The sequence below is a fragment of the Panicum hallii genome, chromosome 5, assembly GCF_002211085.1.
Source record: "Panicum hallii strain FIL2 chromosome 5, PHallii_v3.1, whole genome shotgun sequence".
NCBI lineage: Eukaryota > Viridiplantae > Streptophyta > Magnoliopsida > Poales > Poaceae > Panicum > Panicum hallii.
Window position 1 is genome coordinate 39,712,847 of NC_038046.1, and position 72,089 is coordinate 39,784,935.

Below are 72,089 nucleotides of genomic sequence, written 5' to 3' on the forward strand. Positions count from 1 at the left end.
AGGCTACATTTTTCGTTCTCCTGTTTTTTCTAGGCAACTCTTAATGAGGGAAGATGGAAAGAAACAGGTCTGTATTGTTGGCTTACAGGAGTTCGAGGTTTCTGATGTCCAGATTGTCAAAGAATACATTGAGAAAGGAAATGCTGCAAGAAGCACAGGCACGACCGGGGCCAATGAAGAGTCATCACGATCTCATGCTATTCTGCAATTGGCTGTGAAAAAGCATATCCCAGTTGCTGATACTCGGAGACAGAGAGACCGAGATGCTATTGAAGCAAAGAATACAAAGCTTGTGGGGAAAATGTCATTTATTGATCTTGCTGGAAGTGAGCGTGGTGCTGATACAACAGATAATGACAAACAAACAAGGTATTGATTTTTGGCAATAGATCTGGACTTGTCTTGTCGTGCTTGTGCTGTATGATATTCATCTATTCCTTATGCTTATGTCTTGTGCCAGAATTGAGGGTGCAGAGATCAACAAGAGCCTTTTGGCACTCAAGGAATGTATTCGAGCATTGGATAATGATCAAATACACATTCCTTTCAGAGGAAGCAAGCTAACAGAGGTGCTCCGCGACTCTTTTGTTGGCAACTCTCGAACAGTAATGATTTCTTGCATCTCACCAAGTTCAGGATCATGTGAGCACACGCTAAATACCTTAAGATACGCCGATAGGTAATGCTCTTCAACTATATTGAATTCGCATGTATGTTTGCTGCTTTGAATATACATCTAGTTATCTAGTTGTTAATTCTTACTGATATCACTGTTCAACAAACAGGGTTAAAAGTCTTTCGAAAGGTGGAAACATAAAAAAGGAGCAGGTTACTATGCAGCCTGTAACATCCGGCAAGGAATCTACATACAATTCATATCCTTTATCAGGTGAATCTGAAGAAATTATGGAGCAGACTCAAGAAAGACCTGTTGATGGTTCTAGGAAGGGTATTGACAATTTCACTTCCAATTCTTCCATGGAACCTGAGAGAAACTCTTTCAGTATAATTCCAAGTTATCCACAGAGAGGAAAGGAAGAAAGTAGTTCAAGATCTGGTTTGAGTGATAGGGAGAGAGGAGATTTGAAACCTAGCCAGGCTGGTATTACTAGTAAAACACAGTCACTTCAGGATTCAGTAAATACACAAGAAGATGTAAAAGTCACAAAAGTCTCACCACCCCAGAGAAAAGCTAACAGGGATGAGAAATCGGAAAGGCAGAGCAACTACGTGAAAAAGGAAAGTGGTCATGAAATTAGTCGGACTGTTCTTAAGCAGCAACAACAACTTAAACAGCAGCAGTTGCAAAGACCATCATCGACCTCAGCACCACAGGTTTCATCCAAGCAATCTGAAAAAGAAGCTATGGAAATAAATGCAATACTTGAGGTAATTTTTTATCAGAATCTTATATTAGTTGATCCTGATAGAGATGTGATGTCGATTCGTCATCTTCTTTTCTTTTTCTTTTTCTTTTTTTTTTTTGTTGCGGCTTAGGAAGAAGAGGCATTGATAGCAGCTCACAGAAAGGAAATCGAAAACACCATGGAGATAGTTCGGGAAGTAAGTTCCAAATACTTGGATGTACTTAAATTTCTTTGTAGATGTTATCATAGTTTATGCTGCTCATCCTTATTTAGACTTCGTCAGTTCCATATCCTGTGCAGTATGAAATATTAGGGTCCGTTTGGATCCGGGTGACTAAACTTTGTCCTGTCACATCGGATGTTTGGACACTAATTAGGAGTATTAAATATAGACTAATTACAAAATCAATTGCATAAATGATGACTAATTTACGAGCGAATCTATTAAGCCTAATTAATCCATCATTAGCACATGTTTACTGTAGCACAACATTGTCAAATCATGGGCTAATTAGGCTCAATGGATTCATCTCGTGAATTAGCCTCCATCTGTGCAATTAGTTTTGTAATTAGTCCATATTTAGTACTCCTAATTAGTGTCCAAACATCCGATGTGATAGGAGCTAAAGTTTAGTCGGGGTGATCCAAACGGGGCCTTAATTAATATTCTCACTTTTGCACTAAATGATAAAAGTATGTCAGTTCTGCAATGTTTCATACTTAATCCGTCATAATTTTTGTGCTCGCACCTTTCGATTCCATGACAATACATTTATATATTTTGTGTAAAGTAATTCCTTAATAGTAGTGTGCACGCACGCCATTCTTGTGGTTACCCAAAAGTTGGCCAAACTCATTCATATTAGACTCAAGCTTTGTATAACTTCACAGATCCTAGTTGCCCACGGGTGCCAATACATCCTTCTGACATTTGTTTTTTTTGGCCAAAAACCCAAAATCATTTGTAGTCCCTGATCTTTTGAATTGTGCAAGATGTCCCTTAGGTCTTAGCGGATCGTTTTTATTGGTGTCAGTATGTCTGATAATGCATTAATCAATACTCAGTACGGTCCATGACTTTGTCGCTATCTCAGCATTACAACATGTTCCTTAACATGACATGCCATTTTTATTGCAGGAGATGAACCTATTAGCGGAGGTTGACCAGCCAGGTAGCCTTATTGACAACTACGTGGCACAGCTGAGTTTTCTGTTGTCACGGAAGGCTTCTGGCTTGGTGAGCCTCCAGGCGCGCTTGGCGCGGTTTCAGCAGCGCCTCAAGGAACAGGAGATTCTTAGCCGTCAAAAAACATCAAGATAGTTGAACTTCAGAAATTGAAATACTCTGTTTTATCAATTATTATTGACTGCGAGAAGCGCTGTATTGTGGCCTTAAAAGGAGAGAAATGGATCTGAGGATTTCAGGGTGATTTGAGATGGCAGATAGTGATGCGAGATCCATGGTGATGTGGGTTGTTGATGCAGGGCTGGCTTTTGGTTGAGGTTGTCACAGTTTGCTATTTTTTCTTTGCCTGAAACGGGTGCTTGTGGCGGCATAGGTTTGTCAATGTTTGCCGTTTTCTGTTGTACCAATATAGTTGTAACTGTTGTTTGAAGATATCGGTAGTGAAGTGCTGCGGTGAGGAAATAACCATTGTACCTCGCCTTGCCATTATAGTGTTGTACTTTTTTGTTGATATTATTTCGCATCAACAAAAGAAAGATGGCATGCGGCAAAATATCTACAGGATTTGACTCCTACATTGAGCTCTTCGTGTGACTTATGGTATCATTAATTACTGGAAGATATGGACGTGCATGTGCTAGTTCTAGAACCAAAGCAATGCAAAATAGTGCCGAAATGAGGTTATCATTAATTGACTATCATTTCAAGAAAAAGAAACCAACAAACCACCATGCCAAAAGACCAGTTAAATGAATTTTACTCAAGATAACCTCATCTTAATGATAAAAGAACGTACATAAAGAAAACTGGCAGAGCTGCCATTCCAGAATTCAATATGCACATACGTCAGGGAGGGGGCACTATTAAAAAATTGAGGGCCAAAAAGATGGGATCATTACACAAAACTCGCTGCTGCAAAGCCATACAGCCCTAAACCTGTGGATTGCTCGCTTGGTCACAGCTTGATGCTTCCCCAAAGGAGCTCACAGGATGCTGCAATGCATACAGGCTCGAAGTCCGCTCCTATATATATAATTCAAGTAAGGCATACATATCTGTCTCTCAACTCAATGCAATCTAAACCCAGCCAAAAAACCTACATCCACCCATTACGCCCTCAATGGCTCACCGTAGCAGAACCTTATAGCCCTCCCACAGTCCTCATGCAGAATTCAATCTGAAGCCGTAGTCGCCTGGCCCTTCACCCTGTTGCTTGACCATTGCATGGTGCCACTGAGAAATCAGACAACTTTGGAAATCCTTGCACTCAGCACTATATCTGATGCCACAGCCATTTGTAAAGTACATGTTCCAACCAACAATAAACATCTGAACCAGGCCTTAATGACCTATGATGTCCTCCATGATTTATTCAGCCCTCAAATTCAGTATTTCCTTTGCTGTCCTCTTGCGGAAGTACTGCATGTGCTTCTACAAAAAAAGTTTCAAATAACATTTTAGTTATTCTGGCATGTAAAAACATCATCCAATCTTATTTGAACTTTTGCAGATATGCCACATCCATTGGTGGGAAAACGAGAGACCACCTGTCCAAAAATAAGGTCCATATTTCTGCTGTAGAAGTCTATGTATTTGAGCATGAACATGCCACAATCCCATCTACGGTGACAGAGGACTCGGTTAGTACATTAGGAAAACTTTAAAACAAGTAGGAATGGTGCTGTAAGAAACTAGTGTGCTCAGTTTCACATGGACAAGGCGGCAACAGTACCCACCTTTTTTTACCAAAAAGAAATTCATTGTCTGCACACCCATTATTGTAGGAACAAGCAGAAACAAAAATGATAACCATGCCACGAACAAAGATAGGACAATTACCCATTCTCCTGCAAAGGAAGGTTTTTGACACCTTCCTGTTTCCATGAAAGGGCATCGATCTGTTGGCCATTTTTGTCTTTCACCTCATCCACAAAATACCTGGCCTGGTACAGAATTGAAAACAAAAATAGAATCACAAAATAACTGGCCTAGTACAGATTCTTTTAAAAAAACCTGAATGCTAGGAGGGCAGAATGCAGACATATTGATATTAGAAATTAGAAGATAACACTAACCAAAATTCTCAAGACCTTCATGTCCATGCTGCCAAGCGAATCCAGATATTGAAACTTTTTGTTCTTTATGTTGATGACTGCTAAACACCAATGGACTTCCTTGTGTATGGGAACAAATATCTGGACACAGTTATAACAAGTTTTGGTTAAATGCAAAATAAAAATCCAGCAGGATATAAACCTAAAAAGAGAACCCAAAAGTACCTTGTCGCACTCAATTAGACTGTACCCTAACTTCCTTTTTGTTGTCCATCTTCTAACAGCTTTATAGTCGTATCCACCAGAAATCAGCTGATAAATAGCAAATTAGATTAGTTATGAGTTAAAACTAATGTAACACAGTGCTCAAATACAACACATATCTTGTCACAACAAAATATCTTAATAAATGCAACAAGACAGATGACACTATGAATAGGAAACTTGATTGCAGAATTGGGGTAAAGACATGTATGAAGCAGCTTAGCTGTTTCGACCGGATATCTTATCATAATATTAGGAAGCATGCATCTGGTAGTGGCATGCATATCTTTCTTATTGGCGATTTGTGAAGGAGAATGGTAGTTATTTAGGAGCACGGAAAAATAAACAAATAATTTCCGCAATGGAAGGTAAATAAAGTTCCAAGACATTGGATATAGTAACAGACCTTCTTGTAGAAAAAGGTGTTGAAGAAATGGCATCTTAAGAACTTGCTAGGTTGTCTTAGTTCCCTCTCTTTAAGCAGATCAAGATACAAATTGATAACCTGAAAGTAGATGGGAAAGAGAAAAAACATTGCAACCATTATATACCGATACATTCTATATGCTGAATTCCAGAAAGAGGGTGACAGAAACAAGAAAATACCTCATCATTTAGCCATTCTTGGTTATTCAAGCACTGCAAGATCTCCCTTGTTATCACAATGTTTGAAGGTTCATGTACTGCTAATCTCTCACGGCTGTAAAAAGGACCGTTTTAGATACAGCTAGCCATGTAGGCATTTGGGCATCACCTGACAGAAGAAGATAAGAACCAAACCTGTTCCTGCCATGAAGAGCCTCACGAACAATTTCTTCATCCTCATCCGTAAGAGGAACAAAAGGTTCAGGCACCTCCTGAAAGGAACATTATTATGATACTAAATGTTCAATTCTAAAAAAGATGTCATGGTCTGGTTTATCTGTAAGTGCAATTTAGTCTTCAAGAACAACGTGATATTTTTTATCCATCTATACTTTTTCAACGGGATTGTGAAAATGCTCGAACATACTAACCAGAAAATTTTTTGGTAGCCCCCCCCCCCCAAAAAAAAATAAAAAAAATCTTTCTGTAACATACGAGTAACAAGGAACAAAATTTTACACACAATTATAGATGGCTACAGAAATATCTAGTCCAACATATACATACAAAAATAAATTGTCTGTTATCACAACTCATCAACAAAAAAAAGAGAGAAAACACTGAGCGAACAACTATTAAAGACAATCCCGTCCTCATAAATTATCAATTACCAACCACTGATATAGTGTTCTATTACAGTCTGAAATGTAGTCCTTAGAGTAGCAAGCACATGTATTTCTCCAAAATGGTAGTTCAGTTCAACATTCCAATTAACTTTTCAGCTGAGTGCAGTTCAATTCAGTCAGCACGACCACCAGACTCTGCTCATCAAAAAATAAAACTATAGAGAAAGAAATCCAGGAAAGCCGTACCTCCTTCTTTGGAGAAATCCGAGGGAGGACTTCCGCGAGGCGCTCAAGGCCAAGGCGGCCCTCCTCTGCGAGCCGCACCTCGAACTCGAGTGTCTTGAGCTTGGCATCCCGCTTCCGGCTGGCCGCCTCGTACAGCTCCTTGTACAGCGGCACCCTCCTCACCACCACGCTCCCCCTCACCACCTCCTCCTCGTCGTCCTGCTGCTTCCTCTCATCCCCGTCCTCCTCGATGGCGACCACCTCGAGGGGCACCGCCTCTTTCTCCCGCGCTGCATCGGGGATGGCGTTGGGAGTTGGCGGTGCGGAGTGGGAGACGCTGTTGACGAGCTCGACGTACTGCTCGAGCCCGAGCGACCGGGGTGGGGGCGAGGATGGCGAGGACCACGAGGGGCCCGCGGCGTGGGGCCGTGCAGGTCCGTCGAAGCGGAAGGCGCGAAGGACGCGCTGGGGCCCGTGGATCGGGCGCTTGAATGGTGGCGGCGGCGGGAGGCGGCGCCTGTTCGGGAGCGGGGAGGAGGCGGGGGTAGATGAGGAGGAAGGGCCCGGCGTGTTGGAGGTGGACGCGGCGGCGACGGCGTGGATGATTTGGGGAGAGGGGTTGGGCGGCGGGGAGGCGGAGGTGGAAGGATCGAGGGAGGATGGGAAGGGCGCGAGCTTGGGCCTCTTGGAGGGAGGGGGAGGGGACGGCGGCGGGAAGGAGGGGATGGGGAGGCGGTGGTCGGCGGTGAGGCGCTTGCGGCTGTCGGTGAGGGCGCCCATCGCCGGCGGCGGTGGAAACCCTAGCGACGGATCGGGCGCCCGAGCTAGCGCGACCGAGCGGGCGGCCTTTCGAGGAAACGGGGGAGAGAGAAAGAGAAAGCGGTTTATTTTTACTTTATTTTCCTCCTCGATTTTTGGTTCCATTTTTTAATTGTGATTCATTTGTGAGTGTGTCCGTTGCGGCCGTACGGGCGGGAAAGGAGGAGAGCGTTGTGATGGAGGATGAACCAACGGTGAGATTGGAACGCTGCTGGTGGCTGGGGAATTCGGCAAGGAGCTGGTGGAGCTGCAGGCGCCATGGAGGACTGGTGCGATGAGAATCATGCTTGTGAGTTTAGAGCAAAGATAGATCAGGTTCCACTTAAACAAGCAAGGATTGCGATTCTCTCAAGACTGTGGTACATATTGTTCTCTTTCTACTTTGTTTGTGGGAGGCTGAGTGTTTTTCGTTTTGCAAATAACGAAATGGGAGACCAAATAAATATATCCATGGTCAATGACACGTGCCTCTCTAGTTCGCAACAATCTCGCTACTTCATGAGGCCAGGTAAAGAACTAGGTCAATCGTTTGTTCTAAAAGTTAATAAGCTCAATATCAGATGATAGAAACGACTACCATCATGAAACCACTCAAAGGTAGATGGCTAAAGGCTTCTTGATTTTTTTATTTTTAACCATTTTTAATAATATTTTAAAAATAACCCATCATGGATTGTCTTTTGGTAACCTTCTCTTTGCAAGGTTATCCTTTGTAAGAATGACTCCCGTTCTTATATATATCAAAAGAAGATCTTGATGTTAGTGGTAATTTAGTATGCCCAATTTTCTGTGCGATTCTAATAAAATTATTGACAAGATGCCTATACTTTGAACGGATATTGAAGGAACCATTTTTGTGCAAGTTCCAGGTGAAAGTGCCTCTACCCCCTTGTAAGTTAATGCTCGCAATTTTTGCTACCAAGCTATGCCATTCTAGTAACTTACAACCAACTAATGCTCTTCTAAAAAACATTTAGTGGGATTGCACTAAAGATCGCAGCTACAGTTGTGCTTTTCCTCCGAACAATACTATACAAGTTTGGGTATTGAGATTGTAGTGTTTGATTATCCAGCCATACATATCCTGGTTTAACTTAAACTTCCCTAGTTTAAGGAACGGGTCATTCACTCCCATCAAAGCCATACAAAAATGTGAATCTCTAGCTTTCTTGGACACTTGACCCAAAGTTTGGTTTTGGAGATTATTTGTTTTTCAGCAATTACACTTCATTACATAGTTTAAATAACCATTTGCTTAGCAAGCATCTATTTTCCATGTCTAAGGTTTGAATTCCTCACCCTCCTTGATCCTTTTGTTGGCATAAAATCTCCCATTTTGCCAATCTATATTTTTTTCTTATGTTCATTATTTTGCCAAAAAACTGTGATATAAAATAATCTAATTTTTTTAGGACTCCCCTAGGGACCTCAAAGAACCAAAGCATAAACATCGGTAGACTGGACAAAATGAATTAATTAGCACTAGATGACTGCCAACGGAGGACACCTTTCCTTTCCACCCACCTAATCTCTTTTCAAATCTTTCCTCAGCCATTGTCTAGTCTTTATTGTTGAATTTTCTAGAATGCATTGGGAGTCCAAGATAACAAAAAGGATATGAGCCTAACTTACACCCAAATAGTTGTGAGTATGCCACCTCTTGTTCTTTAGCCCGCCCAAGATTTCGCTTTTATGATAATTTATTTTTAGATCTGAGAATTGTGCAAAGGCCAATGTAATAATTTCATATTCTTTGCTTGATCAATATTATGATCTAACAAAATTATCATGCCATCCACATATTGTAGGATTGACAACCCATCTTCTACTAAGTGTGGTATCACTTGGCCATCGTCCTTGGCCCTAGCGATAAAGAACTAAATGGGCTTGGATATGGAAAGAGAGATTCCCAACTGAGGCATATCTCACTTTATTTTTTTTGTAGTAGTGGTGCCAACATGCTATATAGCATTGGTAGGGATACTCCATTATCCGCACCAGGTCTTAAGGAGAGCTAGCACCAACATATATCTTCGCTAAGGGTGAAAGGTAAGCTCCTCTTCTCTTCTATTTCTTTCATTCTTCTTTCATTGTCTAGTTCATGGCTCATGGGACTAGTCAAAAGAAAATTCAAGGATTGTATAGCTCCTCTTCTCTTCTATTTCTTTCATTCTTCTTTCATTGTCTAGTTCATGGCTCATGTAAGGAGCAGTCAAAAGAAAAGTCAAGGATTGTATAGCTCATCATCCTATCATCGAGCTTCTATTTCAATGGTTATGAGCTACCTAGATTCAAAGTTTAATAGCAAGTTGTAGAGCACATGATAGGAGTTGTTTGTAAATTCTATCATCAGCATAGTAGTACAAGTTTAGATTTGGATATGCTTTGATAAACTAAAATGTACCAAATACTAACTTGATAAGGATAGGAAATCATAAGGATTATAAGTAGCCATGACAGTAATTTAACTAGTGCTTTTTGGATAAGGCTAGAGTGGTCAAACACAATAGTGTATCATGTTCAATGTCTTTTTGTGCTCTCAACTAATTAACAATTAACCCATAGGTAAGCAAGCTAATCTAGCTCTGTTCAAATTAGCTAAACATGCCAACCAGACAAGGGTTGCATCACAGAGCACATACAAGCATAACAGTGAGGTCGCCGGACTACTAGAGAAACCGCCATGAACATCAAGGAGTAAGGAGGAGAGGGCATCTAGGGTTTGTCCTGGTCCCAATGATGGGAGGTGCTAGTGAGGAGGAGATGCTGATGGTGTGCAATGAGGGGAAGTAGAGGCGATAGAGGTTATTAGTTAGCAATGAGTTTCCCGAGGGTTAACCTTAGCCACACTTCAATGTGCCATGCCTAGGAACGGAGAGGCGAGGCAACTAGCAGGTGGAATCGAGCTGCAAATAAGGTAGCGGCCGGTGGCTGGGGTAGAGCCACCTCAGCTACCGACCAACGAGCACTAGTAACACCTCCTCTCCTCTCCCATCGAGACACTGAAACTTTATTGCTGCTGCAAGTAGATTGGAGGTGGAGAAGAATCCTGATGCTGCTGGACCATTGGAGAATAAAAGAGGCAAATAGGTAAGGCTGAACTAAATCATGTGAAGAATGACCTAGTACTGCAGCCAGCCAACTTGCCCAAGGATGTATTGCCTAGATTGCCAGAGAAAATGATCCTCATTCTTGCGTTGTGATGCGATGCATGGTGGAGTTGCTCTTTCCATTTGAGGTTCAGTCTCCTCTTTTCTTTCTGGATTGTAAACCCTAGCGAGCAGTGGCAGTGTGGCTCTCCTTTACAACCAGGCAGCTAATGCTTTTGCTAGCTTCTGATAAACCCTAGCGAGCAGTGGTCGTGCACCGTTGTATGGCCATGCGCCTCGAATTGGTCATATGTGATGAGCCGAGGACCTAGCCAATGCGGGAAAATAAGAAAGGTACTTCTGTCCAATAAAAATAAGAAATGTACTTAGCTTGTTGATTGCTCTCTGCATATATAGCTCAATTCCCTTCGTACCTTATTGATTGCCTCATTTTTCGGTCGTTCTTTAATGTGTAGAAAAAGTCAGAAATATCATTCGTTGCTCAATCTTGAATGTGTAGCTAACTGTAAACAGTAACATAATAAATTTCAAATATTCATAAACATAACTCATTGGCGGGCATAAAATTTTCTATTCCTGAATGCATCTTTTTAGAATTTTCATAAACTACGATGCTATATATAGTTTTTATGTGTCATTAGTTTAGAGTTTGCACTTAGTCTTACGGAGGGTTGTAGGCTATTAGGGTTATTACTAAATCTATGCATACTTTAATCTTACGTAATGGCGTTGGTGCACGCAGTTTGTTCCTAGAGTCCTCCAGCTAAACTTTTGGGCTGGCTCCGATCCGCCATTGGGTGGTGGAGCCACATAAGAAAAAATGGGAGCGAGCATATGCACGGGTGAGATGAGATGAGGTGAGTTGGGAAAAGACCGAGCTGGTTATATGTATAAGGAATTATGTGGATTATATAAAAAATGCGCCTAATTCCAACATTCTCTCTAGAATGCCAAAGATGAGGCTACCAAGACGAAATATTTCAGAGAAGGTGAGTTGAGGGTGCGACAACGTCTTTCTACTTAGGATAAATAGATGTTTACTCCAAGTAAATGGATGTTGATTGCTCTCTGCCACTATGCGCGGGAGGTTGGAGAACAGAGAAATGGCTGCCCAAGCTTAGGCCCAGCAAGCAAAAGGAGGCTGGCATCGGCAGATCTAGCAAGAGAGATTTCCGTCTACTCCCTATGTTTCAAAAAGAATGCAACTATCGCTTTCCGATGAGTCAAACAATTTAAAATTTAACCAAATTTATACAAAATAGTATTAAAGTCGGCTTCATCGGCAGTTCAAGATTCAACGGCAACTCGGCGGATCTTCAGGCTCGGGGGTTGGTGCCACTGACTACTCGGCGTATCTTGTGCGACTCGTCTGGCTCCCGTGCTCGGGGGCTGGGGGCAACAGGGCACTCAGCATGCTTTCAGCGGCTCGTCTGGCTCCCATGCTTAGGGCTGGGCACAGGAAACAGCTCGGTGTAGCACTGTGAAGAAGCTGAAGAGTTCATATCGGGATAAGATTTGTTTTGAGCAGTAATTTCAGGTTACTTTAGGAGAGTTATTTGCTTAACTAATTTTTTATCTCATTTCAAAAAAAGAGGTTTTCCTTTCTGAACCAATTTGCCCATTTTAACCATCAAAATCAAATTCTTAATTTTATACATAATGCATGCCACGACTCTTTGGATCTTTTTTTCCAAATCTTAGGATTTGGATTCAAGGCTAGAGGGCTGCAGGACACATGTCATTGATGGCTTATTTTTTAAATTTTTGAAAGATAAGAGCAGAAGATTCAAGACTAATTTGACCCTCAGCCTAATCTTCGATTCAAGCTAAGGCTCGGGGGCTACTCCATATGGAGTGCGAGTTTCATTGCACCCCGTATGAAAGAATGAAAACTACTCAGGGCATAAGCACCTCACAGCCTCAATGCAGACAAGGAAGTACTCAGAAAACACCTTCAAGACGGAATTCGGAGAACTTGGCCTTCAGAAGTACTCGGAAGTATGCAATACTCAACTACGAAGAGCTTGGGGGCTTGTCAGACCCGAGGCCATAGGACTACGCATATGGCGTACATATTCTAGGATAAGAGATGGGACATGGCCAACACCCTACACCAATTGTAACTACTCGTACAGGAGTAGAACTAGTCGGAACAGAAGGAAACTACCCGAGTAGTACTGGGGTAAGACTCCTAAGCTAGTATCGGACTATGACTTCCATCTAAGCTAGTATCGGACTATGGCTTCCATGTAACCCTGTCCTCCCAGACTATATAAGGGCGGGCAAGGACCCCCTCCAAATCAAGATATATCACATCATATAAGGCAATACAAACCATCACACATGACATAGGGTATTACACTCTCGGCGGCCCAAACCTGTCTAAAGTTTGGTGTTTCTTGCACCTTCGAATTTCTGATCTCGGCGACACCCCACCTACAATCTACCACCTCGGGGGTATCCCTCGGCAGGCTTGGAGGTTAAACACCGACAGCTGGCGTGCCAAGTAGGTGAGTTCATCGAGCATCTACCGGTGAACTCGATGGCATCTTTTAACTTCACCAGCGCCATGCTCGACGAGGGCACAACTTTCATCTTTGGCTCATGGGTCTGCGTCACTGACGGTGCAGGCAGCTTTCGTTGGCATCTCGTCGACAACATGAAGCCGAAGGCATTCGCAACAGTTCAATGCAGTGATCTCAAGAAGTTCATCGACAACCTCGACGAGACGCCGTTCCCTTGACCTAGCCAGGGAGATCGAGGAGGAGTCCGCCATCGACGCGACTTCAACTCGTGCTGCACCAGGACTCAAATCGGATGTGATTCGGTCTGAGGATCTGCGTACCCGATTACCTTTCGGGCTACGCAACATGATCACTGTTTATCAGAAGGCCGTGCGATTCGAGACCCTCTTCACATTGGAGGACTTTCGCCTGCTCAAGATCGGAGATGACTACTCCGACTACTACACGGAAGCTACCAACAAGGATCATGCTACTACCACTTCGACTTCGTGAGGACGCTCGGCAACCCGCCGACGACTACTTCGATTACTCGTCTCGACTAGAAAACTAGCCGGGATCTGGCCTTGCATCGTCAATAACTAGTCGGAATCGATTCTGATTAGTCGGACTTCATCAACAACCGTCGCAGCTTCATCGACAATCGCCACGGCTTCATCGACAATCGCCTACGAATCAAGTGAAGTCACTTATATCTTTACCGACTTATTCTTCACAGGATCGACTACTAAAGGGGACTCCACTCCTTTCTCTAATCCTCCTGATATGGTTAGAAGATAGCAAAAGATAACAGCAATATATTATCCCTATCAACTAACTGCTATCGGGTGGTGGTGAAAGCTAAGTGCAATAGCTCAAGCGGCTTACCACCATCTTGCAAGTGTTCTTACCAAAGCCAGGGTGGTATAATCTGTTGTCAAGGTTGAGTGTAACAGTTGCAAGACAAACCTATACTGACAGAAGTATATACGTGTATCTTGGGTAGGCACAATATGACAAGACAGTAAGGAATCAGCAATTATCGAAAGCAGATTAGCAAAGTTCAATAAGTATCCAAAGTACTAGTCACCATTGCTGGCTAAGATATGTCTCTAGGTATAGCACAACAAGTTGGAACAAAGAACGATGGATAGAACTCAAAGAACAAGCAGCCAACAACTCATGTAATTATTTTTATCTATTTCCGTGATTTTTCTTCATGTTGTTGTCTTTTTGCAACTTTTTTATTTTTTCAACTTTTTTTTATGTTTTCTCTGAACAGGGAACACACGGGACGCAAGCATAAAAATTTCAGCCTGAATAGAGTTAAGATGTGGTCCACAGAAAATCAGGCACGTTCTCTGAAAAGCGTGCGGCAACTTTGGAGCTTGAGATCTCCCACTTAGAAAGTGAATTTTGGGATTCTACTTTTGCCTTGACCGAGTTCCCTGGGCCACGGTTGGATGCAAAATTAAATTTCACATGATTTCAAAAAAAAAGTTTGCCTCAATCCTTTACAAGCGAAAAGTTATGCCTGTTTTAAGGAAGCGCCTTCGAATCAGGGTTTTTGGAGGGCAAAAATAAGGCAGAACACTTCGGCGTGGCTAGGGCAAAACATCCATATCCTCCAACGTAGAAACACGGCTGAGCAAAGCGTCTCAGCAAGCAAACAACCTAGGGCAAAGCATCCTTGGTGTATGCAGTAATAGGTATCGCCAGATGAAAGCAAGAAGGGCTATGATGGAAGGCGAAAAAAACACACGGCGACTTGCAACATATCTAGGGCTTGCGCGGTGAGAGTTCACACAAGCTGGCTAGTGGGGGTAAGTCAAGTAACGTGAGGGCTCGACTTGTTGTTTGGGTAAAGGTGGATGGGACAGCGGCGGAAACAAACAGCGACGGGCGATTGAACTACGACCACAAACACACTAAACCAGCAACAACGACTCGACCACGGACACAAACTCAACAAAGCAAATCTGAAACAAAATTGCAGAGGCTAAAATAGCTGATAGGACAGCGAAATGTGTAATTTTTTTGACTTTTTATGGACTGTAGGTAATGCAAACGAGAATCTAAAGGGGAATATGAACATATACCTCACGGTTAACCTGAATCCTAATACCACTTGATGTAGCACTGGCCCGATCTTCTGATAGGTATGATAGTTTTGATTGGTGGAGAACTTGACGTTGGCGATCCGGGCTTCTATCAGATATGATTCAAACCCCTGCAACTGTTACACCGCTGCTCCGTTGGTTATCAACTAAGCACAACTTGATTGACCTCACCAAGAAGGCTAATCCTGCAAGCGAATTGAAGAACACAAGCAAGAAAGTATAAGCACGCAATCTGAAATTGCGGATGTGTATGAAGCAAAGATAAGTATAGGGTTCAAACTCTGATCATAAAAGGACTAATTGCCACAGTGGTGAAGAACAAGAATGGGGACCCTGATTCACAGCAAAATGACTCGATGTCATAGTTATAATGAAGATGTATGTTTCTCAATGGAAAATTAGAACTAAACAAAATCCAAACCCTAATGTGGCGGCTGCTACTGAGTTTATACAAAAGGGGGAACGTCCTAGGGTTGAGGGTGACCAGTTGGGGGCGTCCTCAACCTGGGCTTAAGGCCTGACAAGATACAAGGCCGACTTGGCCCAAAATAGATGACGTAGCAATTTGTCCTGGTCACATAGAATGATTCACAAATTTTCTAGAGCTTGAACTAGAACCAAAAGAAATCTTTCATCATCTTCTTTCCAACGCATCAAAGAACGCCTCGTTTTGACATCGTATGAAGGAGATATCAGCGTTTCCGTTCAGGGTGGTCGGCTGAGTCTGAATCAGACGTGAAGACCAAGTTGGAGATGACTTGTAACTCGTAGAAGATCAAATCTCGGGTGTATCCAGCATGGTGATGTCCTCATCACTTGCACACTCCAAGCTTTCATTATAATTAACAAATGGTTATTGAAAGTCTTCTCAATAACCTCTAGAGGATTACTCAATAAGCAATACATTCACCATGATAGAAACTTGGCAGCAGCAACAACAGCACCGACCACAACCATCTTGTAAGAAACATGGCCAATTAGGCCATAATTGTGATTTTGGTGATTGTATGACAATATAATCAATGGGACTAACAAATTTTTGAGCTCAAAATTTGTAGGATTTCTAGGTCCCATGGATGAAGTCCAATCCATAGTCAAGGTGTCCAAGTTGAAGTGACTAACAAATTTGAGGTGTCCAATTGACGTAACGACAAATTGGACAAGGTTAAGCATGAATACATGTGTCGCTTAAACTGACGGCATCATATTTGAACTGACCGGTGCATTGGGAAAAATGCAACTACGACCAAGTGTAGAGAAAGCCAGTACCACCGGTTAAACAGACGCTATGGGCAATAGGCGTCAGTGCAATTTTCAGTTGGTCTGATGATATGCATAGAAGCTCCAGAAGGTTTTGGGAAAAAGTGCCTTTAGTACCGGTTGAACCGACGCTATATGCAGAGGCGTCGACGCATTGGTTAGTTGATTATCCTGAGAGCATTTCAAGATAGAGAAGCGTTTGAGGGACAAAGTCTTCAGCACCGGTTAAATCGACACTCGCCGGTGCAAGGCGTCGCTGCAATGATGTCAGCAGAAGCAGGCAGTTGGAGTTCAACGGCTAGCAGGTAGGTATAGTGTGACCGGTTAAACCGACACCCATGATCGGTTTAACCGACACTTTATACCTTTCTAGGTAAAAGTATGCAACGGCTATGAGCTGCCCTCTAGCCTATTTAAGCATCTCACCCAAGGTCATTTGATGCTGCTGGAGTTCGTGTGAAGCACCCGTACTCTGAATAAGTTCTCCGAGCCATCCAAGAGCTCATTGATCAAATCCTTAAGCGTTACACAAGCTTTGTGAGTGATAGCGCTACGCTAGCTCTAGTTAGAGTGAGAGAGCAAGATGTAGATGCCTTGTGTTGTTCTTGAATGAACCTCAGTTGTAATCTCGGTGTGCCGGCCCCTTAGAGTCTTCATGGCTTGTTGGCAAGTCTTCGACCCTTCGGCTTGGTGTGGAGTGGTGACGACGGCTTTGTGCGGGGGACGAGTAGACCCCTCCTCCGTGGGAAGCTCCGTAGTGAAGGCGGCATCAAGGTGAACAGGGGGCTTGGCATGAGCCTCAGTGGCCGAGCCTTTGTTGCAAGTCAAGGGGAGTCCCGGAAGAGACTTGGTGACCGGAAAATAATACTCTCTGTGAGTGCTTTAACAATATGGACTAGGGGTGGCTTATTACCTATCGATACTATGGGATAAATCATCGTGTCAAGAGTTTGCTTTCCCTCATTCTCCTCCTTACGTTTCCTCATTTTATACTTGCAATTTGTGTACCTTTACTTTCTTAGTGTAGCATCTTGTTAGGATTGGTTATAAATTGCAAAACTTGTGTTGGGATGAGGGTTTCACATTAGATGAACCGTAGTTGCACATCTAGATAGCTTGTTTAGTTTAAGTTTTGTGTAAACTAGATGGAGACCATAGGTTAAGGTTTTAAGTTGCCTAATTCACGCCCTCGCCTCTTAGGCTACAATCATTGATTCCTTTCACATCTAACAAAAGGTACGATAAAGGTAAAAAGATGAGTCACAAATTCTATCCTATTCGGTAATCAGTTTCATATCTCACAAACTATAAGTTCACTATGCATAAATTTTGGTAGGCATGCAAATTCACAAGTTCCTCGAACACTGACAAAGTTTTAGCTCAATTGGACACTTCACCACCCAAACTGATCATCTACCAAAACTACTCTATGCTTAAACTGCATTCACCCGGACTGATGAAACCCCTCGTATCTGATGCTCTAGTTAACCAATTCTCAAACCATACCGAAGTACTCTGTGTAGAACGAGCTCACCAATTTGGTGTGAATTCAAGCATGTTTGAGCCTCCAATTACTCACTCTAAATAGATTGGTTCAGAGCCACTAAATATGGACAGATTTCCTTCCCTACTTATTCCTCCCTCTTTTTAAGTTGTGTTGTGTGTTAAGTTGTGTTGTGTGTGTTCTGCTCCTCTCTCTCTCTCACTCACTCAAAGTAACGTCCAGATCTGTGAGAAGTGAAGGCTAGGGTTTTCTTTGTTTTCACTCCTACTCAATGAGCAATCAACCATTGAATTAAGCAACCAATTAACGGTGCACAATCATTGAACTTGAGGGCTGTTTTTCTAGGTTCCCAGTCATCCTCCGTATGGAGGGATAGTCAAACATAAATACTACTAGCCAAATATATTTCAAAAACTGCGTGCCATAGAAAACACGTAAATCATAATGGATCAAGTACAAACAAACAATACACACAAGTTCAAATGGTTCTTCTAGAGAAGCAAATAATTCTTTCAATTTCCATGGTTTTTAGTTCCATACAGCTGATCTGGCCTGCAGAAAATCTGCCCGAGTGATAATATTCTAGTTGGACAGTACATTCATACATCATCTTCAACTCACAGTATTAGAAAATTTCAGCCTAAACGGCTGAAACACCTCTTGAAATCTACTTCGTCTCAGTCATCTTGATGCCTTTAATCCCATCGTGGCTCCTTCGCTGACCTTCCACACAACCCGGTTACCGCTCACGAACTTTTGAGGGCTCGCAGTTTTATTCGGAGCAAATGAATGCAGCTTGCTAGTTCAACACACCATTTCCTCCGAAATCTTGAGTCAAAAATTATGCCATCTCCAAGGCTACACATCGGATGACCGGTTTGCGTACTCTTGAACCAATGCTCCAAAGAGAGATGGCCTTTCGATCAGATTCGCAGGCCGGTCAAACTCCTTTGCTAGTCCTATTAGAGCAATGATTCAGATTTTAGATTGATAATTATGATGATATTGGGCAGCCTGAGCTAGAGTTCTAAAATGCTAGTATATTGCTAAGAAGCTCTGAAGTTCAATGTAGCATTATCGCGAACAGGGTGTTAAGCTTTAGATGGTTACCTGCATCGATAACAAGGACTCTGTCGCAATCCATAACTGTTGGTATTCTGTGGGCGATGCTGATGATTGTGCAAGCTGCAAAGTCTTCCCGGATGATCTTCTGAATCACAGCATCAGTTTGGGAATCCACTGAAGCAGTGGCCTCATCCATGAATAGTATCCTGCTGCGTTTCAGCATCACCCGGCCCAGGCATAGCAGTTGCCGCTGTCCTACACTCCAGTTCTCACCGTTGTCGACAACTAGGTAGAGAAAAAGGTAAAAATATGTTCATTGTCAGTACGTAGCTGCATCAAATGTTTCAAGAAATTTCTTTGGTTCAAAAGGCTGCTGTAAGGAAAAACTTAGGCCTTTTCCATTAAGTTCTTCATGCAAGTAACTGACATAGTACCCTTAAATCACTATTTTACGAACGTCTTATCGGAGAAAACAGTATGAAACATTGAAATAAGAAAAACGAAACTCATATTATTTTCTCGGCATATTAAACACTTGAGTTAATCGTTAACAGACCTGAAGCGTCAAGCTTTTCGGGTTTTGAAGCCACAGCTTCTTTCAACTGACAACGTTCCAAAGCCTAAAAGGGAATCAAGTTTAGCTCCTAACAAGATGATAGCAAAAAATAAATAGATGAAAAAAAAGGCTTGTTGAAATATGTACCTGCCAGATTTCATCATCAGAATACTGCTCAAGCGGATCGATGTTGCTCCGAATGGTCCCCTCAAAGAGAACAGGCTCCTGAGGAATGATACCAAACCGAGACCTAAGGTCATGGAGTCCTAAAGTGCAGATGTCAACTCCGTCGATAATTATTTTCCCCTCAGAAGGCTCCACTATTCTGAACAATGCCTGGATCAGTGTTGATTTCCCGCTACCGGTTCGGCCAACGACTCCAATCTTTTCTCCTCCATGTATGCTTATTGTGATGCCCTTCAACACTAGGGGAGTGTTGTGCCTATACCTAAACTGCAGAAGCACAGAGACAAACTCGTGTTACTTGATGCTTCTCAATTATTGAATGCTGCACCATGAATATCTTTTTTGAAAAAAATAAAATGTATCAGACTATCAGTTTTGGGATGTACCTTGAGATCAACGACATCTATGTCTCCTTTTGTTGGCCAGTTAGCATCTGGTAGGCAGTCCTTGATCCTCCATGCGGCCTCTGAAGGAATGTTTGTGAACTGCTTTATCCTCTCAACTGAGACCATTTTGTTTTCTATGAAGCAACTGATCCAGATGGCCCAGAACAACACCTGATTGAGGGATAGACCATACGATAATGATAGACCAACATACTCTGCATTGTGAGAAGGGTATTCAGAGTTCGAAACCATTAGAGAATAGAGAACGTCACAATATCTCCACACAGAAATCATGATGGTAATAACTGTACAGTCAATCAGATGGTAGAAACCCACCTGGCTTCACGAAGTTGCTCGGCAATGTGACCATGAGCAAGGCTGTGAAGCAGAGAACAAAGCTTCCGATCAGCTCGAGCCGGAAACCGAGCCACTCGTTCGCGCCGTTGTTGTGGAAGTCCATCTTCAGGCTCGCGTTCACCCGGTTCAGGTTCTCCTGCAAGAAGCTGTCCTCCTTTCTGAAGCACCTGATGGTCATGACACCCTGAACCGTCTCCGAGAAGTGGTGGATCACCGGAGCCTTGGTGATCGACTCGAGGCGGGTCAGTTCCCTTGACGTCGCCAAGTAGTAGCCCTGCCGTGGATCATACCAGATCGTCAAGAGACGCAGCAAGTGCAGAGCACAACAAAGTGAAAGCATCAGAGAGAGTTGTTGCCATGGCGGCAGAGCGCACACTCACCCGGTACCAGAGGTTCAGTATCACCAGAGGGATGATGGCGACGACAGACGGCCACGCCACCTGGCACGTGACGACCAGCACACTGATCACGGTGATGTACATGGACACGCTCATCCAGACGAAGAACGGCAGGAAGAGGTCGACGTTCGTCTGATCCGATGACGCCTGCGGGAGATCATAAACCATCTCAGACACTCAGATATTACATGAACAGGAGCAAGCAAATCAAACAGAGAAGTGTGTCCCGATGCCGTACCCTGCTGAGGATCCTGCCGGACGGCGTGGTGTCGAAGAAGGACATGGGTGCGTGCAGGATGCTGTTGAGGATCTGCTTGAAGAACTTGTCCGCGGTCTGGAGGCCGATGACGGCCACGAGGAAGGCGCGCGCCGTGACGAGCACCACCGAGACGGCGGCGATGATGGCGTACACGTTGATGAACAGGGACGGCCGGAACGAGGCGGCGTTCTCCTCGGAGGTCTCGTCGGCGAGCCAGTAGTCGCTGGCCACCAGCGAGCACTGCCACGCGACGGAGACCGCCACCACCACGAGCGGGCCCCACCAGCCCCACGCCTCCGTCATGTACTGCTTGTACACGGCGAAGCTCACGTGCCCGCTCTCGCGCTCCTCCTCCTTGATCAGCCGCGCCGACGCCTTCTCGGCCTTGGGCGCCACGATGGAGGACGACGAGGACGATTCGACGTTCTTGTTCGACGGCTGCCGGGAGAGGGGAAGCTCGCGCTCGCTCGCCGGCGCCGCGCTCTCCACGAGCTCCATGGAGCTGTCGTGGGCGGCCACCAGCGCCGCGAAGTCGGAGCCGGGCTGGAGGAGCTCGTCGTACTTGCCGGATTGCACGATCATGCCGTCCTTCATCACCTGGAAGGATGTGCAGTGGTTGATTCAATTCAGAGGTGCCCAAATGTGACCGGAATCAATTGAGAACACTTACGAAAAAAGCACAAGGCGCTTACGTATATGATATCGGCATTGTGCAAGAAATCAACTTGGTGGGTCACAAGCACAACGGTCTTGTTCTTCAGAGCACCTCTCACACATTCCTGCACAAACATAAGCAGACGTTGAATTCAGCCTACTGCTATTCATCCGATCCAGTTGGGAATCTGAAGCACATAAGTTCAGTATCTGATCAAGTTCAGCAATTTTATGACCGCAACTGTCAAACTACCAGAAACTTTAGCGAAATTGAGCTTCATCATGGAGTACGAGTACCTTGAAGATCTCAGTGCCGGTGTGCGCATCGACTGCGCTGAACACATCGTCGAGGAGGTAGACATCGCAGTCCTGGTAGACGGCACGGGCGAGCTGGATGCGCTGCTTCTGCCCGCCGCTGAGGTTGATGCCACGCTCGCCAATCTCCGTCTGGTCGCCAAACTCCATCATCTCCAAGTCCTTCTCCAGGCAGCACACCCTGATGACCTCTTTGTACCTCTCCCGGTGCATGGGCTTCCCGAAGAGGATGTTCTCCTCGATGGTGCCGTTCTGAATCCATGCCGTCTGCGCGACGTAAGCTGTGCTGCCACAGACCTTCACCTGCAATCAATAGCAAACAACAGATGAGGCTTCTGTTTTATCTCCCTATGAAAATATGAGGGTTGCTCTCTCAAAGGTTGAACTCGATCAAAGATTCTTTTGAGCAGCTTTATGAGCGTCTCACTGAGTACATGTTGTCGAAATTTCCATATAGAGGAGGAACCAGTTGAAAATATGTATATATATGAAAGAAGTTAGAACTAGTACAGTATAAGATTGGTTGCTACAACAAAAGAACCTGTATCAACAGGTTTAGTGAATCTACCTTTGCGTACCCGTACCTTAACAAATCATAAGAGAAGCATTTTATTTACTTTATCAATTCTACAATTGGTCATGGTTATAACTGCACTATGGTATCTTGCATATTACGTGCATTTAGTCAGATATAAACATTATCAGTTAACCTTTTTACTCAGGCCAACATCAGTTATGTTCTTTTTTCTATTTTGTAATGTTAAGAAAAAAATAACAAAGGAAAATGAAAATTGAAAACCAAATCTAATAAATGACGAAAAATCTAAGGTTTGATATTCGGTTTTCAGCCCGAAATTTGAACATGTCAGTAAACCTCAACTTTTCAACAAATTTAACAATACAAATGGCAAGACGCATGTCATTGCAATGCAAATATAGCCGTCCATGCATGCATATACAATATGACAACTTCACAGGACGACCAGCACTCTAACTCAAATAGTATCACTTTGGAGATGGTGCTAGCATAAGTTCACTGGTTATACCACAATTCAGTTTTTAGGCTAACTTAAAAGCTGAAACCAAAAGAATTAAACAAAGATAAAAGAAAAGTGTTATGGAAACCAAATAAACCGAAAAAGTGGTTATTCATTCCATTTCGGTTTGTCCAGTTTTCCCCACCCTATACAAGACCATGTGCGTCTCAAATCCAATGTCCCCTTGGACACTCAAATCCAACACAAGGAAAAACTCCGAATTGGACGCCCGAATCCGAGCCAAATTGCATCATCGGGGGTCCACGCTCAAGCAGCGTGTCCAACATGTCCCAACGGGACGCCCGAATTGGAGTCGGACTCTCATGCTGGTGTCCCACGTAACAGTGCTGGCCAATGGCTATGGCATACGTACAAGACGCAGCAGAAGATCGCCAATGATTCCCTACGCTGTTCACGGTCAACCACACACTGGCGCAGGGTACTAGTAGTACTAATTCTGAGTCTGACCAGACCACAAGAGAGGTGACGGAAATCGCTGCAAAGCCGATTCCACTGAAAAGCACGCGCGCGTCCGCCGCCGTGCAGGCCAGGCCTGCTCCGGAACAAACTTGGCATCTCCCCCACCCATGATAAGGCAGGCCCGGATCCTCGGTGCTCCTGGCTTGGATTCTACGGAGTACGGGACTAGTACTAGTAGAAAGAAGAACATGTTCCATCAGCTGACCTGAGGCATCGATCGATCTTGTCTTTTTGTACTATACTGTTGTGTTGTGTCTGATCCCTGAAACAAGGCACGTTCCGACCTGTATGTGCCGGTACCACCCCGCACGATGGCCTGTCTGGTTTCTCCTGTCTAAACTTTTTTTTATGCCAACTAAACTACGAGTATTAAATATAGTCTAATTAAAACTAGTTATATAAATAGAGGCTAATTCGCGAGATGAATCTGTCAAACCTAATTAGTTCATAATCTAACCATATTATGTTACGGTAAACATGTGCTAATAATGAATTCATTAGGTTTAATAGATTCATCTTATGAATTAGCACCATCTTATGCGATTAGTTTTATAGTTAACTCATATTTAATATTTCTATTTGGCATCCAAATATCTATATGATCGGACTAATAGTCGCGGATCCTAACACCCTAACCAATCATGTGGATGTTTATTTCAGACTCTTACGATTTCGCTTATGTGCGCATGCAGCATCACCTGGAAAGACTACTCGACAACAACCTCCAGCGCTTAGGACAAACATTGTTGACAAGGTTGCTAGCTAGTGCGGTGCACTTTATGTCTCCAGACACAGACGCCTGGCGGGCCGATGATGTGGCATCGGAATCGGATCGAGATCTCTGGATTGCTTCTTCTGAGACCTGCGTGCGTCTTATCTCCTGGCTGGGTTATTATAGGCCTTTTGCAGTATTATAAGAAACTACATATAAGTGTCGTCGTCCAATGTACCGTAAATGTGTGTAGAAAATATTTCCGAGTCACAGATAAGTGAGTATAGATGGGTTTTAATGTCCGGACTATTGCACCAACTTAGTTGTAGTTTTCTATAGTAAGATTTATTGCTTATTATATAATCATTATTTTTAGAGATGGAAGAAAATGCAGTAGCTAAAGGTGGATGCTAAACTTTACTATTTTTAAACGTCAGTACTCGGATCCAAACAGCCGCTGCATGCTACGTACTAGGTACCACTCCATTGTTTTATTTTCCGATAAAATAATGGCAACGTGGTTCGTGCATCATTTATTTCAAGCCGGTGGCATGTCAATTCGCTGTATGTGTTGTGAGTGCTAGTTATCTTGGTGAAAGGAAGATGGGGCAATCATTATATTTTCCAAGATAGGGTACGCAAGGGTTCATTCGCTTAGGTTACTACGAATGAGTGCAAGTTCAGTTCAGTTATGTGTTAGTACTACGTAGTGGTGGCTCAAATGCATGCAGTAACTGCCAGCAATAGGGTGAGAATGTGCACGTACTTTCCCGGAGACCTTGCGCATCTCGCCGAGGATGCAGCCGAGCAGCGACGATTTGCCGGAGCCGACCATTCCCACCACGGCCGCCAGCGCGCCCGTCCGGATGTCCAGGTCGACCCCGCGCAGCACCTCCTGGCCGGCCTCCACCTCGTCGTCCCACGCGAACACGCCCCCCGTCACCTGCACGGCCGCCCCGTCGCTCCCCGACGCCGCGGCGGGCTCCCGCTCCACGGCGCCGTCGTCCAGCTCCGCGCTCGTCATGTACCTGTCCATTAATTATCATGAATTTTATTATTTTTGTCATCATTCTGTGTGTGTATTTATGTATATATAGTTATATATATAACACACACATATATATATAAAAATAAAAATAAAAATAAAATAACAAGGAACGTACGAGTCGAGCCGCTGCAGCGAGATCATGGCCTGCGACGCCTGTATCATTGCCTGCGGGAAGTTCCTCATGGGCTCCTGCAGGATCTTGAAGAAGGACGTGGCGGTGAAGACGAGCCCCGCGTCGAGGCGCGTCCCCCAGAGCACGCAGGTGGCGAAGACGAGCGCGGAGACGACGACGGGCGCGCTCCAGAGCGCGACGATGTTGCCGGAGATGGAGTACATGAAGCGGGAGAGCCAGGCGAACTCGAGGCGGCGGAAGCGGCCGATGCGCGCGTCGAAGTGGCCCTCCCACGCCTGGAACTTGATGACGCGCATGTTGCCCAGCATCTCGTTGGTCGCCTTCATCCGCTTGTCGCGCTCCATCATCAGCGAGAACTGGTACCGGTTGTTGCGCCGGGTGCCCAGCAGCACGAACACCATCACGCCGGCGACGCCCACCAGCGCCGACGTCACCGGGGGGCCAAGGTACGTGTACAGGAGGCCCAGCGCCACGCCAACCTGTTTTTTTAATTTGCGTAGCATTTATTATTAATCACTGATTAGGATGATGAAATCCATTCGCATATTTCTAGTAAGTAAAAACTCTAAAATATTTCCAGTAAGTAAAATTATTCATGAAGAAGTCGACATAAAAATTAATATTAGAAATATGAATGGATGTAATGAAAAGAAAATGTGCGCGCGGGACGGTACGGCGTTGATCCTTGTCCAAACGCTCTTCTAGATAGATAGATAGCCAGAGGCAGGCAGATGCACAGCTACTGGCAGCTGGTACAGTACGTAACAGTGAGTTAGAAAATGTAATCAAGGACGGTGGGTCCCGGATGTCATGCTAACCACTCGGGCAGCAGGAGCACGTGGAGGACTATGGGATTCGGGGACGAAGCGGATCCCAGTCAGTCAAGGCAGCTGGCGATCGACCACCAACCCCGCCCCGGTCGAGGCGACGGCAAACTAGTTTAATTATAATTAATATATATAATCGCCGTCGGCACGCACGACCATCTCTCCATCAAGCGAAGTACTCCCCGTAGAAACCGCGGCCCTAGGAGCACTATCTAAACAGTAGCAGTGGATTACAAAACAATGCACGTTCGTATTTTTTTTAAAAAAAACAAGGGTCAACTTGATCCGATCAACGCCGGTACGTAGCACCTAGCGCAGATGGCCCCTGATGCCGCTCCGGGTGCCATGGTGATTAAAAAGCCAAATGGGGAGGCGGCGACGTGGCACGAACGCCGGCCACGCATGGCGTCCCCCAGCCCTGGTTTCAGTTTCACCCTCTTTCTTTGTACTACTCGTGAAGAAAAAGGGTCATGATCTGTAACGTCATTTGTGGGACCGTGTGTGCACGCCGGCCGAGCGGACGAGCCTGGACGCAGGCGACAAAAGAGAGAGGAGCCGACGAAGCGAACGATAACTGTAACGCCGTTTTTTCAAATATGGGTCAGTTCTACTCACACGTTGAGAAAATACTTACTCACACCAATCTCGCTTACGTTTTCATTCTCGTTTCGCGTAAAAGAATTAATCCGGAAGTTGAAACACACTTAGCACTTGGATTTATACGTTGGTGAATCTTACTCTTAACTAGCAATGTGGGATAACTTGCTACACATGCTATGCCACTCACACTTAGCCACTGGTGAGCTTAAATTTATTTTTATTGGGCCGGCATGTCACGTTAACAAGGGATGCGGACGTGCTCGATCCCGGCCTGTGCCTTTCGCGCGATCGTAGCCGCCGCAGATATGATGGTTGCAGCGACGACGGAAATGCAATGCCTTGCCTTGATGGGCGAACAAACCAGACCTGCTCCTGCTGCGCACCGGCCAACTAGCAGCTGCATTTGCGTGCGGCAGTCGCAGTCGCGAAATAAGGCATGCGTACCGATCGATCGACCATAGCTGGTGTAGCTGCAGTGCCGAGGGCTCCAAAAAGAAAGCGCAAATGGGACACTCCTACGTGTGGTTTAGCAGCCGTATTTATGGTGATGCCTGGCCCAATTCTTTTTTTTCCTAGGTCTGGAATCTGTCTGAAACTAACCAACCAATCGGCCCCACGGAAAATTCAATACTGTGCAACCGCCTCCACAGGGGACAGGGCTCTCTCCGTCTCTCGGTCTCCCCCCACACTCCTCGCTTCTCCTCCAGTCCAGCAGACCCACACCATCCCCATCCATGCGTCCCTCACAAATCGTGACTCCAGGGAACAAAAAAAAGGCAACACACTTCGCCATCGCATCAACCATGAGGCGAACACGCGGAGCACGAGCCATCGCCAAAAGCTGCCAACACCCGTGCCGGCCGCGGCCGTGCCACAGCGCGCGCATCGCTCGTTCGCTCGATCGCCGCTAGCTACGACGACGACGACGTGCGCCGCAACGGCGCGGCCGGATCGAATCTAGTAGCTGCGATCACCGCGAAACAATCACGATCGAACTGTAAGGTCGGCAGGTACCTGGAGCGGCATGAGCCAGAGGTAGTGGATCTGCAGCATCATGTCGGAGAGCTGCTGCGCGTCGACGGCCATGTAGTTGACGATCATGCCCAGCCCGTGCCGCTGCCGCGCCGAGCACGACAGCCGGAGCCCCTTGCGGTAGAGCGCCACGATGAGGGCGCCCCGGATCTGCATCCCCAGCTTCTGGCAGTGGAAGTTGTACTGGTGGCTGCACAGCGCCTCCGCGCACTTGGCCGCCAGCAGCGTCGCCACCAGCCGCGCGCCCTCGCCCAGCGGCCGCTGGCCGACGGCGGCGGTGTAGTCCACGAAGCTCTGGATCAGCGTCGGGCCCACGTACATCACCGTCAGCCGGAGCAGCGCCAGCGACGCGTTGAGGAGGAGCAGCGGCCAGAAGGAGCGGAGCAGCGTGTGCCGCACCGGGTTGCCGGCCTCCTTGGAGGAGGAGGACGGCCAGTGCCGGGTGAAGAGCTCGTGCATGCGCTCGGGGCGGTGGGCGGGGGACAGGGACGGCACGTCCGACAGCTCCAGCGCCGCGCGGTAGCCGCGGCGCACCAGCGGGTTCATCCACGCCCACGACGCGCGGGACGCCCACGACGCCGTCGCGTAGGGGGTCACGTTCTTGTCCTTGCTGCTCTCGTCGTCGCCAGCCGCGTCCGGCGTGGCGGCGGCGCCGGCGGACGTCGACGCGGCGGAGACGATGCCCGTCGCGCCGGAGATGGCGAGCAGCGGGAGTGGGAGGGACAGGGCCAGCGCCGCCACCGCGAGCGCGTCGTCCGGGAGGGAGTCCGTAACCCCGGATGCGAGGCGCGCGACGGCGGTGCCAGCGAGGAGCGCCGTCAGCGCGGGCGCCGCCAGCCAGTAGAGCCGCAGCGCCAGCGGGTGCGCCGCCGCGCGGAACCGCTTCTCGTGCGCGACCACCGCTGCGGCGGCCAGGTGCGCCGCGCACTGCAGCGCCAGGAACGCCGCCTCCAGGGCCCCGCCCCTAGTGACGAGAGAGAGGACGAGCAGGACGCCGTAGAAGGCGGCGAGGACCGCGGACGCCGCGAGCGCGACGACGAACCCGGGCCCGAACCGCACCGCCGTCGCCGCTCCACCCCCCCTATCGAGCAGCGGCTCCTTGGCGGCGCCGCTGCCGCCGTTGAGGTCGCCGCCATGCCGCTCCCGCTGGCGCCGGGTGGAGACGAGCTTCGCCGCGCCGAGGCAGAGCAGGACCACCAGGAACACGGCCGACGCGGCCGAGAGGAGCACGCGCTGCGAGCACCTGGAGAGGAAGAGGAACGCGGCCCACTCCCCGAGCCCCGCGCCGGAGCCGGAGGGGAGGTCGCAGGCCTCCATGGTGACCCACCACGACGGCGGCGACGAGGCGAGGGCCATGCGGTGGCCCGGGGTTCCGATGATCACTGCTGCTGGCGGCAACGCATGCAGAGGCCGGTGATCGGGTCGTGTGGACTGGACTGGCTGCGTGCCTGGGTTGGGTGGGCTCGTCTGGAGGCCCTCTCCTCTTCCAGAGGGGCGGAGCTGGGGAGGAGAAGCAGAGGAGGGTGGAGGTTTCTTTTTGTCTGGTCGCGGTGAGCGGAAGAGGAGCAGGGGTTTATGGCCAATAGCTGCTGGCGCGTGCGTGGCTGGCTCCGTCGTCGATCCCTGGCGCGCCGTGCTCCAGACGGCCCGGCGCGGTCAGCATGATGTGACGTCGTCTCCGGTGGCCGGCCTGCCGTGCCGTTATTCCCCACGAGGAATATATACGCATGCGTATGCTGGACCGCTGGTGTCGAGTCGGCAACTTTTGTACCGGCGACGAATGCACTACGCGGACCGGCGTACATTTGGACTGGAAAAAACAAAGTCTACATAAGCTTCTAATTATTCATGATGAACTATTTCACCTTCTAAACTATAAAACCGAATATTCTATTATGTAAACTTTCCAAAACTGGTCAAATAACCATCCAATTAGTTTTGGATGATGGTTTTGCTATAATAACGCGGTTTTTTCTTTTTTTATTTATTTCTGTAGAATCTTTAAAAAATTATAGTAAATTATAGAAAAATTATAAAATAAAAAATTCAATTTGTTGGACTCCACATGAGTAGATCTAAATAGTGAGTGAAGATATAATATGGTATGCTTTAATATAAAGTTTTTACTGTAACTTTAGATCTATACTTTTCTATAATTAATTGGAATAATTCATAACTGTGGCTTCTATGGTGCAATTGTACAATTATGATAAAATTTATGCTTTAACCGTAGTAAAAATTTCATACTCATTCGATCATGTATAATTTAGTTATAGATTTTGTACCATAGAAGTTGCAATTATGAATTATTCCAATTAATTACAGAAAAGTATACATCTAAAGCTACAGTAAAAACTTTATACTAAAACATACCATATTATATTTTCACTGTTTAGACCTACACATGTGGAGTCCAACAAAATTAGATTTTCCATTTTATGATTTTTCTATGATTTACTATAATTTTTTAAAGATTCAGCGGAAATAAATAAAAAAGAAAAAAGTAAAACCGCGTTACTGTAGCAAAACCACCGTCCAAAATCACCTAGGGTGGTTATTTGATCGGTTTTAGAAATTTTAGAGCATAGAATATCCGGTTTTATGTTTTGGGGTGAAGTAGTATATTATGGATAGTTAAGGGTTATGTAAACTTTTTTCTTTGAATTTGGAGGAAGCCTGTTTCTGTTGCGGCACCGTGCGCCATGTCCATGTGGCATCCTTGCGCCACGCTGAAATGTGCATCGCAGCTTTTGCAGAAGATGGACAGCGTTCCATGAGGTACCCTGTCTTCAAGACGACCGATGGCGCTCTACGGCGTTGCCGCATTGGCATCTAGCCTCTGTAGATGGCCAAACAGGTCATGGCCGCATGGGGCACGGTACTTAAAATATTATCCGACATGGTGGGTACAGTGGTGGATACAGTCATAGTATCGGCACGGAATGGCCCGTAGTATTGTAAGTGGGTTGAAATTTCAGCATGCAGAGCCGGCATAGGTGAAAGTGCATCTAGGTCTCTAGTGGGTTTTGGTGAATAGAGTGATACCGCGATTAAAGAACTAATGATCATGATCTTGTTGAGTATATAAGCAGGAGTTGATTGGTATATCAATGGAATATTTATGACGAAAGATATTAAAAGTAAAGATAAAAGACTTATATGACAAGACGTGTGACTAAGCTATGATTAAAGTGACAATATTAACAAGCAATAATTACTATATGGATTGAGTTACATGTTGATGACAACTATTTATTCTTATATCTAAATAAAGCTTGTTGACAAAGTCATAACACTAGAAGAGAATTTCTTGTGAAGAAATGGATAATCTATCAATAGAAGATAAGTTGCAAAGAATTGTGAAGAATAGATTTCATTGATGATTTAATTATGATACAAACCTATATAGAACTCTATGTGATGCAAGGATGAAGAGTTGGAATTTGGGATTGTGTTCGAGGAACTAAGCTTGGCGAAGGGCAATTGGTTTGTGTCGGGGTACCAACGCTAAGGTGAAAAAACTTTCTTTAAATTCAACTTCAACTTGAAGAATCTTGGTCATGTAGAGTGTTCATATTAGCGAGTATCAATCCTTCTAGAATCTTATTGTAAAGATGGTAGTTTGAACAAGAAGTGGATTTCATTCAAAGATAATAGCTCAAGTCACTAGCTCAAGGAAGTTGTGCTCAAGTTATAGAAACCAAGTTGGATGCACTCCTCAGATTGAGAATGATCAAGGCATGACATGGTACACTTTTGAGAAACTCAAATGGTTGAAATGTAATCTATCTTTGATCTTGAGTATTGGTGTACCGTAGGGATGCATCACATTATGTTTTGGTTTAGCCTCAGTGCTCAAGTAAACCGAAGTAAGTTGAGAGAGATATAAAAGCCTCAAGTGCAAATTGAGTGGAATTAACAGGGGCAACCCGGAAGTTCCGGATTTTGCTTGCGTGGTACTAACGGCTAGTAGTTTTGAAAACCTGGAGGTTCCGGGTATGAGAATCCGGAAGTTCCGGATTCTAACTGTCACGTAACGACTAGTTTCTTTTGACCCAACTACTTATACCCTTTAGCACCCTCCTTGTGGGGCTGCTGTTCCAAGCATTTTTCTGCTGCTTGCTGGTCGTCCTAAGAAAGCTTGGTAGTCTTGTTGAGCTCTCCCCAACCTCTCTTTGTGAGATTATATGATTCTTGTAATATTCTTGAGTTGGGTTTGAGAGAGTGAAAGTTTGAGAGCACTAGAGAGCACAGCAAACCTTGAGCACTTGAGTTTGGCTGAAATCATGTGTTTCGCATTTGTTACTCTTGGAGCTTTGGCTCCTAGACGGCTAGGTGTTGCCCAGCGAGCACCCAATTGTGTGGGATGCCGCGGGAAGTTTGTAAGGGTCGGTTTTCACCTCCGTAAGGGAAGGAAATCAAGATAGTGGAAGGTCAAGGTGTGCTTGTGTAGCACCTTGGCGGGGAGGCTTTGCGGCGCTCCTCAACGGAGAGTAGGATTCATGTGTAGTACATGCGGTGAATCCGAACTTCGGTAAAATTCCTTGTGTCAACTGTGTTCGATTTTATTTCGTAGATTTGTGGAGCTCTCCATTGAACACTTGTGTTCTTGGAGAGATTGTTGTTTTTGTGATTACAGGGACTGCGTGGACCTGCTCCAGAAACTCCACTTAGCCTACTCTACATCTGGGGTTTGAACTTGTAACTATTTACTCGCACTAGATTTATTGTGTTCGCTCTGCTCTGTGTGAATCCGGACGTTCCGATTTGTAGAACCCGGAAGTTCCGAGTTCATCTACTGTCCTGCTTAAATTCGAAAGTTCCAAATTTGCTAACCCGGAAGTTCCGGGTTTGGCAGGCAGTAAATTTTATCTGCTGCTTTGGAGTGAAAATTTTAGGTGCGCCTATTCACCCCCCCTCTAGGCGACATCACGGTCCTTTCAACCGACATGATATGACTAATAGACTGACACGGTTTGGCACGGGCCCAGCCCATAACTACTCATGGTGCGCCAGGTAGGGGTGTTCATCGAGCACCACCGGAGAACTCGATGGCAGCGTTCAACTTCACCAGCGCTGTGCTCAATGTGGGCATGACATTCACCTTCGGCTCCTTGTTCTGCATCGCCAATGGTCGTGGTGGTTTTAACAGCCACCTCACCGGCAGCAGGGAGCTGGCGACCCGGGCACACGGGACTGCCCACGTGGCACACTTCTCCTAGGATACGGGATGGGGCATGGCCCAGACCCTACATCTGTTGTAACTACTCATAATGCAGTAGGATTACTTGTACAGTTGTTAGACTAGTTGGACTCAGTAGGAAACTACCCGAGAAGTACTTGAGTAGGACTCCTGGGCTTGCACCCGACTAGCACTTCCATGTAAACCTGTCCCCCCAGACTATATAAGGGCGGACAGGGACCCCCTCGGGGACAATCACCATCAAAGGCAATACAAACCACATAAGATATAGGGTATTACGCTCTCGGCGGCCCGAACCTGTCTAAAACCTTGTGTTTCTTTGCACCTTCGAGTTCCTGATCTCGGCGATACCTACCTACAAACTCACCACCTCGGGGGTATCCCTCGGTGGGCGTGGCAGTAAAACACCGACAGCTGGCGCGCTAGGTAGGGGGCTCATTAAAGATCCACTGGAGAACCCGATGGCGTCATTCAACTTCACCAGCGCTGTGCTCGATGAGAGCACGACTTTCATCTTCGGCTCCTGGATCTACGTCACTGACGGTTTGGGTGGCTTCAACAACCACTTGGCCAACTTGAAGGAGCGAGAGGCTTCTCCATCAACTTCAAGCAGCAATCTAGACGACTTCATCGACAACCTCGATGACATGCTGTTTCCCGATCTGGCCCAGCAGATCGAAAAGATGTCTGTTTTCAACGTGACTTCCACTCCTGACGCACCAGATCTACTCAAGTCGGATTCAAAATGATGTAAAAAGACCTCACAATCTAAGTCCCTCTCCGACTTGGAGGAGGATTTGGATTTGCTGCTCAAGATCAAGGACGTGGGCACCACTGCTTGCCAGGAGGCCCCCGTTTTTGACATCTACTCGGATTCCGATGAAGAGTACTCCCCGTGCAGTACTACAACTTCAAGCCGGACCCAAAAAGGACTCGGAGATGAGGGAGCCACCGTTTTTCGAGCGGCCTCCACCCTTGAAAACCACTCGCAACCCGACAGCCACACCGAATCTTTTTCGGATAGCTTTTTAGGTTTAACCATCACTTCAATGCCGCAAGGACGTTTCGTGTGCTGGAAGGGCTTTGAGCCCTCCGAACTACTCAACTACGAGTCCTGCCTTTTGGCCTTCATGCATGAACTACCCTTCTAAGAGGTTAGACCTCTTTCTCCTCTCGCGGAAGAAGGAGAAAGTAGCACAGAGCTACTCGAGTACAGCCTTAGGGCTAACAACTCGCCGGATCGTCAAGTCTGCATGTCCTTCCTTGGCAACACGGAGGAAGATGAGCTGGGCACCCAGTACGACAATGAACAACTAGCGGACATCTTAGCTGACGAGCCTACAACTGACGCTCCCCAAGATGAAGACAAGGAGCATTGTCGGATCCGGCGGGCTAAGAACGCCAAGCGTGCTCAACGCAAGCGCAATGCGCAGAATCGCGCTCACGAACCAAGGGATCTCAACAATGCTTTTGTAGCAGTCGCGGATCATGAGTACCGTACACCGATTAGCACCATAGCAGAAGTAGCACTACTAGCTCAACAACTCTCATCTAATCCCCAGATACAAAGGCTGCAGTACTTGACCCAGCGCGCGCTCATGCAACTCGATGGTCAACATCCAGTGTCCTCCACTAGGAATCAGCTCTCGACATCTGAGCACCATGGTGATACCGCGTGGTCAGTTGCATCCCTAGAGGAGGCCACGGGAGTCGAGGAATGAAAACCGCCAGCACAATGAGGGCCACCCGTCCGCCCGTGGCAACAATAAACAAGAAGTACAACAACCCCCTTGCAACCAGCGCGGGGCAAAGCACCACGGCCAAGATCCAGTTGAGGCTAACCTCCATGATGCTCCCACGGTCGACCTCAGGCAGAAAATCAACGAGGGCCACGATGCACAGCTTGTTATTGAAGCAAGGAGAAGGGACCATTCCGGCAGGTACCACGGCGACGACAACAGCGACCGTTTCCCCGCCTTCACCACCAGCTTCACTGACAAGTCCTACCCTAAGGACTTCAAACCAGTCGGAATCCCCAAGTATGACGGTAAGCAGGATCCACGCTAGTGGCTTCGTTGCTACTTCATCGCCATTGAAGTTTTAGGGGGATCCAACTCTACAAAAGCTCTCCACTTCCTGGTGGCTCTGGAGCCCGCGCCCCTCACGTGGCTTGAAAGCCTCAAGCCAAACTCCATCGACTCGTGGGAGGACCTCAAGCAGGCCTTCATCGACAACTTCCAGGGATCCATGATCAGGGCGGGCACTCGCCACGACTTGTCCCAGGTGAAGCAGGAGATGAATGAAACCCTGAGATCTTACACATAGTGTTTCTTTGAGACGCGCGCCACCATCGCCAACATCACCGATGAGGACGTCATCCGTTGCTTCCAACACGGCTTCTTCTCGAAGAACACGTACCACGACTTCGGGCGCAACCGCCTGACTACTATCGTGGAGCTGCGTGACATGATGGCAAGGTGGTCTGACTAGGAGGATGTGGAAAACGATCGCTTCCTCAAGTGCAACCATGACAAACAAGGCAATGGCAATGGCCACTATGACAAAAGCCAACGGAACCATTGGGGGAACATCCAAAAGCATAAGCCAGACCATGAAGTCACGGCTATCGAGCACAATCCGCATGGCAAGAAGTTAGGGAACAACCACTCGAACTACGAGCAAGTCATGCATAAGTAATGCCCGATAAACCCGAAGTCGTGGCATACGCTCTTCGAGTGTGTCACCATCTGAAAATCACTCAATGCACCACCCCTCCCCCAAGTAGGAAAGCGAAAGGAAAAGGAGGATGAAGAAGAAGGTGGTGACAAGTCTGGAGCTCAAGACTTCCAGGATCTGAAAAAGATCGTCAACGTCATCTTCGGTGGAGACGAAAGATTTCCTTCCAAGCGCGCGCAGAAGCTAACCCTGCGCAAAATACTCTCCGTGGAGCCAGCCACGATAAGGCCTCTGAGATACAGCGAGGTCCCGATCTCCTTTTCTAGAGACGATCAATGGACTAGCTTCTCCGAGCCGGGAAAATTCCTGCTCATCCTAGACCCTGCCGTGGCAGGCTCACAACTCACCCGAGTACTCATCGATGGTGGGAGCGGCCTCAACCTGCTTTTTCGCGAGTACTCTCGAGAAGATGGGACTGGACATCTCTAAGATGCTCACTCCCAGCAAAGCTCCTTTCTACGGCATCGTCCCGAGTAACGCGGCTACACCACTCGGGTCAGTGGTCCTGCTAGTCACCTTCGGGACAAAAGACAACTACCGCACCGAATACATCAAGTTTGAGGTGGCGGATTTTGACTCGTCGTACCATGCCATCCTTGGCAGACCGGCTAGACTCGTCGTACCATGCCATCCTTGGCAGACCGGCATTGGCCAAATTCATGGCCGTGCCCCACTACGTCTACTTGCTACTCAAGATGCCAGGCAAGACAGGCTTCCTCACACTCCATGGCAACCTGAAGAAGTCGTACGACTGCGACTAGGAGGAGATTGAGTACGCCACAACTTCACGCGTGCCAGAGCCATCTGCAGAAGTACTCGCGGCCACGCTGAAGCTGACCAACATGGAGATGGAGATCTCCAACTAGCGGCCAAGCCAGTCGAGGGTTAAACCTAACCCCAGCGACATCGGCATCAAGACTATCCAGCTGCAAGAAGGTGACCCGTCCAAGACTGCTTTGATCGGGGGTGGCTTAGGCGACAAATAAGAAAGCACTCTCATCAACTTCTTTAGCGCTAACCGAGATATATTCGCGTGGAAACTAGCGGATATGCCAGGGGTGTCCAAGGAGTTGATTGAGCATTGCCTAAAAGTCGACCCTAAAGCCACCTAGAAAAGCAACGACTACGACGCTTCGCCCCTGACAAGAGGGAGGCCATCAAGAAAGAGCTAGCAAAACTACTTGCGGCTGGTTTTATCAAAGAAGTTTACCACCCCGAGTGGTTAGCTAACCCTGTACTTGTACTGAAAAAGAGTAATAATGAATGGAGGATGTGCGTGGATTATACTGATCTCAACAAACACTGCCCGAAGAACCCCTTCGCGCTCCCACGCATCGACCAAGTCATCGACTCCACGGCTGGCTGCTCTTGCTCTCCTTCCTCGACTGCTATTCGGGCTATCATCAGACAGCTCTCAAGGAGGAGGACTAGATCAAAACGACGCTCATCACCCCCTTTGGACCATATGCTTATACTACAATGTCTTTCAGGTTGAAGAATGCAGGAGCCACCTATCAACGGGCCATCCAACTGTGCCTCGCGGACCAACTACACTGCAACGTTGAAGGTTACATGGATGATGTGGTCATTAAGATCAGGTCCCACAACGAGTTCATCACTGATCTTGAAGAGACTTTCAACAGCTTGCGACAGTTTCGGTGGAAGCTCAACCCGACAAAATGCGTATTTGGTGTGCCTCAAGGCAAACTACTCGGGTTCATTGTCAGTCACCACCGGATCGAAACAAATCCAGAGAAGATTAACGCCATCACAACCATGGATGCTCCAAAGACGATCAAGGACGTCCAGAAGCTCACTGGCTGCATGGTAGCTCTGAACCGATTCATCTCCTGACTTGGAGAAAGGGGTCTGCCCTTCTTCAAGTTGCTCAAGCTCCACAACAAGTTCAAGTGGACCGAGGAGGCAAACTAGGCGCTACAAGATCTCAAACACCACTTACTATCACCACCCATCCTGACGGCCCCCCAACCAGGCGAGAACTTGCTACTCTACATCACCGCGACTACTCACATCGTCAGTACGAAAATCATGGTGGAACGATAGGAAGAAGGCCACGCCTTTGGGGTGCAGCAACCAGTTTACTTCATCAGTGAAGTTCTGTCTGAATCTAAGGTTCGTTACCCAACGATTTAGAAAATACCTTACGGTATACTCGTCACTTCCAGGAAGCTTCGCCATTACTTCGATGCATACAACATCCTGATGGTCTCCAACTTCCCATTGGCGGATATCCTCCACAATCGGGATGCCACCGGGCGCATCTCCAAGTGGGTAGTGGAGCTAGGAGCCATGACACTCGACTTCAAGCCCCAGACAGCCATCAAGTCGCATGCACTAGTCGATTTCATGGCGGAGTGGCAAGAAAACCAAGTGGAAGCCCCAACTAACCAGCCGAAGCATTGGGTCATGTACTTTGACGGTTCACTCAAGCTCGGTGGTGGTGGTGCGGGAGTACTTTTCATCAACCCAAGAGGAGAACAGCTCAAGTGCGTGTTTCAAATACTGTTCGAGGTCTCCAACAACGAGGCTGAGTATTAAACATTATTGCACGGGCTATGTCTGGCAATCTTCCTAGGCATCTAGCGACTACTCATCTATGGCGACTCCTTACTGGTGGTTCAACAAGTCAACAAGGAGTGAGATATCAATAAGGACACCATGGACGCCTATGTCATGGAAATACGCAAGCTCGAGAAAAAGTTCTCGGGGTTGGAAATTCACCATGTGGTTTGCGACAACAATATAGGCGCGGATGGGCTCTCCAAACTGGGTTATGATCGAGCTAACATCCCATTGGGAGTTTTCGTTCACGAGCTGCATCACCCTTCCATCAGGGAACCAGACTCAAGTTCCACCGCTCAGGGTCCCAAGGAACCTGATCGAGAGGTCTTGATGGTCGAGGTCGACTGTAGGGTGCCCTTCATCGACTACATTCAGGAGCACAAACTACCCCCCGGCATCGACCCAAAAAGTGCTGAAGCCTTTCGCATTCTACGGTGCAACAAAGGGTATGTTCTAGTCAGGGGCAATCTGTACAAGCGTGAATCGGCACTAGGCATACTCATGAAGTGTGTCAGCCCGGAGGAGGGCAAAGAAATACTCCAAGAGATTCATGAAGGCGTGTGCGGGAACCACGCTGCTTCTCGCACACTAGTCGGCAAGGCGTTTTGCTCTGGTTTCTACTAGCCGACTGCTTTGGCAGATGTCGAAGCACTCGTTCGCCGGTGTACCAACTCCCAATTCTTTGGCAAATAGCCCCTTGTTCTGGCTCATAATCTTATCACCATATCACCTTCATGGCCGTTTGCATGCTGGGGCCTAGACATGATAGGGCCTTTCACAACTGCGCCAGGAGGTTTCACGCACGTGTTGGTTGCCATCAACAAGTTTACTAAGTGGATAAAGTACAGGCCAATTGCAACGATCACTGCAGATCGAGTGGTTACTTTCATCTGCAACATCGTACACCGCTTTGGCTTTTCCCACACCATTATCACAGATTTGGGATCCAATTTCCACTCGCATCAGTTTTTGGATTTCTGTGAACGGAGCTCCATTGAGGTCAAATATGTTTCGGTGGCTCATCCGCGGGCCAATGGCTAGGTAGAGCGTGCCAACGGCTTGATTCTTGGTGGACTGAATAAACGACTTTATGACGAGAAGAGCAAAAAGGGAGGCAAGTGGATCAATGAGATCTCATTAGTAGTCTGGGGGCTTCGCACTCAGCCAAGCAAAGCCACAGGCCAGTCACCTTTCTTTCTCGTAAACAGGTCTGAAGCTATATTACTAGCTGACGTGATGTGGAAGTCTCCATGACTGGAGATGTTTGAAGAAGGTGAGGTTGACACTGCAAGACAGCTTGAACTTGACTCAACTGAGGAAATCCAATGCAATGCATTGTTGCAGTCGGCCCGTTACCTACAAGGAGTTTGTCGTTACAACGATAGTAACATTCAACAGCGCTCTTTCAATGTTGGAGATATGGTTCTTCGACGAATCTAGGATGATACCGGGTTACACAAGCTCAACTCATGATGGGAAGGACCTTTCATTGTGCACAAGGTTACAGGCTCTGGATCTTATCAATTATAGTACCCGGATGGCCATGAGGTACCAAATTCATGGAATATTGAACATCTACGTTGGTTTCATCCTTGATCAACTGGGGACACCTTCTATTGGTGCCTAGAGATTGATACTACCAGTACAACTCCGTCTTTCCGGTTTACGACTGGTACTACGCGCAAGTTTACTGAAGGGGTCTCGCTCCCATACTCCCAGTACCTAATTACAAGAGTACGACTAGTCTTTTGGGTTTCTGAAGGGCCTTTGTGCTCATACTTCCAGTACAACTCCGTTTTACTGGTTTATGACCGGTATCATGTGCAAATTTGCTGAAGGTGCCTCGCTCCCATATTTTCTAGTAACATATTACTTATTTTCGACTTGTACACTATGTTATTGAAGGGGCCCTATTCCCATGACAAGAACTTTACTTGTTTACAACTGGTTCCACACCTGTTCGACTACTTCGACTACTTGTCTTGGCTATAATCCTAGTCGGGATCGATTCCGACTAGATGGCTTCATCGACTGCTCATACACTAGCGGCTACTTGCTCTACGCTTGGGCTCGGGGGCTAGCGCCACCTTTTTGCAGCGACTACTTTATGACTATCATCTAGCTCCTTGCTCGGGGGCTTGATGTGACAAGGCACTCAGTGCACCTCCAGGGGCAGCTCTCATGCTTACACGCTGGATGCTGTACAATTCCTCGACAATGCCCAATCCAAGAGGCCTTTTATGATTTGCCTTGGGTATAGGTTTGTTAACCATTATTTTACGGATTTTATTCCGGAATAAGGGGTTTTTTTCAATCTGTTACCCAGATATCTTATTTAGTCATTGGATCAAGGTACAAAGGTTGGTTTGAGAGGTAATTTTGGGTGTTTGTTGGAAATGTTGTTTGTTTCACCATTTTTTCAGGGAACTTATCCCGAAAGAAGAGGTTTTCAAATTTACCACACCAATTTTCCCATGTTTACCATCAAATCTTTTGCATGCTAAGATTCTTTGGATCCTTTATTCCAAATCTTGGAGATTTGGATTCAAAGCTCGGGGGATGCGGGACACGTGCCATCAGCGACTTATTTTTTAAATTTGCTAGAAGATAAAGATAGAAGATTCAAGATTAAATTGACTCTCAACCTAATTCTACGAGTCAACCTAAGGCTTGGGGGCTACTCCATATGGAGTGCGAGTTTAATTGCACCCCATATAGAGAAGAATGGACAACTACTCGGGGCATGAGCACTTCACAGTCTCGATGCAGCCAAAGAAGAACTCGGAGGACACTTTCAAGGTGAAGTTCGGGAGAACTCAAAGACGCCTTTAGAAGTACTTGGACGCCGGCAATACTTGGCTACGAAGAGCTAGGGAGCTTGTCAGATCTGGGCACACGGGACTGCTCACGTGGCACATTTCTCATAGGATACGGGATGGGACATTGCCCACATCCTACATCTATTGTAACTACTCGTAATGCAATAAGATTACTCGTACAGTAGTTAGACTAGTCAGACTCGATAGGAAACTACCCGAGAAGTACTCGGTTAGGACTCCTGGGCTTGTTCCCGACTAGGATTTCCATGTAAACCTATCCCCCCAGATTATATAAGGGTGGATAGGGACCCCTTTGGGGACAATCACCATCAAAGGCAATACAAACCACACAGGACGTAGGGTATTATGCTCTCGGTGGCCCGAACCTGTCTAAAACCTTGTGTTCCTTTGCACCTTTGAGTTTCTGATCTCGGCGACACTCTACCTACAAACTCACCACCTCGGGGGTATCTCTTGATGGGCATTGTGGTAAAACACCAACAGGCAGGCATATGCTCCAAGCATCCTGCCGCGACATCGATGACCTCGCCGATGATCTCGGCAAAATTCGATTTTCCGATCTAATCGGAAACCGTAAGGATGAGTTTGGATCCAACTCGGCTCCTACTCGTGATCCGCTCGCGCCACAATGATGATGAATACCACTAATCCCTATTGCAAGTCCATACCGACTACTTCCTCTCCAATCAAGTGTTGGCCCAAGATAGCCACTACGGCTAGGGACGGAACTCTGCCCGAGGAGTTGCTTCATTAACTTCCACCTGATGGCATCTGGTCGGGAAGCTTACGTCGCCATGACAACTCAGTGGAACCCCAGCTTGTGTTGCAGTCTACCACGACAACTCGGCGAGGCTCGTACTTGCGCCAACAACTACTTCGGCTTCTTGTCTTGACTAGAAAACTAGTCGGGGGTGGGGTTCACACCATCAACAACTAGTCGGAATTGACTCCGACTAGTCGACTTCATCAACAAACTGTCGTGGCTGCATCAACGATCGCTGTGGTTTCGTTGACAGTCATCCACGAATCGAGCTAAGTCACTTATTTCTTTTCCAACTTGTTCTTCACAGGATCGGCTACTTTTTGTGCAACGTGTATTTTCTTCACCTGGCCATGTCGTGCCTATTCCCGATTGCCTGCACGGTCCACCCTGCAACGGGGGGGATCAGGTTACATCCTATAAGTGCGCTCCACGAGCGTTCTCTTTTTTTGCGCAGCGCCGACTGCTCTAGTTTTCTATTAACAGTTGCTACAATACCCGGGTAGCGCATGCTTTAATCCGTGAAACCTCGACTCTTCTGTACGCCTATGCTCCTACGCGTGCATGCGGTCACGCTCTCTGCGCTATTGTCTACAGCTATCAGAGATTAGGTGCCTACCGTAATAGGCTACCTACCCGGGGACATTATGTGACCTAGCAAGAGTACAACGCAAAAAATTTTACATGCATTTTACAATGCTGGGATTTGCTCCTAACATGATATCATGCATATCAGTTACAATATACTTTTATGTTTACCTTGCAGGGGACCTGACCTGGACCATGCTGGTGGGCGAGTCAGATTGAACTCCGACTAGTTGGCTTCCTCGACAATCGCCAACGACTACTTCGACTTCGCGAGAACGCTTGACTACACGTTGCAGACTACAACGACTACTCGTCAGATTCGACTTCGACTAGTTGGGTTCATCAACAACCATCGGTGACTACTTGACTTCGTGAAGAATGCATGGCAACACGCTGACGACTACTCCGACTACTCGTTTCATCTACAAGACTACTCAAAGATGACCATGCTTGGTGACACGCTGGCGACTATTTCGACTACTCGTCTCGCCTACAAAACTAGTTGGAATTGACTCTGCTCGGCGACACGTTGGCTACTACTTCGACTACTCGTCTCATCTACAAAACTAGTCAGAATTGACTCCAACTAGTCAGCTCCAACGACAGTTCAAGATTTAGTAGCAACTTGGCCGATGCCTAGGCTCAGGGACTGGTGCCACCGACTACTAGGCATATACTATGCGACTCATCTAGCTCCCAGGCTCGGGGGCTAGATGCGACATGGCACTCAGCGAACAAGGTTTGATTTGAGCGGTAATTTAGGACGCTTTTTGGTGAAGTTATTTGTTTAACTATTTTTTAGGGAATTCATCCGGAAAAAAGTGGTCTTTGAATTTCTAAACCAATTTGCCCATCTTAACCATCAAATCTTTACCGTCGTATATTGCATGCCACGGGGAATTTGGATTCTTTATTCCAAACCTTGGGAGTTTGGATTCAAGGCTCGGGGGCTGAGAGATACTTGTCATCAGCAACTTATTTTTTAAATCTTTTGAAAGATAAAGACAGAAGACTCAAGACTAAATTGACCCTAAGCCTGATTCTACGAGTCAACCTAAGGCTCGGGGGCTACTCCATATGGAGTGCGAGTTCAATCGCACCCCATATAAAAGACGACTTGACCAACTACTCGGGCATGAGCACCTCACAGCCTCCATGCAGCTAAGGAAGTACTCGGAAGACACCTTCAAGATGGAGTTCAGGAGTACTCGGAAGCCTGCAATACTCGACTATGAAAAGCTCGGGGGCTTGTTAGACCCGGGCCCACAATACTGCGCATATAGCCTACATCTTATAGGATAAGGGATGGGACATGGCCCACGCCCTACACCAGTTGTAACTACTCACAGCGTAGTAGGACTACTCATACAGTAGTAAAACTAGTCAGAGACAGTAGGAAACTACCCGAAAAGTACTCGGGTAGGACTCCTAGGCTCTTATCCGACTAGGACTTTCAGGTAACCCTGTCCTCCCAGACTATATAAGGGCGGATAGTGACCCTCCTCAAGCAGGAGCATGAGGGACAACTCGTGCCTCATGCAACAGATCACCCGATCACCACCCAAGGCCGTACAAACCACACAAGATGTAGGGTATTACGCTCTCGGCAGTCCAAACCTATCTAAACTTTGTGTTCCTTGCACCTTCGAGTTTATAATCTCAGCGACACGCTACCTACAAACTCACCAACTCGGGGGTATCTCTCGGTGGGCGTGGCGGTAAAACACCGATAATATATACTTACCATCTCCTCTCTCAAACCCTAATCTCTCTCCTTCCCTTTCCTACCGACCGGTCGCCACCTCCTTACTGCCTTCTCCCTCTCTCTCCCATGTGTGCCTCCCTCCCCGTCGTTCTCCTCCCCTTCTCTCTCTCTTGCTCTGCTCCTGCGTGTGCCTGCCCTTCCCGCCGTCCCCGGGTCGCCCCCGCAACGCACGCCGCTGCCCTTCCCCTCGCCGCGTGCCGCCGCTCCCCTTGCCGCCCCCACTGGCCTCCCTCGCCGTGCCGCGCCGCCGCTGCCCCTCCCACGCCATGTCGCGCGCCGCTCCTCCCCTCGCCGCGTCACGTGCCACTCCTCCCCTCGCCGTGTCGTGCACCACCGCCTCCGCTAGCTTCCCTCGCCGTGCCGCGTGCCACCCCTTCTCTCATCGCGTCTTGCTGCCGCCGGACGTCGTGCCCGGGCCAATGTGCCATCATGCCAGCACGACACGATGTCGCGCCAAATTGAGCCGTGCCTAGGCCTGCGAGATGGCACACAGTGCCGGCACGGCACGGCACGGCACGACTAAGCCTTCGTGCCTAGCCGTGTCGTGCCAGACCGTGTCGTGCTGGAGCCGTGCCCGTGCCGTGCCGTGCCGTGCCGTGCGGCACCTTTGGCCATCTATACCGGCCACATCTTAGGATACATGCATCCACTGCAACTAGTATCTCTGTTAAAAAATGCAGCAGAATTTGATTTTTTCGTAAGTCAAATTACTCTAGTTTTGATCATGTTTTATAGCAAAGTGCACCATCACCTATAAAACTAAATTGGTTTAATTATTAGATTCACCATTAAGTATGTCTTGATAGTGTATTTATTTGGTATTATGTAGCTTAATATGAGAAATACGAGTTATATGGCAAAAAAATAGCATAGCTGGATTTGTATATATTCTAAAGTACTTATAATAGTTGCGATTTTGTAGCTATTGATGAAAATATTGTAAGAGAAAATATCATGTCTAAGCTCACTTTTAAACAGCAAAATACGCCTACCTTTATGGATGGAGGGAGACCTTAGTTTAAGGCTTGAAGGTAAGGAATATAGCCACGATTCTATGGTAAGTGTTATTTTATGAAAGGCTATGGTAATTGTTTTTGATTGCATATATTGATTCCGATTGTTTTAGTATTGCGAGTGTTTCAAGTTCATTTATGTTTCTGGCCTTATTATTTCCAATTTACCGTTTTGAAGGTTATAAATGATTTTTTTACACTCATCAACTGAGTACAACTGTAAGTATCTGAACATGAGTACAAACTCACACCACTACTGTAAGTATCTGAACATGGCACTACATGCACGCACTCACATACCTCATACCTCCATTGGAGACTTACAGACTACACATCAGTGGAACGATCGCGTCCCTAGAGAGATTGACGGAACCATATCGGCTCCGCAGGGGTCAAGCATGTTGTAAATCCCATTGTGATTCCACGTGTGAGGAGCTTGAACAGATTATTTGAGAATTGAATCTTGGTGCTCACTAGCACAACACCGAACTTGTGGTTCGAACTACTAGGGGCGCAACCTCTCCTATTTCATCAAAAAATAAAAACTGAATCCTAGTGCCCACTAGCACAACACCGAACTTAGCTTGTGGTTCGAACTACTAGGGGTGCAACCTCTCCTGTTTCATCGAAAAATAAAAACTTGTGGTTTGAACACTGGTGAGCTGGCTGCATACAACGAGCCGTTGCCATCCAAGCCAACGCTAGGTCTCAGTTAAAAATGGTTTAACAAACTATATTTGTAAATTTTCGATCATTCATTCCCTACTGTTTCCACCCAGACGTATAACCAGATACGCTCACGCCAGTGTTACACTGAGTGACTCGATCAAATTGGTCCCTCAACTTTCAAATTTACCAATCTAATCCCTCAACTTTTATTTTCGGGTCAAACCTGTCCTTGATGTGGCTCTTCCTACTAACATGAGACTGATATGAAAAGTTATGTTTACCCTTAGCTCCTTCTTCGCATACTCAATTTTTATTATTATATTGCTATAATTAATCAATGATAGAACGTAACGGATCCACTCAATGATAGAACATAACCGATCCACTGTTGTTTCTCCTGGCTTGCTGTCTCTCGTATTTATTGAAGTGTCTTTTCATATTTAATTTAATTTAGACCGTATAAGAACGTCATGCACTTATTTGATTAATTTCCGTAGCACTGCTCAACATGTAAATTGTGAAGGAGAGGAAATAACCAAAGGTAAAGAGGACTTTTCACATTAATTTGGATAAATTTGATCTAAAAGTGAAGTTAAGGGATTAAATTAGTATTTTTAAAAGTTGAGGGACGAACTTGACCCTCGGAGTGAAGTTGAAGCACCAGAACACCTATTTTGCCCTCTTCTAGAATCGTAGCACGTCGCCACAATTGCAATGGATGGGCTACTCGAGGTCTCAAAGTTATTCAAGCTCTGCTTTAATCGATGATCAAACATTAATTCTAGCTGTGGCGATCGAGGTTCATTACTCACCCAGAGAAACGACGTTTAGAGCAGGTACAATAATCGGCTATACGCCTGCCTCGTCATCCAGAACGCTGAGGTAGCGGAGAGAGAAAACAACAAATTCTTTGAGCCGGCGCATGTTGAAGCGGCGGGCTAATCACTTGAACCGAGGCACATACGTCTGCTCCGCGCCTGCCATGCGCCTGCTAGCCGACGATTCAGCACACAAAAGAGAGAGAGCAGTGGGGCCAAGTAATATTTATTATATAGTTTATCAGCTAGCTAAAAGCTCATTACTATACAAGGCATGAGCTAATATTTGATGATGTGTACATCTTGTAGCCGGCGAGCCGGCTCAACTATTAAACTTGCTCTTACGCTTGCCTCTGTCTGTCGTCCTTGATCCCGACCACCTCGTATATATCATTCGACCACACTAGATCTGGTTCCACCCTTGCACTGATATGAATATCCCACTTAACAACCGCATGTGCGTGCTCATTTCACTTCACTATCGGCCCTACTCTCAAGAATCCAACACATTAATAAGGCTATTCCCAATGGAAAGTTTCGTGGGGTTTCATTTTCAATTAGCATGCCACATAGAATTTTTTTTGATAACATGGCATTAAATTTAAGAAGAGAGAAAGGATACCAGTTTCATCTAGATAAAATCATGTGTATATGGATACCAACTCTTGTTGAATCATAAAATTAAATAATATTTGGAGCCTATAAAACCACACTATAAACTATAAAATTATGCATTGTAGAGATAGTCATTTCTTTATTGCTTATGTGGCTATCTTGGAAACATCAATACGAAACACTCCACTGAGATTAGCCTAATACCTCGCAACTAACCTTAATTTGACAGGCTCAATGCACATCGCTGGTCTTCGAGAATCGAGATGTCTCATGTGTCGTCATGGACGCCTTAATTAATTAATCTCTGAGCGTCGATTAAGAGATGCTGCATGCTCCGTTCCCCTGACGATACGCCAGCAAGGTATTAACGTCTCAACTTGCTTGGATACCTCAACCCCTCGCGGACCACGTGACAGTGATTTGACTACTATCAGGCTGCCGGAGAGTGAGCTATCTCCTTCTTTCGACTGTGCTACTCCATTTTTATTTACATATCATATTAGATTATCGTATTAGATTTATTTTAAATTAAAATTAGCTAACTTTAACCAAATCTATAGAAAAATTAGCAACAACTATACTATCCAACATACGCACTGTCAACGTATAATTCACGGTGGGTTCAATGAAACAAATTTGATATTTTAAATGTTATTATTTTTTCTATAAATTTAATCAAAGTTGGTCAGTTTGACTTAGAATAAACCTAATACGATATGTAAATAAAAATATAGGGGTACCATCAACAGCAAGCAAGATTATCTGCTCATAATTATTATAAGTGTCACTACAAGATTTCTCAAGTTTTTTAATTTGTTTTGGGAATGACGGATGGGTATCGGTTTTCTTTAGAATTTTGTTAAATATATAGCCAAACTGTTTTATTCTAATTGAGGCTTAGCGTTTCTCAAGAGTTACTTCTAATAAGTGGCTGAAAATTGTTGGTTGAATATTTTTTTTCTTGCTCGGTATAATATGCTTTCATACCAAGAGAATGTCCAAATGATGCTAAAAAACTCTTGACTAGTAAGTCAGAAAACTTGTGAAGAACAATAACCCTCGGCCGTTTAGAAAAGGAAGCCACGAGAAATGTCAAATATGTTAGTACCATGCATGTACTCTGGCCTGCATGTGGCGATGGTAGCTCTGGATCACAACCGTTGACAAACCAATTAATAACTTCAAGATATATATGCTCTCCATTCCAAATTGTAGATCGTTTTGGCAAATTAAGATACATAAATTTTATTATATATGTAGACACAGTATATATCTAGATACATAGCAAAATCTAAATCTAAATTTACTAAAACGACCTACAAATTGGAGTATATTCGAACTTGCATGGATCCATATGCGGCGTACTCAACCAACAAAGATACCACCACCAGGACTGTAGTTGGATATACTGTAGCCACAATTAACTACTCCTAGCCAGCTCTTTTGGAGCACCAATATACTGGTTCAAACACGTTGGTGGAATGAATTAATGAATAACGTTGGTGGAATGAATTAATGAATAATGACTTGTGAATAATTAACATCTTAATCAGCTGCGTACTCCCAGACTTGTCAATGACTTGGAGGCCAAGCTGGCCGGATTGACTCGCGACTCGGCGGTGTGTATGCATGCGAGCGCCAGCAAAATTGTCCGGCTGCGAACAAGAGGCGCCGCCGTAGGAATGGCCGACCAATCATATGCGTGGCTGGGATATGATGGTTCCTCGATCCATCTCTCCCTTTATCATTTCCTTCTCAATTCTCATCATCATCTATCGGTGGTCGTCGCCGGCAAGCTTCGAGCTGATCTGCTGACCGAAGCGCCGGTCGCGGAGGCAGATCGACCGGTGTGGAAGGCCAAAATATAATGGTTTATTACACGAGAGGTCATCACGCGCATGTGGCCGTCAGCAGATGGTTTAGTACGATCACATACACCTCGTACATAGCTTATATTGGGTCAGATATATTCTACATCATGAGATACACATGTAGGAGTAGGTATAGGTGCGTGTAGAATAGATTTTTCCAATCGATATGCGATAGATTATAAGTACGATGGCTTGACCTTTGCGGGAAAAAGACAGTCACGGTCAGGCTGATTCCGGTCCTGACATCTTGCCCCGTTTTTCTTTCCAGATTAGGTTTGCGTGTAGCTAGCTTAGCCCTGGTGATGTGTGCTCTCCAACTCTGCTTTTTGTGCGGAGTTATGAGCGAACAGCTACACAACTTAGTTTCCTCTTTTGTTGCCAAGATATTAGCACTGGTCATTTCCCTTTTCACTACTCTCTTGGTTGCAATATATGCTCGCTCCCTAATCAGTAATCACCGAATTGAATCAAATACGGAGTAACAATAAGGTGGCCCGCTTAAAGTTATACTCCTACATAGTCATCTGCATGCGGAAAACTGAACGCCGATCACTTTATGATGTGATAGTTCATCATAAACGTACCATAAACTATGCAGGACACCGTAGCTGGCTGAATCTACATACACCAAATATATATACATGATGTGATACAATAAATCAATATATATATACAATTAAGCCGGTCAGCTGATTATATTGGTGAACTATCACATCTTGTATACTATGTAGGAAACACTATATGAAATTATATCTATATAATGGAGCACTGGAAACAAATTAATTTGATCAAGAGAGTGGAATCGACAAACGTCTGCGCTACTGGAGCTGCACTATTAAATTGCCTCATTATATTACAAAACGACAGGCACAATGTGTATTAGGTGATGGAGAGCTAGCTAATTATTATATCGTTCTTTTTGTTTGCAAAACAATGATATTGTTCTTTAACAAACCTCCCGCGCACATTTGAATATTTGGAGAGATCCGGCCTCTGACTTCAGACATAAATATATTTTGTAGCAGTTCGGGTGATGCCTGTGCACATGCACAATTAATATAATCACTCAAAAAAGAATGCACATCGATCCAACACTACACAGTTCAGCTCCAAGTTGGGCTCATCAGCTCGAATTAAGCAGGGTATATCTTTAGGGAAACAAAATCATCTGAAAGAATTAATAATCTCAGATATAAGTACTACTAATACAATTGTTCGCTTGTATGTCTCAGAGGTTGACCGCTAGCTGCACGAGTAACAAGCAGCAGTTTTAAATTTCGTTGGTGCTACCTGCTAGTCAACTAGGGCTTCCATGTCTATGATGTGATAGCTCACCGATCGATCAGCTGGACTCTTGCCGTTTCGTATATACATTGCATGCATGTCCAAAATTTACCAAGTTACTTCAAAGTTTATTTGGCCGGCGGTAACATTGCTTACATGTTGATCCGCAATGATCGTTTGCCTGACAAAAAAATAAAAGAATTACCAGATACGTACAAATATCATCTGGTGATTGTGAACTTCTTGTGACAAATTGACTATAGCTTGGGTTATGCACGGCTCACGTGTCCCAGTTGCATTATTGTGATACTCGGCTTCATCTTCTGAGAGTTTCAGCATCAGTGTTAGGTCGTGTCAAATCATGACATTAGAAAGCACAAGGGTACGGTATAACTGCGACGGCGATCGATGTATCTTATTCTCACGCGGGCGGCGCATATGCAGTATGAAATACAAGGATATGGTCTAAGTACGAAGGATATGGTCTGAGTTTAGAACACCGATGGAGATGGCCGGCGGCACTTCAAACCGAGACAGAGTAAAATGTCTAGAGTAAGTTTGGTGGGCTCATTATTCATAAATAGCAGTTCCATGTGTATTTTAGCCGCTATTAGCAGCTATAGCTCCATTTAGCCAGCTATTTGGACCAAAAGCCAAAATGGCTTAGCCCGCTATTTGGCATTATTAGTGGCACATAATTAGTCAATGCCTTCTTAGTAATACAGAGTAAATTAATAGTTTTTTCACAAAAAAATAACAGCTTATGTATGGACCATCACGTTATCATATTTTAGTGGATGCCTCTGCAGTTCTAGCAATAATTTGCACTATATAAAAATGAAACGAAATGTGAGAACCGCCCAATTTAACATCATTTTAAGCGAAACCGTCGGTTCTTATCATGAAGATGAGAGTTAACACGCGCTCGCACCAGTGGCGCGCCACGGGTTAACCCACAACTAAACTACCAAGGACCAACTTAACTTTTCGCCGAAAACAATATTAAACCCGGTAGTCCTATGTGCTCCAACGTATGCCCAAGATCATGCACATGCACATACCGTCACAAGCTCATACATCATCAATGATCCACAAAGAGCAAGTTTTAATACACAGTTAAGCAACTAGCCATTACAATATTAATTTAAGGAAAGGTCCCGAATCTGAAATTTAAGGTTCAAATAAGGGATACAAGCCTCGGGCTCACAAATAACATTCGAATGAGATAAAAACCATAGAGTTTAATGTTTATCAAGATAATCCCAAGTACGATACGCAGTGGAAAATATAACGATAAATAATAATGGCGTCTTGCTCAAGGACACCATTGACCATATTGGCCTATTCCTCACCCGCGCCGGGTTCGGCGGGGTAGAAATGGCCAAACACCACTTCCGGCTCACCTGCAACTTAGTATAATAAAGTAACGTGAGTACAAAGGTACTCGCAAGACTTACGCGAATAATTAAATCAAGGAATATGCATATGAAGGCTCACAAAAAGGCTTTAGGGCTAAGTAATATTAAATAAGCATGAGTTCCCTAATTCCACCATCTAGCCTCCTAGCATTTTAATTAACTTTCCCAACCCACCTCAAGTTTTAGTTAATTAGATAACTCAATTCCTAAGTATCAACAAGAGGTAATATGAAACCAACCACTTGACCAAAACTTCTACGAAGATTTCGTAGGATAAAGAGCTTGCTCATAACCGAGAGCGCGGCAATTCGAATTGATTCATTAACCTTGCAAGGGTGTACATCTTTACCCACATGACACAAGGACCATACGACTCACCCAACCGATCACGTGGGGTAAGGGGGTACTCGCATCAACCTTTCCCGACAAGTTGTAACCGTTGAACATCACGCCTAGCTTGCGCAGAGAGTTACCTAGGTCCACCGGGGACACCCCTAAGCCTCTCTATAAAGCCCTATGGCCACGCATCTAGGACCGTGCATCAACGATTAGAACTAGAGGGTAATCGGTTTATCCACCCCATGAATGGATATGTGGTAGTATGATGAGTGCTCAATTTCTGAGGTCATCCACGGACGGTCCTTAACCAATTCGAGCGGACTATGCCTCCGAGACTCCTTTCCCTAGGCCCTACCTTCCGCTCGAATTAAGACATAACCATCTCGCTAACCCCTTTTTCCAAACTTCCGACAACAATGGATAAGCACAAATATACTAAGAGATGTGTAGTGAAATAAGTGATCCTTATTCCGATATTTCTTGCAAACTAAAGACCAAGTCTAAGCAAGGCTAAGCGTTCGCTAGATCATTTAATTGTTAACTGCACGTGACAAGGACATGAGATCGAAAATAAGGAAAGTCATGACAAGTAAATAGGATTGACAATGCAATAATTAAACATATAGAATATACTTATATACCCATTGAGATAACTAAATCTAATCAAGTTAAAGAGGGTCAAGGGATCACGCTTAGCTGCTTGCCTTGGTTTTCTTCTTGTTCAACAACACACTCGGCTCCCGGCTCGGTCTCAACGATCTCAGTGGGCTCAATGGGTGCGTCCTCCGGCGTCTCGGTCACTATAATGCATGAATGAGATGTATGCATTAGGATGATGCTAATGATGTGGAAATGAGATGATATGCAATGACATGGTAATAGAAGAAAAATGTCACTTCAACGCGAAAGCAATGCAGTCATGGCACCACAAGCTCGATTACTAATTTTAATACTAGGACCGAGGCGAACTTTGCTTAGCAAGACATATACAAGCATAAATCATGATTTAATTTGGGCACACAGGGGATATTAAAATAAACTCATGAGAGTTGAAATTGCATCAAGAACATATTTGTGGAATTACTTATGTTGTTTATAAATTTCAGCTACTAAACTCAAGTTAAATCTTAAAAAATACTCAAAGCATCTCTATAAATTCTCAAAGAATTACTGGAGACAGAGGACATGATAATAAAAGTAACAGAAGTGGTTTTATCATTTTATCAATTTTCTATCAAAAGTTACACAATTTACAATCTTGCAGGCAGCAAAACAATAAGTACATTAAAACCCTATCAAACAGTCTAGGAACATTTACACAAGCTGTACCATGAGATAGAGCATTTCACAAGGAACACAACAATATTTAGTTTGACATTTTTAGGGCCTTAAATAAAAATCTAAGCAATTATCTCACTTTATAAATGGAAATTCATAAATGTATGTACAGGATTTTAACATGCTTGAAAGTAATTTTTTATAAGTAGATCTGTTACAGAGGAGTCAAACAAATCAAGTTTCATAATTTCTGGAGACCTAGAACATTTTCTATGCATTCTATAGGATTACGGCATCACTTAAACAAAATAAAGCAACTGAAGAGGCTAGGGCCACCCGGGCCGGCACCCAACAGGTGCCGACAGGTGGGCCCGGGGGGGGGGGGGAACGGGGCCGAGTCAAGGCCAGCCATGGCCTTGACTCACCGTGGACGCGGCCAGGGCGCGCCGTGGTGCTGCCCGCACGCGAACGCGCGCGTGACATCGCGGCGGCCGGCACGGGACCGCAGCCCAAGGGTGCGAACGCGCACTGGCGGAGCACGCGCGGGCAACACAGCGCAGAGGAGGCGGTCACCCACAGCGCGGACGAGTGAGGCGGGGCGGTGGATGGCGGGACAGCGGAGAGCGGCGGCGGCGGACGGGGGCGCGCGTCGGGAGGCTCGGGCGGCGAAGGGGGGAGGCCGGGGACAGCTTGAATCGGGCGAGGGGATGGAGGAGGTGCTTCGCGCGCGGGGAATCAGGCGGAGGTGAAGCGACGGCGGCGGATTGCGGCGGCGAGCGGCTCGGACGGGAAGGGAGCGGCGGCTAGGGTTTGGGCCGAGGAAGGAGAAGGAGTGGCGGTTCGAAATGGGGAGCGGGGAGAGGAAGGCGAAGCAACGCGGGGAAGTGAAGCGCCGGGCGGCCACGCTGGACAAGCTAGCGGGCGCCGGCGTGCCCCGCCGCGCGGGCGCCCAACGGGCGGGCACGGAAGGCCGGGTAATGCGGAGGGGGCGGCTGACGCGCGGGTCCAGGGCACGGGGAGAGACTGGCAGGTGGGGCCAGGTGGGGGGGGGGGGGAAGAAAGGCAACGGTTCGACTTGCAAATTCAAAAACATGCATTTCCCGGGCTCCAAAATCACCAAATGTTTACTGGAGCAATATTAAACCATCAAGAACACAATGCAACCACTAGAGCTCAAAAATCTATTATGGATTGCTCATAAAAATTCAAACAACATTGCAGTTTTCAATGTTTCCAAGAATTTTATAGCTCGGGTTAAACATGCAAAAATTGAATAAACATATTTAGAAATCATCATTTGAAATCTAGTATTTGAATAAAATATTTGGGGGCACAGCCACATAGCAAATTTTGAACTTCCTTCACAAGCTACACTCAACAATAACAAGAAAAATTAAGTAACTCAAGTCAAAACATGCACATGATGCTTGATTATGTTTGGATGATGCTCATGATGATTTTTTAAATTTTTAACCATGTGGTTTTAATTTTTAACCAAGTCAAAACATGCATACGAAAGATCTGGTATATTTATTGATCAAGAGAACAACAACACTTATATGTATTTGTTTCGAGAAATAGTTTCTTTTTGCTTGAGAGAAAGTGGAAGGAGGCTAAGCCTAGGAACAAAGCCAGAACTAGATTTCACAATTCACATTTTAGGAATAAGGGTAAAATATGAATATGTGTAGAAAGGACATTTCCGCAATTAGGGAATAAAATTTCCATTGAGGGACTTCCTTGCACAAAAATCAAAAGTTAGAATATCTAGTCTTTCAACAAATTTTAGGTAGAGTGGGCTTACCGCTTGTATAAATAAGCCATCTTGTCATTACAGGAAATAAAATGTCGTATTGATGTCTTCAATAATTAATAGTGCAAAATCATGAATTGCTAGATGCTCTCATACTCAATACAAAGGCCCTACCATTTTCTAATTTGAGCTCTGCCATATGGACCAATTTCTTTAACAGAGTTGTGAGTCGAGATCTTGAAGTGAATCGAAGATTCTAGAAATTTTACCATGCAAATCAAGTGTAAATCGGTTAGCCTACGCCATATATGTTCTTGTATTTTTTGAAGCAGTATATTTTAAGAATGTACTATACCTATAAGAACAATAGTTCAATTAACGATTACACAAACAATTATTTATAGATTATTACATATAACAACTGATATGAATAGATAAAAGATGATAATATAGTTATTAGTTGATAGCTAGAACTGGAGTAGAATGCTTGTAAATTGTAAGCATAATAGATCATATATATAAGGACTTGGATCAAGATTCTTCTGACCTTGGCTCCTGTAAAGCAACCATTGAAAAATTATGGAACAATGTGGTTTATGATAAACTTTTCTTTTTCAAGTTCTTTTTGCATAATTTGCACCCATTATTTAATACTAGCACAACTTCAGGTATGGTTCAAAAGAAGTTTAGCTTTTCTTAGATGTGCAAAATTAGGGTGTACTAGCAAGAAGCAGATGAATGGAAGATTTCCCAAGAGATAAAGTAATTAATGTCAACCCTGACATCTTAACATGGAACTCGCGCGCTTGCAGATACATTCATGATACGTTGGCCCCACTTGTTAATCCTGGATTCTAGATTCTCGATTCTAGGAGTCATTTGACTTTTGGTTTTCTAAAATCAAGCCTTTAAAATCGGCAAGAAGCTGAAACAAACAGGACTGCCATGATGAGTTGAAAATCTCGCACGCTTGCAAACTGAGCATATGGTAATGTATGATGGCGGAACCTGTTCATTTGGGTTTAAGTCCTCGACCCAACATAGGTGCTCGCATATTTCTTGATCTATACATAGAATTAATTGGCGCCATTCTTTCAATGGTAGGCGATTTGCCTGTTGATAGCAAGGCGTCTGTACTAACTTTGTCAATCTCAAGATCGATCAGCTTATTCTCTTGGAGGTGCTCATCGGGTAGGGTTGCGTGCATGCATTCGTAGGTGTGGGTGTGTGCATGTGTATGAGTGTCTGCCTCTGTACTATATGAACGACCGTGACACCCTAAGATGGTCGGTGTTGTGAAACGATCTATGTGTCGACTAGAGGGGTGAATATATAGTTGAAATCTCAAAATTCTCATAACTTAAAACACACTGTTAGTGAAACTTACGGACTTTCTAGATATTTTTTCTTGAATCTTCGCAACTTGTAGATATTCCGCATAAATCTCCGAAGCCTCCGGAGAAAGTGCCTGAATCACAACTAGACTAACCAAACCTCAACTAAAAGTAGATTGAGTAAATTTTCCAGTTGTGTGGCCTTGTTTCCAACCCCTTTCATCGGATGCCTGCACTCAAAACTTTTCCATTGAGTAGATCGAGAGCAAATCCTAAACAAGCACACTAGTGCAAAGAACTTTAATAAATCATAAGAGTCAAGCGTAAAGCTACAAAGGATTTGTTTACCCAAGTTCAGTTCTGATGAGGATATCACCAAAGTGGATACGCACGAGCCATGCCCGTCACCAAGTTACAAGCCGTCATCAACTTGGACTCCGCATTTGGTTCAGATTCAGCAGACCACTTTGGATGAAATTGGTCACATCTCCCTCATACGACGTCAAAACAAGGTGTTCTTTGATGTGTTGGAAAGCTAACAACGAAAGCTTTCTTTTGGTTCTGGTCCTAGCTCTAGAAGATTTGTGGATTATTCTATGTGACCACAAAAAGATGCTGCGTCACCTATTTTTGCCAAGTCGGCCTTGTATCGTGTTGGGCCTTAAGCTTAGGTGGAGGGCGCCCCCATGGTCACCCCCAACCCTAGGACGTCCCCCTTTCTGGTATAAACTTTGTAGCCACTGCCACATTAGGATTTGTATTTTGTTTAGTTCTAGTTTTCCATTGACAAACATACATCTTTTATGGTAACTGTGACGCCGAGTCCTTTTGCTATGAATCAGGCCCCCCGTTCTTGTTCTACACCATTGTGGCGATTAGTCCTTTTGTGTTCAAAGCTTGAACCCCATATTCATTTTTGCTTCATACATATCTGCAATTTTAGATTGCATGGTTATTCTTTCTTGCTTGTGTTCTTCAATTCGCTTGCAAGGAAAAACCTTCTTGGCAAGGTCAATCGATTTGTTCTTGGTTGATAACCAAAGGAGCAATGGTGTAACGGTTGCAGGGGTTCGAATCACGTCTGATTAGAAGCCCGGATCGCCAGCATCAAGTCTCCACAAATCAAAATTACCATACCTATCGGAAGATCGGGCCAGTGCTACATCAAGTGGTATCAAGATTCAGGTTAACCGTGAGGTATATCTTCATGTTTTCCCTTTAGATTCATCTTGTTCCTTTACCTACAGTCCATGAAAAGCCAAAAAAAATATAGATACACTTTCCGCTATCCTATCACCTGTTTTAGCCTTTGCAATTTGGTTTCAGATTTGCTTTGTTGAGTTTGTGTCCCTGGTCGAGTCTTGTTGCTAGTTTAGGGTGTTCGTCATCGTAGTTCAATTGCTGTTGCTATTTTTATTTCCGCCGCTATCCCATCCACCTTCCCAAACAACAAGTTGAGCCATCACATTACTTAACTTGCCCTCGCAAGCCGTCTTGTGTGACTTCTCGCCGCGCAAGCCCTAGATAGGTTACAAGCCATCTTGTGCCTTTCGCCTTGCATCGCAGCCTTTCTTGTTTTATTTGGCGATACCTATTGCTGCGTATACCAGGGAAGCTTTGCCTTGGGTTGCTTGCTGAGATACTTTGCTCAGCCATGATACAGCCATGATCGGTGTTGGGAGGATAGAGAAGCTTTGCCCTAGCGACCACCACCTTGTATGACCAGTTGTGCCTTCCAAAAACTTTTATTCGGAGGCCCTTTCTTAAAATAGATATAACTTTTCGCTCGTAACTCAAATTGAGGTGAACTTTTTTTTGAAATCGTGTGAAATTAAATTTCACAGCTGAATTTTCCCCACTTTGTTGGGTTTGCTGTTCACATATTTTCCAAATTCGCCTTTTAAGTGGGAGTACTCAAGCTCCAAAGTTGCTGCACGCTTTTCAGGGAACGTGCCTTATTTTCTATGGACCACATCCTACCTCTATTTAAGCTGAAACATTTTATGGTTCCATCTTGTGTGATCCCTGTCCAGAGAAACTTATGAAAATAATATTTGAAAAATTAAAAAGTTGCAAAAAACAACAAATGGAGGAAAAATCAGGGAAAAGAGAAAAATAATTGCATGCGTTTGCTAGTTGCCTCTTTTTTGAATTCTGTCCATTGTCCTTTGTTCCAATTTATTGTGCTACATCTAGGGATATCTCGCAACTGTGATTAGTACTTTGGATACTTATTGAACTTTGCGTTGCTAGTTGCCTCTTCTTTAAGTTCTGTCCATCGTCCTTTGTTCCAATTTATTGTGCTACGTCTAGGGATATCTCGCAACTGTGATTAGTACTTTGGATACTTATTGAACTTTGCTAATCTGCTTGCGATAATTGTTGTTTCCTTGCTGTCAAATTGTGCCTGCCCAAGCTACACATATACTTCTATCAGTACAGGTTCACCTTGCAACTGTTACAGTCGAGCTTGACAATAGATTGTGCTGCCCTGTTAGCTTTGGTAAGAACACTTGCAAGATGGTGGTAAGCCGCTTGAGATATTACATTCCGCTTTCACCACCACCTGGTAGCTGTTATTTGACAGGGATAATACCTTGGTGTCATCTTTTGCTATCTTCTAACCATGTCAGGGTCAGTGAAAGAAGTGGAGTCCCCTTTGGACTTCAATGAGTGCGTATCCAGGGACAAGCTTACGAGGCTTCTTGATGACCAGCGCACCTACATGAATGGAAATTTGATGAGTTATTGCGCATTGTTAACAGTTTGGTCACCCGGATTGAACATGTTGAACAACGGTGGCCTCCACGGCGGCCCTGACAACAACCACCTGATGGTGAGGTGGATGAGGAGCACGATGGCGATGATGCCGACCTTGATGCTTATGCACGTGATGCAGATTTTCTTCAGCGTAATAGTCATGGTATGGGAGGTAATCATAATCGAGGTAATAATGATCCTTTTGCTAAAATAAAGTTTACCATGATTCCTTTTGCTGGTGATGCTGGTCCCGAGGTTTATTTAGTCACCCGATCACCATCAAAGGCAATACAAACCACAAGGGACGTAGGGTATTACGTTCTCGGTGGCCCGAACGTGTCTAAACCTTGTGTTCTTTGCACCTGTTATCGCCATAATTTGACTGGGCCAAGGGATGGGCCGAAAGCAACATGGGCTGAAGGAAATCATCGTAATGGTCTGCAAATTGGCCTCTGTGCGAACGTGTCAAGGGCTAGAATGGCCGTGTATCTAAGGATAGTTTGAAAATAGTAAGTTAGAGATTGTGTTGTAATCAGCTAGGGTTAGCTAGAAAAGATCAAGTCTCCGGACTATAAATATGTATCGTAAGATTCAATAAGAAATCAATCATTCACAACAAACTCTCGGCGCATCGCCACCCCTTCCCAAGGGCTTTTTCCAGGTAATCATCATGCTGCTCCGATCATGTTCCACATGGTCGGAGCAGCGCTGCTTTTATCTGTTTATCATTATGTTTCTCGTATTGAAGCGTTTTTGATGGCGAGCAACACTAGTTATCTTAAACGATTATGATGCTGCATTGGTTTTGAATAGTAAATCCATGTTTTGCTTGCTGTTCATAATCGTTTAGCTGCCCTTGTACGCGACCTCGGGTGCAAGGGCAGCGCCTTGTTCTGTTATCGCTTAGTAGATCTAATCTGTTATGGTAGTTCTTTGTGTTATAAGGGATTGGTTTAACATCCGTTTGATTAGGCCCTTCAAACGGGTTGAATGTTCCGGCTGCATGTTTGGTGCGTTATGGTAACCTGACGAGGGATTGTTCCGGGAATCGACTTGTTAAGTTGGTTTTTAGGCCTCTCTTCGGGTTAGCATATTGTTATCTTTCATGTTCGTTAGGCTTAACCACGCGTAGGATGTTCCGGTCATACGGTGAAAGATTTTACCGTCGCAGATTGGATTAGCTTGGCAATTACAGAACAAGCTTTTATCCTCTTATCGGATTCATATAAAGTGTTTATATGTTTTGTAGATCCGATCTATTAAATGTGGCAATCGGCTTCTTTCAGCCGATTCTGAAAGGTACCCGAAGGTCCGATCTAGTACAATGATTCCGTCGGCTTGTTTGGCTGATCTGGGGGTCATTGTCAGAGCCGATCATGGCTCGGACTAATGTTTGATATGGCTGTGTACGCAGGAAAATAGCTAACGAACGGCTTCTACACCTTCCTGATCAGGTATAGGTCGGGTGGCACGCCTAGCACTTCACCAAGCCAGGGCGTGTGCCGGACTTCTGGGCCATTGACCGAGGGACCGGGACCCACCAGCAGTCCCGGAAGCCTCCCGGCTCCTCGGTGTTGCCTGTCACTGCTCGCCGGTGGGTTTTGACCGACAACACATTCTGGCACGCCCGGTGGGACTACATCGACTACTTCATTGGCTTCACTGATTACATCGACTACTGTGTCGACTACATCGACTACTCCAGTGTCTACTTCGACTACATCGACTACAATCGGCTGCATCATCTTCTTTGGCTTCATCGACTTCCATTGTCAAGATGCTGAACGAGAACCCGATTACTTATGAAGAGTTGTCTGAAGAGCATAAGCAGAGGTATGACGAAATAAAGGCTGCTTTTGAGGCTGATCTCCTCGGCTCGTTTGAAAGAACTCGTCACCACGGCATCAGATGGAAGGGGTTTTCATCTGAAGGGGCACTCGACGAGGTGGATTTATCCACTCCTACGGAAGAACGTATGCGAGCTCTCCGCTAGGAAGTCAACTACATGGTGGCTCACTCATTACATCGACACTCCAAGAGTTTGGTGAACACCCTCGAGCGCGTTGCGGTGTGCGTGGTGCAGGAAATTATGAAACACCAGTACTCTCCAACAGGACCTGCTTTAGGGAGTCATAGAGGGGAGTTGCCTTCTCAATCCAGACCGCCAGTGCCTTGCGCATTTGCCGCCCCAGAGCAACAGAGTTCTCCAGCATATGTCATATACAAGGTGGGAGGTGACCTTGCTGATCACCAATTCTTCAGTGAACCACCCAAGGAGGTACCACATGGATATGTTTGTGCATATATACCAGATGGTGGTAACCCGCCGCAACCCATGCAGAGAGCAACTGGAGGAACATCTGCAGTCGATGCCGACAAACAGGCATGGCTGGCTACCTACGCAACAGGGCCGAGTCATGAAGGTACGCACTCGGCCCCAGGAGTTCATACAGTGGATCAGATTAGTGCTATCTTGAGGGATCAATTTGGCATTCTCCCAAGAAGGCGAGCGATCGGCTACACCAAGCCATATCCAAGTGACTACGACTTGATTCCCCTGCCACCCAAGTATCGGCTACCTGAGTTCACCAAATTCAGTGGAGCAGAAGGATCCAGCTCCATAGAACACATAAGCCGATATCTAGCGCAGTTGGGGATGATTTCGGTGTCGGATCCATTGCGAGTAAGGTTCTTCTCGCAGTCTCTCACAGGGCCGGCCTTTGGATGGTACACGTCATTGGGCCCTGATTCTATCCGCACCTGGAAGCAGCTAGAAGAACAATTCCATGTACAATATCATTCAGAAGCTGCAGAAGCTGGGATTGCTGATTTGGCACAGGTCCGCCAGAAGCGAGGAGAAACAGTGGCGGAATACATCCAGAATCGATGCTACTCGATTCGGATTTCAGAGAAGGAGGCAGTTGAATTAGCGACTTTGGGATTGGTAAAACTGATCAGAGATCTTGTTTTCCAGCTGGAGTTCAATTCTTTGGCTCATCTGGTGCAGAAAATGACAATATATGAGCAACGTCACCCAGAATTATACCAAGACAAGTTCAAACGCCAAGTAGTAATGGTTGACGCTGAAGACTCCGAGGACTCTGAGGATGACCAAGAGATCGCAGTTGTGGAATGGGCACGGGGGGCAAAGCCTATGCCTTGCAAGTGGGTAAAACAACAGGGCCCTCTGAAAGGTTTTGATTTTGATGTAAGTAAAGTCGAACAGATATTCGACTTACTCTTGAAGGAAAAGCAGTTGAAATTCCCTGAAGGTTTCAAGATCCCAACAGCCCAGGAGCTCCAGGGGAGGTCATACTGCAAGTGGCATAACTCTTTCACCCACGATACCAACGACTGCAAGAAACTCCAGCGACAGATACAATCGGCCATTGAACAAGGCCGATTAATTTTGGGACAGTACGCCATGAAGGTCGATACTCAACCGTTCCCAAACGTAAATATGGTGGAAGGGTACGACTGATCAACGCGTCGTCAGCTGGTTTTGACGTTCGGTATCAACATGGCAGGGCATGCATCACGTCAGCATACGAGGCAAGAGGCCGATTCCCGCGATCGGCCCCAAAAAGAAGAAAGAGGCTATATCACCGAAGAACAGGTCAGGCATGTCAGAAATCAACGGCCGGTTTCTTCTCATCTTCTGAGAAAATACCAGTATCAGTATCAACAGCGCCTCCAACGCGAGACTGAAGAAGAAGAGTACGAGCGACGCACTGGGAAACGCCTCAGGAAGCGAGAGGATACACGAGACCATTGGCATTGCCTGTTCTTCAAATATTGCTGGGATTCCGGTATGAAAAGACTACCTACCCTTGAGGATTGTCCAGAATGCAATTCTCAAAAGCAAGATACAAGAAGCGCCTCGGTTTTTCAGCGTTTGGGACCAGGGCAACCCCGCCATGAACAAAACAAGTCGACACATACAGCGGAAAATTCAGAAGTTGAGGAGGACAAATATCACCGACCACGCTGGTGTCCTGATGGGCTCAACCGGTCCTAGAAGCAGAGGGTACAGTGGCTGCGCAGCTTGGAGGAAGCCGAGGCCCAATACTAAGGTGTCACACCCGATTTATAAGAACATAAATCGAGCAATCATATATGCGCCAGGATCAAGTCACGCATATATACAACAGAATCATCAAGATATCACAACACGTATCTCGAAATGAAAGCGTATAAATTATAAATGAATATCTTTATTACAACTGAATCAAGAATCAGTTCAAGGAATGCGGAAGCGTAAAATAAATACATGAAGAATAGGGCGCCACAGGGACGTCGGCTGGGAGACAACGCCTAGAAATCGTCGAGCCCGCTGATGTAGTTCTCCACGTCGCCTGGTACTGAGCAGCAGTCGAAGACATCCCAGAAAGAACAGAAGAGTAGAGAAGGCAAGTGTGAGTACACAACTTGTACTCAACAAGTATAACACAAACTATGAGGCTCTAAGGTTAGCTGACTCAACTGCATTAGCTTTTAGACTTGGCAAAATTTTATTAAAGCTAATTACTACAAGTGGATGAATTACCACATCCCAAGTTACATAAGAAATTAATCAATATTAATTAAGAACTACTGAGAACCATCCAAACCACCAAGATAACCCCACTAATCAGACGGAGGATCTGGGCCGCTCATGACTGTGAGCACAGCTGATATATCAGTTTTACACTCTCGAGAGGTTGCACAACTTTACCCACAAGTCGTGAGCTACGCTAGTTGTTCATCACACTTCCTTAGGTGAGATGGCTAGCAAGCACACTACGAGACCGTTACAAAGGATCACGTTGGTAAGGTGTAACCGCTAAGGATTCTGGATCAGCGACGATGGGGCCCACCTCCGGGGGTACAAGCACACAACACAGACCAAGCCGGAGGAGCAGGGACCATTGAGGCTTACCACCCCTCTTGCCCACACAGGTAAGTTACTCCCGAACCAACATGACCTAATTAGTAAGTCAAGACCATCCCATTCCAGTCTTGTGGTTGCGCGGTTGTCCCAGGTTGTCGCTCTATGAACCAGTCCTTATGGAGAGTGGCCAACCAAGCACTAAGCACCGTGCTGGCCCCCTAAACCATGTTTCTATAAAAACATATTTTAACGAGACGTGAGCCACTCAAGCACACAGCACAGAGGGCCACTCTCAGAATTAAGTTGCATAACCATTAACCAAATTAATTACAAAGGACCGAAGTGTGTGAAAGTGCAGCACCTAGCAAAACTAACCACAATGCAACCCAAGGATATATATGTAAGGATAAAGGTGGCTAGGAAATCCTTATAGGCATACAGAATTAAAATGCAGTATGAAATTATATTTAAAAGTGATAGGATATTCATGTTATACTTGCCTTCCTCAAAGTTCTCCTGCTGCTGCTCAAACTGCTCTGCAGAAAGGGGCTCCTGATACTCATCCAAAGGCTCAGCGTCTACTCACGATCGCAACGCCAAAACATAGTCCAGCACATAGACATACATACAAACAAAGACAAAAGATAAGAATCAGTACAACATTACATAAAAACAGCACACAAAACTATGATAGAACTATTCTACGCGTTACAACGATCGCGTGGACATAAAGAACACCTAAAACGGAGCTTGAACGCGAAAACTACACTTGAAACAAGATCCAGGGACCTATCTGCAAGAAAAACTGAGCCACAGGGGGTTCTGGACAAAAACCAGAGGTTTAGGTGCAAAAACCAGAAAGATCTGAGGGCTAACGCGCTAAAATAGCCGGGCTAGGCTTCGAACCTCAAATTTGGAAAGCTCAGGGGTCCGTGCAAGAAACAGGGCTAAACTTGTTATCGCCATATTCTAGACGGGCCAAAAGTGGGCCGTGGAGCAAGATGGGCCTAGGAGATGGTTATGGTATGCTTGCGGATCGGACCCTGCGCGGTTGTTTGGGGCCAGTAAGGCCGTGTAAACCCAGATTTAGGCAGTTAGGGTTCGTGTCATGTTTGGTTAGGGTTAGTTAAAGAGAACAAGTCTACGGACTATAAATATGTACCACGAATAAACAAAAGAGAGAGATCATTCATCAACAACTCACGGCGCATCGCCTCCCCTGTCACAGGGTTTTTCATCAGGTAAGTGCCATGCGGCCCCGATCACGCTTTGCGTGATCCGGGGCGTATTGCCCTTGCTTGTTTGTTTCATATGTTGCTCGTTCTGAAGCCTTGTAGATGGCAAGTAGCATTAGTTATCATAGCGCGCATAGAGTAATGTTATTTTATTGTTGTATCTTGATCATGCTCTGTTCATTATTCTTGCGCGCTCCGCGATCATTGTGTCTGTTCATGGATGCAGTGGCCGGGCCTTGCTTTGTTTATATTGATAGATCCGATCTGTTATGGCTAGTTTCTATTTATTAGGGATTTAGTTCAATATGTGCATGATTAGGCCTTGCAAACGAGTTGAAAGTTCCGGCAGTATGCTAGTATCGGATCTTAGCCTGAGTAGAGGTTTCCTTAGAAATCGGCTCTTTAGCTGCTTTTAGGATCTCTGTCTAGGTTGTTTATTTCGATGCTTTGCGTATTCGTTAGGCTCAATCACGTGTAGGATGTTCCGATCGTGTAGTGAGGGCTTAGTTATCGTAGATTGGATTAGATTGATATCTATAGAGCAAGTTTTATCTCATTATTATATACGCATGTTATCTGTCCCGAAGATCCGATCCGGTATTGATGCAATCGGCTCTTTACAGCCGATACCGGGGAGGAGCGATGAGCCGATCATGGCTCGGACTAATCTTTACAGGTGTCTGTGCTTACAGGAATCTCACGAATCACACCTTCCTGATCGGGTGCAGGATCAGGTGGCACGCCTAGCAACTCCAAGCCAGGGTGCGCGCCAGATCGTTGGGCCGTTGACCGAGGGACCGGGGCCCACCAACCGCCCCGGAAGCCTCCCGGCTCCTCGTGTTGCCTGTCGTTGCTCGCCGGTGGGTTTCGATCGACAACACATTCTGGCACGCCCGGTGGGACATTCTTCATCGACTCCGTTATCGGCGTTTACATCATCTTCATCGACTTTGTCATCTTCGTCGACTCTGTCAGTAGTGGTCAGCTGGATGTCAAGGGACGATCCGATCACTTACGAGGAACTCTCTGCTGAACATAAGCAGAGGTACGATGAAATCAAGACTCAGTTTGAAGCCGATCTCATCGGCTCTTTCGAAAGGACTCGCAGCCATGGTGTCAGGTGGAAGGGATTTTCACCTGAAGGTGCTCTTGATGGGGTAGACTTATCTATTCCATCTGAAGATCGTACTAGAGCGCTGCGTCAGGAAGTGAATTATGTGGTGGCTCATTCATTGCACCGACATTCGGAAAGTTTGGTTAATGCTTTCGAGCGAGTGGCTCTGCGTGTGGTCCAGGAGATTATGAAGCATCAACATTCCCCAACTGGACCTACCTTGGGGAGCGATAGAGGAGAATTGCCGTTCCAAACCAGACCACCATTACCTTATACACTTGCAGCTGCAGAATCTCATGGTGCTCCAGCTTACGTGGTTTACAAAGAAGGTGGTGATCCCATGGATCACCAGTTTTTCAGCGAGCCACCCAAGGAGATCCCACACGGTTATGTGTGTGCATACATACCGGACAGCAACAACCCGGTACATTCTGTGCAGAAAGTAATTGGAGGGGTTTCTGGAGCTGATGCGGATAAACAAGCATGGCTAGCAACTTATGCTACAGGGCCGAGTCACAACAGTATGCACTCGGCCCCTGGGGCACAAACGGCGGAGCAAATCAGCACTATCCTAAGGGATCAGTTCGGCATATTACCAAAGAGGAGAGCGATCGGCTATACTAAGCCGTATCCAGGTGATTATGATTTAATCCCATTACCACCTAAGTATCAGCTCCCCGAGTTTACCAAATTCAGTGGGGCAGAAGGTTCTAGCTCTATCGAGCATGTGAGCCGATATTTAGCACAGTTGGGTATAATTTCTGTATCAGATCCATTGCGAGTAAGGTTCTTCTCGCAGTCGCTTACAGGACCGGCTGTCGGGTTTTATCCGGCTGCCCACCGAGGGGTATACCCAAGGTGGTAAATTTTAGGTTGGGATGCGCCGAGATCAGGAACTCGAAGGTGCAGACAACACAAGATTTAGACAGGTTCAGGCCGCAATATGCGTAATGCCCTACGTCCTGTATGATGGTTTGTATTGCCTTGGTGTTGATCTGGTGATCTTATTCTTTGAGGGGGTCCCTGCCCCGCCCTTATATATCCGGGGGGACAGGGTTACATGAATCATAGTCTGATACTAACATAGAAATCGTACTCAAGTACAACTCGAGTAGTTTTCTTCTATGTCGACTAGTTCTACTCCACATGCGGGTAGAATACAACATAAATGAGGTACAGGACACGTCCTATCCCCTAGCCCAATACGGACTCCTTGATGTACACAGCCCCGTGGCCCCGGGTCTGACAAGCCCCCGAGCTCTTCGTAGCTGAGTACTGCAGGCTCTTTGAGTACTTCTGAAGCAATCTTCGACTTCTTTCGAAGCTCCGTCTTGAAATTTCTCTTCGAGTACTCTTCTGACTGCATCGAAGCTATGAGGTGCTCATGCCCCGAATTCTTTCTTCTGTATGGGGTGCGATGAATAATCGCACTCCATATGGAGTAGCCCCCGAGCCTTAGGTTGAATCAAAGAATCAAGCTGAGGGTCAAACTAGCCTTGAATCTTTCCATCTTATCCTTCGAGTACTTTCGAAAAATAAGTAGTCGATGCCACGTGTCTCACAGCCCCCGAGCCTTGAGTCCAAATCTTTTGGAAAAAAGGATCCCAAAGGTCGTGGCAAAAAAAAGTTCCTTTTGAAAAAAATAAAGTCTAAGAGGAGACAAGTAGCAGAAATTAGACTCGAAACCCGAAAAACCTCTTGTTTCGGGACAACTAACCCAGAAAAAATGGTGAATCGGGTAACGGCCCAAAAAATCTGCCAATATCCAATTAATCCCATTCCGCGACGCTTCATCTTACACACAGTAAACCACTGCCTGACCGCTGGTTATTTAACCCCACGGTCAGTTAGGGTTTTTCCTGTGCCATCAGATCTGACGCCGCCACCAGAGAAAAACAAAACCCCAATTAGAGTCTGACCTGCCCGAGCCCTTCCGCCACCCAGCGTAGTCGAAGATCTTCGAGCCCACCGCCGCAGCCCCCGAGCGCTTGTAAAAACAACTCGTGGCTGTAAGGATTCGAAATGGCTCCGAAGAAAAACAACCAGAAGGACCTGAAAGACTTTTGTAATATAAGAAACCACTTTTGTTCCTTTGTAGCCTTATGTGCAGACGAAGAGCCCCATCTGCTTTGGAGCATAGGCGTGCTATCTCTGAGTGCATCGACTCAGAGAGTAGTCGATTTAGCCCTTCACGAGAGCTCATCGGGTGAGCTAAATAAGATCCTGCCAAAAAGGATCCACTCGGATCCGGAACGCGCAGTCTGTGACGCGACGACTAGGATGCTCATGGCAAACAGTCGAAAACTACCCTTAGGTGTAACCACCGCAGGAGTAGCCAAACGAGTTAGATAGAACCCGAGCCAGACGGGCCTAACCAGTTTGAAAGAGCACGATTAGCATCGCGACGACCCCTGTGCCACTGGCAAGTAGTCGATTTTATATAAAATTTAAGCGTGGCCAACAGCCGCCACCATTATATTCAAGAATTTACATTTCGGGTTGTGTGGCACAAAGCCGCCAAATCGACCCAGAAAAGTAAAACTTGCCATTGACGCATACAGTAATTGGACACGAGTCTGCTTAGGGGTAGAACCGTCGCAGGTGCTGGATGTTCCACGAGTTGGGTACATCCTGACCATCGGGGTGCCGAAGTTGATAAGATCCCGGTCTTGTAACCCTCTTGACAATGAACGGTCCTTCCCATCTTGAGTTAAGCTTGTGCAAACCCGACTCGTCCTGAACGCGACAAAGGACAAGGTCGCCAATGCTAAACGACCTTTCCTTAATGTTGCGATCATGATATCGCCGGATTCCCTGTAGGTAACGGGCTGACTGAAGGAGAGCAGAGCAGCGAGCCTCTTCGACAGAGTCCAACTCCAGCTGTCGTGCTTCGTCCGCCTCGCCTTCTTTATACATCTCAACCCTTGGGGATTTCCACATTATATCTGCTGGGAGAATCGCCTCGGAGCCGTAGACAAGAAAGAACAGGGTCTGCCCTGTGGCTTTTGAAGGTTGAGTCCTGAGCCCCCAGATTACGTGTGGCAATTCGTGAATCCACTTCCCGCCCTTTTTGCTGTTGGCGTCGTAAAGTCTCTTCTTGAGGCCGTCGATAATCAAACCATTCGCTCTCTCGACTTGCCCATTTGCCCTTGGGTGAGCCACTGAAACATATTTGACCTCGATGGATGAGTTTTCACAGAATTCCCAGAATTGGTTGGCCGTGAAATTTGAACCCAAGTCAGTGATAATAGTGTTGGGGAAGCTGAAACGATGTAAGATGTTGGAGATGAAGTCGACCACCCTGTCTGGGGTAAGCTTGGCGATCGGCTTGAACTCGATCCACTTGGTGAACTTATCGATAGCCACCAGAACATGAGTAAAACCTCCTGGCGCCGTTGTGAAGGGCCCAATCATGTCGAGGCTCCAGCAAGCAAACGGCCAGGAAGGCGGTATAGTGATGAGGGTGTGGGCCGGGACATGAGTTTGCTTACCGAAGAACTGGCAGTTCTGACATCGACGTACCAGATCTTCGGCGTCGGACACGGCGGTAGGCCACCAGAAACCGGCTCTGTATGCTTTGCCAACCAGTGACCTTGAGGCGGCATGGTTACCACACACGCCCTCGTGTATTTCTCGCAATATGTCCAGACCGTCTTCTGTTGTGACGCACTTCATGAGTACTCCGGATCGTGCGTCGCGCCGATAAAGTTTGTCTTCGACTAGGACAAACCCCTTGCTCCGTCGCATGAGGCGGGCGGCGGCAGCGCTTTTGGGGTCCATCCCGGTCGGTAAGACGAGATCTCGGATGAAGTCGATGAAAGGTCCTCTCCAGTCCTCACCGACCAGCAGTACCTCCCGTTCTGGCTGTACGGAGCCAGTGGCGGTGGAAACCGGTGGTGAAGGGCTGATGGACGGGTGCGTCAGCTCCTGAATGAATACCCCTGCCGGGACTTGAGCTCGGGTTGATCCCAGCTTGGATAAGGCATCGGCAGCAACATTGTGTTCCCGCAGCACATGGTGAATTTCTAGGCCAGAAAATTTGTTTTCTAGCTTGCGTATTTCTTGTACATAGGCTTCCATGGTCTCCTTGTTGCAGTCCCACTCCTTGTTGACTTGCTGAACGACCAAGAGTGAATCGCCATATACAAGTAGTCGCTTGATCCCTAGTGATATCGCCAAACGGAGCCCGTGAAGCAACGCTTCTTACTCGGCTTCATTGTTGGATACCTCCCAGAGAATTTGGAGGACGTATTTGAGTTGTTCGCCTCTTGGGGAAACGAATAAAACTCCAGCGCTGCTGCCATCGAGCTTGAGAGAACCATCGAAGTACATGGTCCAATGCTCTGGCTTGTCAACTGGATTTGAGACTTGATTTTCCCTCCACTCAGCCATGAAGTCGACTAGAGCTTGGGACTTGATTGCAGTGCGTGGCTTGAAGTCGATCGACAAAGCCCCCAGTTCCACTGCCCATTTTGAAATACAACCCGTGTCATCTTGGTTGTGTAGGATATCCGCCAACGGGTAGTCTGTGATCACGACGATCTGGTACTCTTCAAAGTAGTGGCGTAATTTCCTCGAAGTAATCAATATGCCATAGAGAAGCTTTTGGACCGCCGGGTAGCGCACCTTAGACTCCGAGAGTACTTCACTGACAAAGTACATGGGCCGCTGCACGCCAAAAGCATGGCCTTCCTCGGAGCGCTCAACAACAATAGCACTGCTAATAACGTGGGTAGTTGCCGCAATGTAAAGTAAAAGGGTCTCACCCGGCAATGGTGCTGTGAGGATCGGGGGCGACTGTAGGTGTTACTTGAGATCCTGCAGAGCCCGCTCGGCTTCCTCTGTCCAGTGAAACTTGTCCTGACGCTTTAAGAGTTTGAAAAAAGGTAATCCTCTCTCCCCGAGCCGGGAGATGAATCTGTTGAGGGCTGCCATGCACCCTGTAAGTTTCTGGACATCTTTGATTGTGGCAGGTGCCTCCATATCAGTGATGGCGGTAATCTTTTCAGGGTTGGCCTCAATGCCCCGGTTACTGACTATGAACCCGAGCAGTTTTCCTGACGGAACACCAAAAACGCACTTGGTCGGATTAAGCTTCCATCGGTACTTCCTTAGGCTGGCGAAAGTTTCCTCCAGATCCGTGATGAGGCCCTCGGGACTTCGAGTTTTCACGACCACGTCGTCCACGTAGGCCTCCACGTTCCGGTGTAACTGATCAGCGAAGCACATCTGAATTGCCCGCTGATAGGTGGCGCCAGCATTCTTCAACCCGAAAGACATCGTCTTGTAGGCATAAGTCCCAAACGGGGTGACGAACGCGGTCTTGATCTGGTCTTCTTCCTTGAGAGCGATCTGGTGGTAACCTGAGTAACAATCAAGGAAACATAACAATACGCAACCTGCGGTCGAGTCGACTACCTGATCGATGCGAGGGAGCCCAAAGTGATCCTTTGGGCAATGCTTGTTGAGATCGGTATAGTCGACACACATTCTCCATTCTTTGTTCTTTTTTAATACAAGGACGGGGTTAGCCACCCACTCTGGGTGGATTACTTCTTTAATGAATCCAGCCGCGAG

The 72,089-nt window shown here is 46.0% G+C and overlaps 3 protein-coding genes across 3 annotated transcripts in view; 1 reads left to right on the forward strand and 2 right to left on the reverse strand.

Moving 5' to 3' along the window:
- LOC112893801 (kinesin-like protein KIN-13A) overlaps positions 1 to 3,128 on the forward strand; it is a 9,012-nt gene extending 5,884 nt beyond the window's left edge. The window contains exons 8-12 of the mRNA XM_025961300.1: positions 34 to 369; positions 461 to 679; positions 786 to 1,389; positions 1,498 to 1,563; positions 2,506 to 3,128. Of these exons, the coding sequence (XP_025817085.1) occupies positions 34 to 369; positions 461 to 679; positions 786 to 1,389; positions 1,498 to 1,563; positions 2,506 to 2,688 (1,408 nt within the window). The 3' untranslated portion in view covers positions 2,689 to 3,128. The remainder of the gene's footprint in view (positions 1 to 33; positions 370 to 460; positions 680 to 785; positions 1,390 to 1,497; positions 1,564 to 2,505) is intronic.
- A 222-nt stretch (positions 3,129 to 3,350) lies between these two features.
- Positions 3,351 to 7,188, reverse strand: LOC112894982 (ubiquitin-like-specific protease ESD4). Its single transcript, XM_025962837.1, has 9 exons — positions 6,329 to 7,188; positions 5,652 to 5,728; positions 5,478 to 5,571; positions 5,278 to 5,376; positions 4,833 to 4,919; positions 4,629 to 4,748; positions 4,393 to 4,496; positions 4,101 to 4,173; positions 3,351 to 3,984 (listed from the first exon to the last, which is right to left on the reverse strand). Exons 1-9 carry the CDS (start codon positions 7,085 to 7,087, stop codon positions 3,922 to 3,924), a joined length of 1,476 nt encoding a protein of 491 aa, XP_025818622.1. The 5' UTR covers positions 7,088 to 7,188; the 3' UTR covers positions 3,351 to 3,921.
- Positions 7,189 to 18,098: 10,910 nt separating this feature from the next.
- LOC112892912 (ABC transporter C family member 14-like) lies at positions 18,099 to 29,220 on the reverse strand. Its single transcript, XM_025960009.1, has 13 exons — positions 27,649 to 29,220; positions 25,190 to 25,686; positions 24,793 to 25,054; positions 21,780 to 22,100; positions 21,521 to 21,607; positions 20,808 to 21,425; positions 20,552 to 20,716; positions 20,151 to 20,445; positions 19,815 to 20,029; positions 19,390 to 19,695; positions 19,243 to 19,306; positions 18,732 to 18,971; positions 18,099 to 18,580 (listed from the first exon to the last, which is right to left on the reverse strand). Exons 1-13 carry the CDS (start codon positions 29,020 to 29,022, stop codon positions 18,480 to 18,482), a joined length of 4,545 nt encoding a protein of 1,514 aa, XP_025815794.1. The 5' UTR covers positions 29,023 to 29,220; the 3' UTR covers positions 18,099 to 18,479.
- Positions 29,221 to 72,089: the final 42,869 nt, after the last annotated feature.

What these genes read in the sequence shown, in the direction of transcription:
- LOC112894982 (XM_025962837.1), bottom strand. Translation starts at nt 7,087, where the DNA reads ATGGGCGCCCTCACCGACAGCCGCAAGCGCCTCACCGCCGACCACCGC. An exon ending in GTCTAATTGAGTGCGACAAG is followed by an intron (nt 4,749 to 4,832) that starts GTACTTTTGGGT and finishes AACTGTGTCCAG; the next exon opens with ATATTTGTTCCCATACACAA. An exon ending in TGAAGGTCTTGAGAATTTTG is followed by an intron (nt 4,497 to 4,628) that starts GTTAGTGTTATC and finishes ATTCTGTACCAG; the next exon opens with GCCAGGTATTTTGTGGATGA.
- LOC112892912 (XM_025960009.1), bottom strand. Translation starts at nt 29,022, where the DNA reads ATGGCCCTCGCCTCGTCGCCGCCGTCGTGGTGGGTCACCATGGAGGCC. An exon ending in TCTGGCTCATGCCGCTCCAG is followed by an intron (nt 25,687 to 27,648) that starts GTACCTGCCGAC and finishes TTAAAAAAACAG; the next exon opens with GTTGGCGTGGCGCTGGGCCT. An exon ending in CGAAAAGCTTGACGCTTCAG is followed by an intron (nt 18,972 to 19,242) that starts GTCTGTTAACGA and finishes TTCTCTACCTAG; the next exon opens with TTGTCGACAACGGTGAGAAC.